Raw genomic sequence first — 72,089 nt, forward strand, 5'->3', positions numbered from 1 at the left:
CCCTTCCATAGAAATTTAGGTAATTAAACCGGGTCTATATCATAACATCGAAGTGTCAGAACTTTGAATGTTACAACATCAAACCCAAAACCACGAAAGCTGAAAACCTCAAAGGCTGAGAACAGCAATTTTTTTCCCTGGGAAAAAAAAATCACTGTACCAGTACAAAATGCGAAACACAAGAACACTACAAACTATTTCTAATTTGGTGGCTTCACCCCCCACACCTCCCAATGTGGGGGGCTGTGCCCCCACACACCCTACTTAAATATACCAACTCCGAGATCGCACCACAGTGGAGGAAATAGCAAAGCCATGGAAACGGTCCACCAAATTCTTTCCCTGGGAAAGAATTCAATGTCTCACGGCTTCGATATTTTCAGTTTTCAATCTTTCAAGTTCGAGGTTTTGGTATTTGAACTAACCCCCATATATTCCTGATGTCTATTTTTGCACCAGATGTAACCTTACACAGATTATAGACTGCAAAGCTCCTCAGAATTTGAGTTACACAAAATATGGTACTGGACGTCTTTGTAGGGTAGTAGACATGACATATGTCTTAAAGATATCCATATATTACAAAAAAAACAATGAAATGTACAACAGCAGGCAATTCACTTACAACATGACTTTAGGATGTGAAATTATCCAGCAAACACAAGTGTCCAGACTATATTTGAATTAAACTATATTGCTATAGAAGTAAAAATTCCTGGAATCACAGTGTATAGCAAAGTTGTATAGTTAGTTCCTTCTTTTTTTCCAAGAAGTATCACTGAAATATAGCATTGTGCATTTATTTATCATATACAAGTCTATACATTTCTAGAAATGTGATATTCTTCAAAGTTTCATAATCTTTGGTTAGTATAATGGAAAGTATGAAATCCCTTCTGGGCAAGAAAACTGAATGACTATTCAGAACAAATGAGACCTGCGTTACTGTTGTACAACATCTAATAATCTCCTATACAATGTTGTCATCCTTGTGCAGGGGCCATGCTCATCTTCTCTGTATCGTTCCAATTTTAGTATATGTGCTGCAGAAGCAAGCACTCCTATACAATGTTGTGATATATCATGTGACACACACAATGTGAAACTGAAGGTATCTGCATACAATTTAACTGAACACATTAACTGATTCCAATGTATGGATGAGAGCAAGGACCTAGTTTTCTGATAATTACAAAAATATGAAACTATCTGATGCATCTTCCATAGTATAAATACCTACAAGGCAGGTGAATACTGATATTACCCTTCTCCTATTTTTGCTGTTTATTTCAAAACAAAGTTATGCATATGTTTTATGGCACTCAGTGTCAGTTTACATCAAGGACTGTGTTCACATTGTATTGGTACAACTTTAGAGGTAATCATATTATTAACATCTAAAATGTATTTTTACTACTTAATTACTACTGTGCTCAGTGAAGAGCTGACTAATAGCTAAATAACCAACCAGGAGTCATGTTCTGGCAATACTAGATGAAAATTTCACATCTTTTAAAATATGATCTTTGCCCAGTGTATTCTCAAATCAAAGTTTGAATGGTCATTAGAAACTCAGAGACTGTAACATTTCTGAAACACTTACCGACTAATAAAAGTGTAGCCATCATTGTGTTAAGAGTAACAAATATAAAATTTGTCCATGCATATAGATGGCTTCTGCCATTTTAACAACAGACCAAAAGTGAGTGCATATACTTCTGTAATAAAATGAAATGAAATGTTGCAGTGGAAAAAACGTGATACTGCAGCTGAATGTGCAGATTTTCCACCACATTATATTCAAGGAGCACAGATGAAAGATGTTTTGTAGCACTTTATGCCATGTTCATTGTTGTGTCTCAAACCATTTTGGAAAGATCATCCATTTATCGAAAGCAACCAGAAGTAACCAACAGAGGCAGTAGCCAATGTTCAAATGTCAGGAGAATTGTCAGTAACAAAAGTTAATGAAGCAAAAAGAAGACTTTAATTTGAAATATTCACTCTAATATTAGAACAGTCCATTCCAAGACATAACTGCTGTGTAAAAACAGCTGCTTGCACTTACGTATGCACATTTGATTGAGTGGTTATGACAGCTACTGTGACTTACATGGGAAGCTAAATATTGTCTCTATACATGTAAGTAAAGCCCAAATATATTGATATTTTCTGTTTGTGTCAGTGTCCAAAATGTTAATGAATCTAATAAATGACAGAGAGGTGAGGTTAGCATTAAATACCAGCCTTAATAGGGAAGCCATATAAATATACATAGAGTAAAAAAATGTAGATATTGAACAACAAGCAAGTCACATGTTGTTTTACTGAATGGTAAATGTGGGGAGGCTAAAGCATATTATTACAGTTTAAAATTGTACTGCTAACTGTAAATGTGAAGGGCAGTTACAAGGGCTTGGAGGATCCATATATGTAAAGGTAGAGGTATAAATCGTGGGAATGGGGAGGCTATAACTCTACTGCATACAGAGGATATGAATCATCTGCTATATAAACGTCATTGTTACAGATATTATTTAAAGAAAAACAATGAAAGATTTGAGTAAGTACATAGAAGAGCAAAGGAATGTATTTTTGAACCTGGAACACTGCCATTTCAGAAATTTGAACAGATTAACATACAAGTAATAGAACTAGCTTATCAAGTTTGTCAAGGCTGATTCAATAAACTTCTTTTCATTTGCTTTAACCTTATGTATGCTGCAGTATATTGCATTCTTCTATTTTTCAGCTTGTCTTTTGAGTCCACCACTACCCAGTTCAAACAGAACTTCCCAATCAGTGTTTAACTTAACACCTTTTAACTGTACTGCATACATTTTTCCTCTCCATTTTAATTTTAACACCTCTGCCAGTTTGATAAGGTTGCATGTAAAGGACTGTTTTTATTCTAAATCATGCATACATTCACTTATCTGCACAACTTGTACTTATGAAAGCCACTCTTGCCAAGCCTTACTTATGCATGCTAACTTTAATCCTAGTCCTACTCTGTCCATAACCATAGTCCTGCACATAACTTTAATAAAACCCCCTTCCCTAACAGTACCCTTACCAAGACAATACAATCTTGATTTTGTAGATGGGATGTATGATAAAGAGTACTTTTAGTTGTAAGGAATTATTAGATATTTTGTGATTCTATATTATGTGGTTTCTGCTTTCAGTGTTTCTTTAGATATTTTGATGTTTGACATTTTGAGGTTTAGATATTTCATGACAATCATTCATATATATGCACACACACACACATGCATGCTTATATATATATATATATATATATATATATATATATATATATATATATATATATATATATATATATATATATATATATATATTTAATGTATATATAAAAACACACATACGTACACTGTATACATATACATGCATATGGATACATTTTATATATATATATATATATATATATATATATATATATATATATATATAGAGAGAGAGAGAGATAGTTCACACACACACACACACACACACACACACACACACACACACACACACACACACAAAAAAAAAAATAACACATATAGCTTTATAGTTTGTATTCAAGGAAAAAATGTATTTTACATTTATTTACTGGGATAGTCCAACTGGGCTAGTAGCCCATTTTCAGCGGAAGCCCAGGGAGAAAAGCTCCAAAGATAGTTACATACATAGTACACATATTATACAAGCTAGATATAAAACATTTACAAGGTTGATATAAATATTTAAACTCATAATAAAAATGAAACATAGCAAAATTAGATAATAAAAAATAGTAACATACACTAAACATTATTATCAATTATATACACATATAACATAACACTAGGTAAAATCTTTTTGTATATAGCAACCTGATAGTACAGTGGGAAATGAAGTGAGAAAAAGGAAATTACCAATTACTTAGGTGTAATACAGGTGCAGAGCCAGGTATTAAGGAGGTGTTGTCTGAGTAGTTTAAACATGAAGTTGGTGGGGGGTAGTGAGTATGTATTGTGGGACTGAGTTCCAGGTTTCTGCAATGTGATTGGCAAATAGAGAGTCACCAAATGAGTTACAGGATTTGTGTGTTTGTAGAAGCAGTTTCAGAGTGTACGTGATGCGTGGTAGGGTTGGGTAAGATTTATTAGTGACGGGCTGGCATCTGGATGAAAAATGATGGTATGAGCAATTGTCAGTTGATTATGTGTTAGAAGATGTGGCAGCTTTAGCCAATGAAGACTTCTAAGGGCAGTGCAGTGGTGGACTATATGAGGGAGGTTAGCAGCAAAATGAGCAATTTTGTGGTAGCAAGTCTCTAGTTTGGAAAGGTCTGATTTTCAAAGGTTATTGAAAATGGGGGAGGCATAAAGAAATGTGGACAGAAGGCGAAAAAAAAAGAAAAATAATAAATAATGTCCCTATATCTAATTCCATTTCTAGTTCCATGTTACTTCTACACTGACCAGATTGTTGCTTGTCCGTAATATATAGTTCTGAGCACAGAACTACTGGTGTAGCATATGCAACATTTTTACATATTTTATATCAGTTTCACTGTCTGTATGGCCTACTTTTTGCACCTCAGTTGCCTTCTATGCTTTTTTCTGTATTTTTTCTTTACCACTTGTGCTGCTTATACCATGCTTTGATTTGTATAACAGCTTTTTGTGGTACATTCTACAGTACATCTTTGAAACAAATGACAGAACTTTTTTTTCCTTTTCCACCAGAAACCTGTTTGATGGCTCCTCTAGCTGTTAAATTTCTTCTGAAGGTATGGGAGCTAGGTATTCACAGTCTTGGTGAGACAACTTTGGTCCTTTCATTCCTGGCTAGGAATACTGGTCAGTGCTCTCTTCTCTGGTGATAGTTAGATCATAGGATGTATGTCAGTTTTCTTGTCCTTGGGTATGATGTACATGGTGCATCTTGGATAACTTCTTTCACTTTGGCAGCTTCTCCAAGTTTTGTGATCAGTGCTGCCAAAGTGAAAACATGCCTCTTCATTATAAATTCCCATTAGCTACATAGTAAAAGTCCAGTCTGAGCATGCCAACCCCATGCTGTCAAATGTCAGCTGGATGAAAAACTAGAGCACTGACTTGTTATCCATGGGGCACACCAGAGCTGCCCTCCTCCCCACAGTATGGGCAAGCCAGGAGTCACTCACTCCCATCTTCCCCCACCAGCTCCTGCAGGCTTACAACCTGCTAATCAAACTCAGGTCACTTGTGACTTCATCATGGCTTTATCTTTGTATCCCAAGGAGATGTCACAACAGTTAGAAACATTGTCAGTCATCCTGATATAATGAAAGCATATTGGATCTGTATGCAAAAATAAGAAGGCAGTCAGTGAATGTATCTGCCATTATCCCATTTTCTGAGATATTGCTAGGTACAGATGTAAGAGTCAGATGTAGTGTATTACAAAGAATAGATGTGGTATCAATTCTCATAGTGAGATAATGTTGGACAGGGCCATAATTCTGTAACACTGAATGACTATGTTCAAATTTTTTATTATCAGTTCAGTGTTCAGATTACATAATAAAATGAGTTCAAATTCCACATTGTAATTAAGACAGTATAGAGTCTCATCAAGAACTGAGGCATTATAGCATCAGGAACATATCCATATAAATACAGACAACAGACAGTGATCTGATATTGATTTTCATCTTAAGAATGGACTGCATATGTACACAGTAGGGGATTTCCTCATTAGGAATATATATAGACAATTATATGAACAATGAATTAATAAAGTTATTTTATTTTGGTATTAGAAGAGATAATAATTTATGAAATTAAGAGCAGAATACAGTCATCACATATTCATTATGTGCATAAAGGGAAGATCAAATATTGTTTACAGTGGACGAACCTATCCTTAAATCATAGTCAATATACAGAAATAACAAAACCAAAAAAAAGCACTGGTAAGGCAGTTCGGATCCCAGTCAATAATGTTTATTGAAGATACAGAAGCACACTGACACAACAGATGTAGTCCACACCAACACTTTAACTTGTTCACTGCATTTTCATCCTAAAACTTCATCAGGTGAGCATACCAATATACAGAAATCTAATAAGTTTACAAATAGATAAGAAATTAGAGAAATGGATGCTGGAAAAACTTGAAGTTAAGGACAGAGTTATATTCATGAGATTATGGAATTAAATGGTATTTTAAAGAAGGTGAAAGGAGAGATGAGTATAGCACAAAATCCAAAACAAACAAAAGCTAACCAAATGGGCAGTAAAGGTCCGGTATAACTAATAAATAAATGTATATATAGGAAGCCATGCAGAAGAAATACACTTCTGCATTGCACAAGCATGCACTCTGGACACGTCTTTAGAAATATTGTCAAGGGTTAGACATATAGAATGTCTAGGCTTAATACTGATGAATTTCAGTTTCATCGAGCCTTTGATAATTAAAGGAAGGAGTTATTTAACCAGGGATATTCTAAGCATGATTTTGCTTCTGTAGATGAAGGGATAGTAGAAGCAAGACAAGATTGTGCTAGACCTAATTTTTCCAGGGCACTATCTAAAGTGCATCCTAAGAAGAATGTAATTAATAATAGAAATGTTGGACCTGTGTTAACTTACACCAGTGATATCAGTAAGATATGTGACATCATACGTAATAATTGGCCTATTCTTACATCTGATGACAAGATTAATGAAAATGTTGGTACTACACCTATGTAAATATTGTTTTAGGAACAATTTGTCTTTCAAGAGACAACTGTGCTATGGTAATAATAAGAAACCTATGCAGGTGTCTGAGAGGAAGTGGAATTTTGCTTGTTGCAGATGTACAGCATGCTCTTATATCTCTGAGTCTAAGACATTTACTCATCCATCTGCTGGTTTTATTTTTAATCCTAGGTTTTATGCTGATTGTTTAACCTGTAAACTTGTATATCTTGCTGTGTGTAATAAATGTCATTATTTTTATGTAGGGAAGACCTGCAGGTTATTGAGGGAACATCTTCTGGAACATATTGGTTATATTAGGAATAAGGATGTTATCAGCACTTTATTTAGACATGTCTGATTTTAATGACGATACTTTTAGTTTTTTTATTATTGCAATGTATTTATAGTAGTAGTAGTAGTAGTAGTAGTAGTGGGGGGAGGGCTGTGAAGATATGTGAAGGCTGCCAGCCTAGCTAGATAGAATTCAGCCTTATCTGTATGGAAGAAAATTCACTTTAGTTACAGATCACAATCCCCTAACATAGTTACACTGAGCCAGCCAGCAAAATGCCAAGTTGCTAAGATGGAGCCTAGGGTTGCAAGCATATGATATGTCAGTGCAGCCCCACAGTGGGGTTAGCAACGCCAATGCAGATAGGTTTTCAAGACAGGGAATGGGGTAAGGTATACTCAGATAGACCTAACCCTCTCAAGCAACATTTCTCAAGGGTCACTTGAAAAACTAGCTTGAGTTCTCTGGGGGGGGGGGTATGTGAAGATATGTGATGGCTGCCAGCCTAGCTAGATAGAATTTTGTAGATAATTCTATGTCATTGTAAATATGAATAGAATCCAGAGGCTTGTCCTCTTATATGTAAAAAAATTGTTAAATGTTGAACTTCAAAAATGTAATCACAGTGCACTCTGCTGAAAGAAAGCTGATAAGTCAAGCATTGTATGACTGATCTCAAAGTTCGGAGACATAATGTCTGGACTGAGGAGCTCCTCCTATTGTTTTGAGACCAGAGTTAATTGCTAGATTTTACATATATAATGTCTTTTTTGCTGTAGTTTCCTGGCCAGGTGCAAGATCAAAGAAATGTTAAAACTCTTAGTTTCTGTTAGCCTGAGAACCAGAGAAGAATGATGTAATCTAAAATGAGTCAGCAGGGATGTATTATTTTTAAGACTTTCTCAGAGAGAGAAAATCAGAGCATTTTGCATTTGTCTTCAGAACTGACCACTCACCAGTACTCTGCCTTTGCTCTATATGTAGGTTTATTTAGAACTGTGATTGCTCTTAGAGTTAGATAGGAATTTAGTCAGATTTAGTGTAGCTATTTTCTATATTTATGTCAGACGATTCTACATTATTATTTTAAGCATTTTCCTGTGATTTCTGAACTCTTAAGCACTGTGTTGAATTGAAAAAATTTGTCTTGTGTTTTTATTATTTATTATTAAATATTTTTAAACCTTTCAACTGTGGCTTTTTGTGTAGAGATAATTTAAGCTCTGGAGTACATTGCATGTATATAGTGATACTGTACAAAGCCACTCCAAATAAGCCTTGCTGTTCGTCACACTTACTAATTGGATAATAATATTGTGCAGTAATAAGTGGACACCCTTTGCTAAGGGCCTTTTTAGTAGCTAATAAGAGTAGGTGGTGGCAGTGATTACTACCTTATATCCTGGCAAGAGAGGGCATAGCTGGAGAACCTATGACAGCCTTCTCTGGGAGTGTCTGTTTGTATATAAACCAAATCTCAAAGTGTGTGTGTGTCAGCTACTTGGGCAGGGACATGAAGCACTGGTTGAACAGAGAGGTCACTGGAGGTTTTGGTTTGACTACTCAGCTGAGATCTGTACCCTATATCTGTGCCAGTGGGGAGTCTTATTGGGGATCTGGAGAGAAAGGGAGAAACCAGCCCCAGACTGACTGTGATCTCTGTGTGTTCTTAATGAAAATTGTACTTTACTGTGTGTGTGTATTTGTTATCCTTCCAAAGTGGACACCCTTCACTGTTGCTAGTGGTGAAGATTGAGGATCCTTGATTACTGGGCCAGGGCACGGGCATCACAGGGCCTATGCAATAAGATTGAAAAAGCAGAGGCTAGGTGGATTACTGTTCTGCAGACACATAGGTCTTCTGGCCTGAATGGCTATGTGCCTTTAAAACCTTTATTGAAAGATCGTAAATTATTTCATTAATTGTTTAATTGATTGTACTATTTATGTGCTGTATTTTACTTTGTTCTTTGTCTCATGAAGTGCTTGTTATCGAGCATGAAAGCACTTACCTTTTATTAAACTTTTTTATTTTATCTCATCTGTGTGTGGACCTTGCTATACTTTTTACATCTTGGCTTGATGAGTATAGCACACTGAGTCAAAGGTTAAGAAAAAAATGGAAAAAAAAGTTGAGATAAAAGATAGGAAGAGAAGCAGAGGTATACTTGTAGGAGGAAAGGTATTGCATTTGGTTATAACTGATAAAAAGTTGATTGAGATAAAAGTAAACATAACTGTATTGATATACAGGACATGAAATACTCAATTCATGTAGAAATTCAGTGGTAGCATTATAAGGTAAGTGGTCAGGTGAGGAGGTTAAATCTGATAAGTGTTATTCATGGAAGTATATCTGCAGGGTACTTTACTGGTCTTTTGTGATTGTTTAAAGATAACAAAATCTCCATTTAGATGGCAAATAATTTCATAATATGACTACAGAGATAAGGTAAATTACATCATTATAATTGTGTGGCCCAAAATCTCCCATACATGTGGAGGTAGTTAGCTGCAAATGTCTGGGTAGGCATTACAGCAGCACATGAATATGTCCTGAGAAACATATTGTCATCTATTACTTCTTATTTTTATATATAAAACAACTTTTATTAAATGCTTAATAATAGAAAAAGAAAGACAAAAACATAACAACTAACTATATACAAAAGCCATAACCTGAATAGCAGTTTATGCAACAATATATTCAATTAGTTCTCTAAATTTATGCCAATATTTATACGAATCCATAATATTTGAAGTTTTCATCTTTATAGATTCATTCTAACAAACTATTTTTACTAAATTAACAAACTCAATAAATGAGGATGCATTTTTATTTCATATTAAGATTCATCTCAGATTTAAACCATTTGGTTGAAGTCTTAAAATTAATAATAATCTTGGTTTCTATTTGTTGTAACTTATGTACAAAATCACTTCCCTGGTTATTATAGGGTTTAGTTAAAACACTAAATAAGAACATGCTATCTGAACCTGCATGTGGAGAATGGAAATGGTGGACCACAAGATGAACTAGATTTATTTGAGGAATGGAAGTGTGTATCATTACAATGTACGCTTGGAAGGTCATTTGAAAATCTGAATGCATATACTGGTCATTCAGTGGGGTATGTTTCAGTAGAACAACATTTGAGTCTGCATTATACCAAGGGACAAGGGCAGAAGATCCAGGGCAAAGGAAGGAAGAATTAAGCTCTGTTTTTGGGACCACGGACAATTTTGGACAATTTGGGTTTCTGTTTGTAGGTATGTAGGGAATAATTCACAAAAGGAATATGTGGATAATAATAGTAGTTTAAGCATTATTAATTTGTCTAACCTGGTTATTAATAAAGCTGTTAAAAACTTTGCTACTTAAAGGGGTGAAAGTTGTCCCTGCATGTTTTTCTACTTTAGCAGACCGTGTTTTGGAGATCAAATGTTTTTGCAGGAAGTTACATTTGGCCTTCCAAGCGTAAAATAAAATCTGGAAATGTAAAAGTAAAAAAATAAAATAAAATAAATAATAAGAGAATAACCAGTGTTGATGAAGAACTTGAAAACAATGACTCTGTCATGGATATTTCATTACATGAAAATGATATATTTGATATTCATTCACATGATATTGAGGGAGAATGAGATGCTGTTGATGAATGTTTTGTTACAGGTTATGAGAAACTATTTGCACCGCATGCACCATATGTTAGTACCTTCATTCCCCCCAGCACTTCTATGAAGAAAAATAGTTTTGAAAAGATTTTATGCAAACAAGTTGAACTGGAATATATGAACTTTAACGGGCAAAGTAAATTTTATAATTTAAGTAAAAATGAATGGTTAGCATTAAATGAATTATGTGAAGACAACAAGGTTTATGTGTTCATTCAGGCTGATCAGGGAAGGAACTGGGTCATTAGGAACCAAAGTTTTTTATAACAAAATGGTAGGAGATTTGTTATCAAATGACAATATTTATCAAAAATTATGTAGTAATCCTTTGACGGAATATAATCTTGCTTTGCTTGAATTGTTAGAGTGTGGGGAACATTAAGGTTTTCTTTTTTTCTCAGATGTCAGAAAATTGCATATAAAACACTCTAAGGATGCTAGGTTCTTTACCATACCTAAAATTCATAAAAATCTGACAAATCCCCTGGGGAGGCCAGTTGTGTCAGGAATTGGGGCTTATTTGCAAAATGTAGGCATTTTTTTGGATGCCCATTTGAAAACATATTTGTCTGGGGTTCCTTCATATATTAAGAATATAAAGGAATTTTCAGATTTGGTAGGAGGAATGGATTGGCAGAGTAACTTTTTTGGGCTTGTATGGATGGTAAGGCATTGTACACAAGCATCGATATTAAATGGGGTTTGGAAGCAGTAGGAAAAATGTTGGGTGAAGGTCCTCGCACATCTTTTTTGGTCCAGCTTCTTGAGTTTTCCCTTACACATAATTATTTCATGTTTGAGAATGAGATTATTTTGCAGAAGGAGGGTACTGCAATAGGGGCTTCATGTGCCTCTTCATATGCCATTATTCTCATGGCTTATTTTGAGAATTTGTTTATTTATAATAATAGATTCTATTCTCAACACTTTGTCATTTATAAGCGTTATATAGGTGACTTGCTTTTTATATGTAAGGGGGATATGGAAGACTTTGATGAGTTCATGGAAGAGCTGGACAAAGATGCATGTGGGTTGGAATTTACTTATAAAATACAGAGTGAAGTGATGCAGTTCTTTAGCATTGAATTGCTGGATGGAAGAAATAATCAAGTGCATTTTAGGCCATATTCTAAAAAAACAGCTGTGAATAATTTTCTTTCTACTAGTAGAATGCATCCCTGACATTTGTTAAGTTCATTGCTTTATGGGGAATTTAAGCGTATTTTTAATAATACATCAGATAAGTTGCAGTTAAATAGCGCATTTTATAAGGTCAGGAATGTTATTATGTAGAGGATATTCTATGGATGTTTTTCAAAAGTCTGAGATGAAAGTAAGGAGGAGTTGGACAGTTGGAAATGTGCATAAGTTGGTTTGGGGACACAGTGATGAAGTGTGGGAAAATAGGGAAGTAGGAAGAGATAGTGGAGAAAAAATGTTTTTATAGTAGATTCTCCCCTTTTTGAACACATTGAGATGATATTGCAAAAAAGATAAAAAAAAAAAATCATCCTTGTTTCCTGTCTTTCCTGACCTAGAGTAGTCCAAATACAGGCTTTGCTGTAATCTGGACTTTTGGAAAGTTCCTGTGTTGCCCATTTCCTTTCTTGGATAAAGGGAGGCTTCTTTGTTCTCCAGTGGCAGTGGGGAGCTTAGAGCAGCCTATCTATCCCTGGAGGAGTGTTCCCAGCACAAGAATCTGGTAGCCTATTGGCTGTTTTGGGCCAATTACTAGCTCTTTCAAGTCCCCCTGTATAGAACCCACTTTGGCACGTTTTTTGCACCTGTTACTACTCAGTCAAGCTCCTCGTGGTCCTGCAGAGTGGTGATAGCAGCAGAGAGGCTAAAAGAGCGACTGCTAACCTGATAAAAGTGTTTTTTTTTATGCTACTACCTGGGCGACTGTCCAGTCTAGCTAAACTGCAAGTATTTCTGCTTTTTGAATTGTTTTAAACTGTTTAAAGTTGTTTTTGCACCTGCACTTTTACAGTTTGTCCTGTTTGTTGTATTTACCTGTTAAGACTACATACTCAAGTGTGCTAGCCTGTGTTACATATTTATTGCATTTTCCTGCTATTTGTTGCAAAAAAAAGAAAAAATACAAAAAAATTATCCTTGTTTCCCATCTTTCGTGACCTAGAGTAGTCCACATACAGGCTTTGCTGTATTCTGGACTTTTGGAAAGTTCCTGTGTTGCCCATTTCCTTTCTTAGATAAAGGGAGGCTTCTTTGTTCACCAGTGGCAGTGGGGGAGCTTAGAGCAGCCTATCTATCCCTGGAGGAGAGTTCCCAGCACAAGAAGCCGGTAATCTTTTGGCCGTTTTGGGCCAATTTCTAGCTCTTTCAAGTCCCCCTGTATAAAACCCACTTTAGCGCGGCTTTGCGCGATTTTGCACATAGCGCAACATCGGGCAGCGCCGCTTAATTGGGTTTAAACCATTCTCGGCTCCATAAAGTCTGCTCTTCACTTTTTCCCTTAGAACTGATCTAGTTCTCATAATAAATACCCTATTCCTACTCTAAAGCCTGGCACTTGCTCACTAAAACAATTATATAAGTCAGCACTAAAAAATTAAAAGCACTACACCCTCACAAACTCCCCTTGAGTACCTTGTTACCCATTGGCCCTTTTTTTCAATTATAAAGGAATTCCCAATACTATTCTAGCATGTCCAAATGTCACTTGTCAATCTCCTCTCCGGTCCAGCTGGTGAATCTGGGAATCTTGAGGCAATGTTACAACTGCCTCATGTACACAGACAACCCTCTCCTCCTCCCAACAAATTCCAACACATGTGAGAGATACAACTATATAGCCAAACTGGAGGCTAAGCTCTCTCAACTCAGTACTTGTGTAACCAGTCAGGAGGAGAAGGAAACCACACTCACTACAATTCCAGTCTCACATAGACCTATCACGACAGTAAACCAAACATATAAACACACAAAAGCATACTCGGAGGCTCTAAATAAAAATCTGCCTAAGCAGCAGAGACCTCCAAAGCAGACACCCAAGCAACTGCTACCCCAAAACAAAACATGTGCAACACATAGCTCAAAAAGCCAGTGTGCTGAACAGTCACAGCTCTTAAGCCTAAACAACATACCTGATACACTTGTAATAGGTGACTATCGTCAGGCACACTGACGTCCCGCTCACCAGGCTGAACAAGGAGAAGGTCATGGTGAGCTGCCTGTCGGGCGCTGGGATCCGCCACATAACACAAACACTTAGGTCACTCCAAGGCAAGTACAAATATGACTCAGTCATTGTCAATGCTGGTGTGAATGACCTGAGACATACCTCCCTGGACTACATGAAAAGAGACATAGAGGAGCTCTCTGTGCATGTAGTCCAGGCCGGTATGACCCTGACCTTGAGTAGCATCTTACCCTCACCACAATATAAAGACAGGATGATCAATTTCAACAATTGGCTTAAGTATTGGTGTCATTCAAAGGGGATCCAATGCCTGTCAGCCTGGGATGACATGCTCGACAAGCCACGATGCTTTGCTAGGGGCGGCTTGCACCTGTCACACCTGAGCTTTTGGATATTGGCAAAGGCTCTTGCTACCCCCATAGTGCCTTTTTTAGGCAAGGCTCAAAAGACAACCCCACCTCCACAGGTATCACAAGGGATAAGAAACTAAGAGTAATGCTACTCAACGCCAGAAGTCTAAACCTCAAGATGCACGCACTTGAAACTCTCCTTAGCATGGAGAACATTGACATCTGTGCAGTAACAGAAACCTGGTTTAAGGCTCCCGAGAGCACCCCAGCACTACCAGGTTATACCTCATACCATGCTTTTTGGCCCCAAAACTTGGACAGAACCACAAAAGGAGGGGGAGTATCAATATTCGTAAAAGATACCCACACCTCCAGGTTGGTGGCACAGCACAAAGCATCAGAGACTATCCATGTGTGACTAACAGTGGGTAAAACTGCCTTCCAGTGTATAGCCTGCTACAGACCACCCTCCCAAACCCAGGAACCCCACTCAACCTTCCTGAGAACACTGGAAAATATGAAGGTCTCTCCAAACACCATTATATTGGGTGACTTCAACTACCCAAACATAGACTGTGAGCATTACTCTAGCTCCAACACCCTAGCCAAAGGTTCCTAGAATTTATAAACTCAAATGCTATGGAACAACTTGATACCATTCCCACAAGAGGGGAAAACATACTGGACCTGATCATCACCAACATGGAGACTCTATGCTCCAGACCAGAAGTGTATCCCTCACTGGTAATATCAGACCATAAATTAATCTCACTGGATATTCACATCCCGACCCCACCCCCTGCCCAGAAAACCACAGTGAAAAACTTCTCTAAAGCAAATTTCACACTCCTCAAAACTGAGGTGGAATCCTTCAAAGCCCCCAGGCCTGTGGAAAATACGGCACAGACCGCAGAATCTTTTATAAACGCATTCTATGAACACCTTCAGGAATGCATGGATCATGCAATCCCAAATAAAACCAAGACCCAATCCTCCAAAGGCAGACGTCCTGTCTGGTGGACCCCAGCCATAAACAAACTATACAATAGAAGGAGGAAGCTACTACATGATAGAGCAAAATCCCAAAAAGGGAAGGCATCTCTGACACTATTAGCAAAAAAATATGGGCACTCATAAAATCGTCTAAGGCCAGCTTAGAGAGAAAAATTGCACAGGACACTAAAGGTAATTACAAGGCTTTCTTTAGTTATGTCAGGAACCTGGGTGGGAATTCCCAGATATGCTCAGAATTAGTCCAAAATGACAAAAAAATACACAGAACCCACAGACATTGCCAACATCCTAGCTGACAGGTTCAGCGCAAACTTCTCCCCCCATCCCCACCATAAGGGCAAATATCTATCCCAGCAGTGTGCTGCCCCCATGGCATCTCAAATGCTCAGGTAAGAGCTGCCCTCTCCAAAGCAAAAAACACAGCATCAATTGGACCAGACGGTGTCCCGGGCTGTGTCCTACATGAACTCCAAGAAGAGCTAATCCCAAACATAAAACTACTGTTCAGTTTCAGCCTTACTACAGGATATGCACCCAAAGAGTGGCGTACAGCAACAGTGGTCCCTCTCCACAAAGTTGGTGCCTCAACAGATCCTGGAAACTATCACCCCATAAGCCTGACTAGCTTGGTCTGCAAACCTATGGAAAGGATCATCATGGACCTCATAAATAAAGATATTGGGGACCTACAGACACTGGATCCTACCCAGTTTGGCTTTGTTAAGGGCAGATCCTGCCTCTTAAACCTGGTTGATTTCTTTGAAATAGTTACCAAGGCCATTGATGAGGGGAAGGTGGTCCACACAGCCTACCTGGACCTTGCAAAAGCCTTTGATACAATACCCCACTCGGGCATTATAGATAAGCTCACCAGCTTAAATATAAACCCCTATGTCACTAGATGGGTTGAAAACTGGCTGAAGGACAGAACCCACATGGTTAGAATTGCTGGAGCCAGGTCAGACTCCAAACCAGTTACAAGTGGTGTCCCACAAGCCTCAGTCCTGGGACCTCTCTTGTTCGGTATATATTTCTCAGAGGTACAGGCCAACACAAAAGGACTGTGGCTGACCAAGTTCGCAGATGACTGCAAACTGGGTGCCATAACTGACTCTCCAGCCGACACAAGCATCCTCCAAAAGCGTCTCATAGAAACAGACAACTGGTGCCAGAGCCATGGCCTCAAGCTAAATGCCAAAAAGTGTATAGTCATCCCCTTTGGCAAAAACAAAATGCCCACAAATTACCACATAGGTGGTAATCCATTAAGTACGGAAGAAGTACTTAGAGACCTGGGGACCCAAGTTGATAGCAATCTCTCATTTGACAACCACGTGGCCAAAGTGGTTAGAGAAACATTTTATATAGCCCACCTAATCATGAAGGAATTCACATCTAGATCAGGGGAGGTCATCGTGCCTCTTTACTCATCCCTCATCAGGCCCATAATTGAGTACAATGCCCCTTTTGGGATGTACCTTACCAGACTTTTTATGATCCCTGGAAATATGTGCCTAGGGTGCACACTATTATACCTCAACAGGGTGTTCTTCCAACAAGGTTACCTATAGAGCGTATAGGGATCATAAAAAGTCAGTATGTTAGGCTAACAAGATTATGTAAAGACAGAGATTCATTGCTAAAAGAAGCAGAACATATGCAAAATCTGTTTTTAGATAGAGGCTATGATAGAAAGTTAGTATGCCAGATAAAAGAAAGTGTTTTGGGTATATCACAGTCAGTGAGTGAGGCCCATGGTTACAACACAAGGATTAATTATAAACGCTCGAACAGAGGTTTAATGTATACTATGCAATATACGAATGACACTAATGTTTTAAAAAATATCATTAGCTGTAATTGGAATGTACTTATAATGGATGAAACAATCAAGGCCATAGTGGGGGAGAGACCTAGGTTTGTCTTTAGGAATTCTCTCAACCTTAAATGGCTGTTGTGCTTTAAAGAGAATAAGAGAACCATTAAACAATATGAGCACACTCCAAGGATAGGGACCTTTCCTTGTGGTAAATGCAGTATGTGTCAACATATAACAACTGTACAGATTTTTGAACATCCTAAGATGGATTTTGTATTCACTCCCAAATGCTATGCTACATGTGAGACAAACAATGTGATATACTTAGCATCTTGTTTGAAATGTGATGCATTCTATATAGGCATGACTAAAATAAAATTTAAACAAAGAATTTATAACCACATCTATGATATTAGAAGAAGCAATGAAACTAATGCACTAGCCAGACATATCCTTGAATATAAAGGACATATGTTTAGCTTTAGGGTTTTACATATGGAAGATTCTTGAATTTGAAGGAAATTTTAACTTTCAGATAATTTCAGGTATATAGAACCCATCTGGGATCTTTCCCTTGTTGGAGGTGTGAGGTATGTGTTAGAATAAAAAAAATCTTAGTGGCAGCAAGATTAATGGTAGGAATTACAGAGCTGTTGATCACTTTGATTGCTGTTCATGTGGTGTAGTATATATTACAGGTTGTGGATACACACCCAGAAGATGGTATGTGGGGAAACCTAAAACAGCTGTTAAGAAATGAATATTAGAACATTTGGGAGATATCAGGAATGCTAACTTGGACAGTCCTGTAGCCCAGCATTTCCATTCTACACATGCAGGTTGAGGTAGTAGTTTTTTTCTTTAGTGTTTTAGCTAAACCTTAGAATAACCAGGGAAGTATTTTGTACATAAGTTACTACAAATGGAAACCAAGTTTATTATTCATTTTAAGACTTTACAACCAAATGGTTTAAATCTGGAGATGAATCTTAATATATGATATTTTTGATTTATCATAACGTTTGTTAAATTTGAATGTTATTTAAATAATGCTTTGTATTTTTATTTTCCCAATTTTTAGTAATTACTTTTCAAGCTATAACTAAAATATACTAAAGAAGAGGCACTTGTGTCTTAGGAATAATTGCAAGAATTGGAGCATTAAATAATACCAGTGATTTAGAAATACTACATCTATCTGACTACAATGATTGAGTAAAACTATTAAATTCTTTCTAAAATATGGATATTATTGTACACTAAAACACCAAATGCACCCAATCTGCTTCTATGTCTAAGTCACATTTCCACCATTGAATATTATTAGTTTTTCACATTAAAGCAATTTTATTCAGTGTAATATACGTTCTCTGCAAATATTTCCAAGTGAACATTTTCCAATATAATGAAGATATATTTTTCTGCAGACTTTAAACTCATTTTTTTTGTAATTTTCATCTGTGAAAAGTACATTATTAATATTTGTAGAATAATTTCAAAATATAGTGTTAGAAGAAGAAGAGGGTCTGAAAATCCTATAAACCTTGGATAAGTAAGACTTTCTTAATAATTTGTTATTGGGATTAATTAAAAGTTCTAAAATTGTAGGCAAAGATTCTGAATTCAAATCACATCTCCTATAAATTTTAGTATTAGCATATTCCCTCTAGATCTTCAGAATTAACCAGTTATTAAATTTTGAACTGCATTTAGCAAGAAAATTCTCTGCTGAGTGAGGCGTATTTCAATTTAGGAATCAATACCAAAAAATTATGTTATTTTGTTTCAGTTCTAACATTTTATTAAAATTGTGTGTTTTTACACATTTACTAGTATAAGCAATAGGAAATAAAGAAAAAATACATTTTTAGTAATGTGATTAGAATAAATAAACTTCTTAAAAAGAAATATATATCTAATAAAACAAAGAAAATAGAAACTATAATTTCATTCATACAACTTCATAACTTTTAGTTATAATCTTTTTTATGCACATATTAATATATTTATGTAATTTTTTCCATTCATTCATTTCCATTTTGATGCATAAGAGGTATTAAGCCATAATGCTATTACTTTAATAATGGCTAAAGTAGTACTAAGAAAGCCAATACCCCGTTCACCCCTTCATTTAGCTTGAATTATCTAGACTCATCTCTTTTTAGCTGGAGTGCTTGTTTGTCTTGCTTGCTATACTCTACTTGAATATTGCTGATCTCTGTCTGCATTTTATTTTCCCTACCCACCCACCCACCTGTTGTTGTATTCTTAAACTTGGTGGCTTTTGAGTTGCTCATTCCTACTGTAAATCTGATTTTAGGCACTTGATTATCTCATCAGCTTATACTACTGATTATGGAGAGATCAGTTGGGAAGGCCCACCCCCTTAGTTTCTTAACCCTGCATGATCTTCTGTTTCCTCCCTTCCCACTTAACTTAAAATGAACTTTATTCAGCTGTTTGTACTGTATTTGTGTTTCTTCCTACTTTATTACTTTATTTTGCTTTTGCTGCTTCTTCTTAAAAAAGTGTTCAATTGCATTTTTTCTGATGCATTTATTACTGCTTCTTAGTAGCTTGATTAAATTGTAACTGTTATTTTAAACCTCTTGGTTTTGGTTTAAGCACTTGGGATTCAGACCAGTTATTTTACATTAAGAAGGTTTATGATCTACACATTTGTGGGAAGAGAGGGTAGCCTCTTCCCTTCTGAGCTGTGATTGCTGGTGAAGGCTTATTGAGGTTATTGTTCTAAGTGTCTTTGTTCTGATTTAAGCACTTGAATTCCAAAGCACTTATTTTACATTAGGAAAATTTCTGGTCTAAATTCTAGTAGTAGGAGAGGATAGCCTACATCCTTCTAAGCTAGGAATTGCTGGTTGAAGGCTTATTGTGTTTGTTATTCTAAAAGTTTCTTAGTTCTGGTTTTAGCACTTGTTTTCCAACCAGTTATTTCATACGATGAAGATTTGTGGTCTACACTCTTGTGGGGTTATTCTACTGAATTGTTGCTTTATTTAAACTTTTTTTTTTTTTTTGCTGTTGTGACTATGATTTTTTTGCACTTTGAATTTCTAGTACTTTTGCATTTCATAGCATAGGGAAGATTCAGGCTTGCTAAATTTGAACTGGTTTGTATAATTTAAACACTAAAACAGACATCTTACATTAAGAAGGTCCCTGCACACACTCTTGTGACAGAAATGTGCAGCCAGGGACCTGTCTGAGTTGAGGATTGCTGGAATAAATCTCAGTCATGGGCTTTCCCTTTGGTTACTTTGTTTAAAATCATTTAACTTCACTTGTATTTAAGTATTGTATTTGCATGGGTTTGTGCTCAGTTTACTGGTACTGTTTAGACCCTGGTGACTTTTGCCGGAAATCTGGAGTGCATTGGAACTAATTCCAAGGCATCATTTGAAATCTGCTGAAAAATAAGTATTTTTAAAGCCTGCATTGCACTTTGAGAAAAAAAATCTAGTGAACTGCTACTTTATTTAAACTGTTTTTTGGGGACTATATTACAACAGCGAACACTTAAATGTTCGAATCTGTAAAGGTCGACTTTTACAGATCGAACAGTTAAACATGTGAAGTTGTAAAAAAATAAGTTAAAACAAAAAAAAAATACAAGAAAGGGGTTATAGTGGTGGGGCAAGTCCACCTGCACCCCTCGCATGGGAGTCTGCACCCCCACACCCCCCGCTATTTAATTATACCAACTCCAAGATCGCACTTCAGTGAGCTACAGTGCGGAAAATGGAAATTTCTCATTCACTACACTGTAGCACAATCTTGGCATTGGTATATTTAAGTAGGGGGTGTGGGGGTGCAGGGAGGCTTGCCCCCCTGCTTAAACCCTTTAGTCTTTTTTTTTTACTTGTGATTTTTTTTTTTTTTAATTTTTAAAGAAATTCAAATGCTTAACTGTTCGATCTCTAAAGGTCAACCTTTAGAGATTTGAACATTAAGCATTCATGGATCTAATATAGACTGTGTTTTATGTTGTTGTGACTGTGATTTTCTTCACTTTGAATTTCTAGTATTTCTGCATTTTATAGCATAGGCTAGATTCAGACTTGCTGAATCTAGACTGTTTGGTATCACTTGAACACTAAAACCAGCCATCCTACATTAAGAAGGCCCTCCTGCACCCTTGTGGCAGAAGTGTGCAAACTAGGACCCATCTGAGCTTGGGATTGCTGGAATAAGATTCAGTCTTGGGCTTTCCCATTGGTTACTTTGTTTTAAGATTGTTTAACTTCACTTGTATTAAAGCTTTATGTTTTCACATAGCTGCACATTGTGCAGTGGGGTTTAGCACAGCTGTGGATAGCCATTCATAGAAGCAAATGCCAAGAAAGACAATTTTCCATAGATATCTTCTAGGAACCTTGGTAAGCTCCCCTGCTTTACTGTGCACAACACAGTTGCATACTGCTTCCCTGCATGCAACTCATTTGTGAAACATTGATACAGTTTTTTACCCCTAGCCCTCCACAGAATAGCCATTTTTTGTTATTCTTACAGAAAAATCTGGCCCATCTAGCCCATTCCTCACTAGTTACCACAGTATATACCTGCCTTAATGGATGGAAAGTTTCCCACCATTTGTCCAACCAGTCAATTGCATCCTGAGGCACTGTAGCAATTGCCTTGTGTATACTGACAACTAATTACTCCTAAAATAAACAAATACAACATGTGAGAGATGTATTTATACTATGAATTTGGAATCAATTATCTTACATAAAAACAAACCATATATCAAACAGGTTGTCAGTCCACATACTTCACATCTTGCACATAAACTCACAGCACATAAACGCACATACAAATAGGTACTCGCTAGAAGCCTACCTAAAGATCAGAGAACTCCCAAGCAAAAATCTTCTGCACACACTACAGACCCAACAGAATCCACTACACATAATAATACACACAACAGTGTCTCAGCCAATAAGCCCCTAAAGCAAAGCACCTCAAAACCAAATGTCTTGGTCATATGCAACTTCATAGTAAGACACACAGATGTCCACCTCACCATCCTGGGCAAGGAGAAGTTGTGTTTCAGGTGCCAGGATCTGTCAGATCATACACGCACTCAAGTCTCTCAAGAACAAGTACCATTATGACTCTGTCATAGTCCACATTGGAGTGAATGATCTGAGATATACCTCACAGGACTAAATGAAGAGAGACATGACTGAGCTCTCAGATTATGTGTCCCAGGTTGGTATGTCTCTAGCCCTAAGCAGATTCAACCTTCACCCAGGATGGTGCCTCAATTTAAACAGAAAAATGATTGACTTCAACAATTGGCTTAATGTCTGGAGTTAATCAGGGGGGGATTCAGTATCTGTCAGCCTGGGAAGATATGGTCAACAGACCAGATATATAAAATAACTGTTTAAAAATAATAAATGAAACAACCAAACGGTCATGGAAAAATACTAATGAAACACCAGTTTATTCACAAGACGTAGCGCTTCGGCTTCACATACAGCCTTTAAAGAGTAAAATACATTGAAAACAATCTCATTATATATAATATTCCCTTCAATTAACCCTTAATTACCTAATTACTAATCTCTAATTACATTCTTTATTCAAGCCTAATGGCTCCATTGTATTGTATTTTAAAATAAAAAGTGTCTCCTTATATAGCAGCTTACTTTTTATTTCTTGACATTCTCACAACTGCAACTTCACCTGTTCTAAAACAGTTGCTTTCAAACAACTTGGATTCAAATTATGACATAATTTAAAATAAGCCCCCAAAGGACTTTCCATTTTCACATTAATGATATCCCTAACATGCTCTTGTATATGTTTTTTAAAAGATCTAATAGTTTCACCAACATAGAATGATCCACAGTCACATTTCAAGAAATATATGACAAGTTCAGTGTTATAATTATAGAGCTCATTTGGAAAAAAATGCACTCCATTAATTTTTTTCAAATCTCCTAACTACATACTTACAGATGCAACATTTATTACACATATAGGTAACTTTATTCAAAACCACTTCACTATACATTATAACATTAGGTGGAACAAAATTTTTGTGTATTAACATGTTGGCCAAACTTCTCCGGTTGTGCTGCTGGTAAAGGTGGATACCCTTCATTATCCTCGCTCTCTACGTCTGTTATCACTTCCATCTCATCTGTTGTTGCAAACGACACTGAGGGGCCCACTTTGGCTCCTCCTTTCCATCTACGAGATGTAGTCTTGTGATTGCATTTCCATAGAAACGATCTTTGTAACTTATCGTCTTTAATGTCTCTATTAATTTTATATTTCTTTCTTTCACTAAGTTCAAGATCAAATTCTTTTTGTCTGTCATTTATATCAGATAAAAATTAATCCTGCCACTTTGAACTCAGATGCTTACTAAGTTCTTTATTTACAGTCAACACTTTTTCCTTGATTTTTTTATGTTTTAATAAATCACGTTCAATGAGTATCTGCACCCACTTCATTGAACACTTGTGCACAGCTAATATCTATCTATTTTTAAATACAACTTCTCATTCATCACTCAAATCAAAAGGAGTTGGATTTTTGAAAGCTCTTAGCCCTCGTGGGGTGATATCCAACTCTACATATCTTTTAAGGTACAATATGTTGAAATAAGTACTTGTCTCTTTAAAAAAGGCCTTCTCAAGTTTATCATATAGATCCTATACCTGTCCTCTATGGGCACTCCAACTGTGCCTTTAAACTCCACCAAAGAAAAAGGGTCTTCCAGTCAGCTGAGTATTTCTCCCAGAAAAGTTTTGCAGCATCTCCCGCTTTTGTAGCTCAGTCATTCATCTCGAAAACATACTCATCTATTGAACATTGTCCTTGTTCAACACTCTCTTCCCGTAAAATATGGGGAACATTGTTAGAAGGATCAGTGGCCATTAGACCCAAACCAGCTATATAAAACAACCATTTAAAAATAATAAATGGAACAACCAAATGGTCATGGAAACTTACTAACAAAACACCAGTTTATTCACAAGACTTAGCTCTTTGGCTTCACACACAGCCTTCAAAGAGTAACATACATTGAAAACACTCTCATTATATACAATATTCTCTTCAATTAACCCTTAATTACCTAATTACTAACCTGCAATTACATTCTTTATTTAAGTCTAATGGCTCCATTGTTTTGTATTTTAAAACAAAAAGTGTCTCCTTATACAGCAGCTTACTTTTTACTTCTTGACAGTTTCCCAACTGCAAATTCATTTGTTCTAAAACAGCTGCTTTCAAGCAATTTGGATTCAAATTATGACATAATTTAAAATGAACCCCCAAAAGACTTTCCATTTTAACATTAATAATATCCCTAACATGCTCTTGTACACGTTTTTGAAAAGATCTAATAGTTTCACCGACATAGTATAATCCACAGTCACATTTCAACAAATATATGACACTTTCAGTGTTACAATTATAGAGCCCATTTGGAAACAAATGCACTCCATTAATTTTTTCAAATCTTCTAACTAGATACTTACAGATGCAACATTTATTACACATATAGGTACCTTTATTCACAACCACTTCACTATACATTATAGCATTAGGTGGAAAAAAATCTTTGTGTATTAACATGTTGGCCAAACTTCTCCCTTTTGTATAAGATATTCACACATTATTGGACATTATTTCCCTCAAATCCTTATCTCCTAACAACATTAGCCAGTGATTTTTAACCTCTCTAATAATTTTTTCAGTTAAAATATTATAAGTTGTCACAAAATAAACTTCTTTTCCCTTCTGTATCTGTCCTTTATTGTGTCCATTATATCTTCCATTGTTAGATATGGGCCTACTAGGAGGATTATTACAACATCTATCTAATATTTTGCATCCAGCTTCAATTACTTCATTAATATTATACCCTCTACTGACAAACATTTCAGCTGTCTTACACACTCCCCTATACAAATTGTCTTCCTTGCTACATACTTTTTCTAAACATAAAAACTCATTATATGGTATCATAGAAATTAAATGTGCTGGATGACAACTATTTCCATATAAAAAAGAGTTCACATTATTACATTTTCTATATGTGTGTGTGTCTATAGGCTGTCCAACATTTGCCATTAACCTAATATCTAAATATGAGATATCATTACCTTTCTGAATCCCATCAAATTTCAAACCAAAATTATTATCTTGAATATCATGGATAATATCCTTTGTGGATGGTCAACAGACCACACTGTTTTGCCAGAGATGGTCTTCGCCTGTCACCTCTTGGTTTTCAGTTACTGGCAAAGGTACTTTTTTTTAGGTAATGTCAAAACAACTAAATTTCCAACATGAAAAAATCCACTAGAGACAAATTCAAGGTTATGCTGCTTAATGCTATGAGTCTAAATTGGAAACCTGCACTCATTGGAAGCACTCTTTACCTTGGAAGATGCTGATGTCTTTACAGCCACAGAGATGCATTTTAAGACTGCAGAAAGCACCACAGCCAATCAAAGCTAGATTGGGAGTCATGTATGAGTGCAATCCAACTTTTACTAAGGTTCCTGGACTTTGTTAATACAAATGGTCTGGAACAGATAGTCTGTACCCCCACATGGCGCTCGAATGTCCTAGACTTAGTACTACCCCCTGTGTGTTGCCCTACCTGTTAAGGTCTGATCATAAATCAGTCTTGTTCAAAGTAATGATCATACCTGACCCTCCTCAAAAGCAAAAAGAATGAAAAATGTCTACAAAATAGACTATAGCCTCCTAAGCAATGGCATAAATAGTTTCAAACCCATGATATCACTGTCAATAATGACTCCTATACAAGGGTGTACACAAATGCCCTGTATAAACACCTATACCATATGTATAGACTCAGCTGTACCTGAACAGATCAAAATAAGGTCCTCACCAAAAAAAAGCCACCCTGGTAGACATCAAGCATAAATAGGTTATACAACAAGAGGAAGAAACTATTTTCCAAAAACAAGAGAGAATTGAGTCAGCAGAGGAAGGACACCCTCCACACTTGAACAAGCGTATCTTGTGAAGTCCTCAAAGCCAATTACAAAGCTAAACTAGCATCCCTAGCTAAGGATAATTACAAGGCATCCTTTAGCTACATCAGAAATCTAAAAAGGAGATCCCAGCTTTGAGTCGAACTAGTAGTGGATGTTGCCACTTATACTGACCCTCAGGACATCACCATCCTGCTAGCAGACAGATTTGGTGCAAACTTCACCCTTCTGTCCCCACCAGACATACCACAAAGCATACCTATCACCAGTCCTCTATCTAGTATCGCCATAAAGCAGGTCATAACTGCACTCTCCATGACCAAACACACAATCTGTATGGCAGCAGATAACTTCCCAGGTTGCCTTCTAAATGGTCTAAAACAGGACCTAGCAGAACCACTTGGCACGCTCTTCAACCACAATCTAAGTACTGTCTTTGTCCAAGCAGAGTGCAAAACAGCAACAGTAATTCCCTTGCACAAAGTGTGTCAATCAACGTACCCCTGAGAACTATAGACTCATAAGCCTAACCAGCCTTTTTTGCAAGGCCATGGAGGACATCATCATGGATGCTATCAACAAAGACATAGGTGACCTTCAAACTCTTGTCCAGGCCTAATTTGGCTATGTTAAGGGTAGATCATGCTTATTAAGCCTGGTGGGCTTCTTGGAGAATGTCAACAAAGCCATGGATGAAGGCAAAAGAGTACATACACCCTATCTTGACTTAGCAAAGGCTTTTGACACAATTCCACACTCAGACATCTTTGAGAAACCAACCCAGCTGGGAATTAACCCATATGTCACTAGATGGGTAGCCAACTGACTCACCAACAGAATGCATACAGTCAAAGTTGGGGATTTCACCTTACCTGCCAACCATTTACCAGTGGTGTACCACACAGATCTGCACTGAGAACCCTACTGCTTGGAATCTATTTCTCAGAAGTCCAGTTGAAAATAGAGGGCCTGTGGCTTGCCAAGTGCATTGATGACTGCAAACTGGGTGCAATCATTGAGTCCCCCAACAATGCTGACATACTACAAAAATGGCTTACACAGACAAATGATTAATTCCAAAGCAACGGACTTAAACTAAATGGAAAAAAAAATTATCATCCCTTTTGGCAAAAGGGAAGTCCTGAAAATTACAATAGTAATAGTACCCCCTTTAGCTCAAATCCTGTGGAGAGAACTGGGGAAGAAAGGTTGATGGCAACCTTAACTTCAATCATCATGTTTCCACGGTAGTAAGGAAGGCCTTCTATGTTGCACATCTCATAGGTAAGGGTATTGCATACATAGCTAAGGATGTTTTAACTCCTCTGTGCTTATCACTCATCAGACCACTAACAAAGTACAGCTCTCCCTTCTGTATGTACCTCATTAGACATGTGCAGCAGCTCAGGAGACCTCAGATGTTTCTCACCAAGAAAATTCAGGGCATTCAACAAGTGACCAACATGGACAGACTGATGGTCCTGTCGCTGTACTCTGCATCTTATAAGCTTCTGAAAGGTGACTTCTGCATGACCTACAGTGCAGTCTCAGACCATGCCTTAAAAGAAATGTTGCATATCTGCAAGTCAATTGGGACAAGATTCACTAGCTCTAGGGATCTTAACCTAATCTGCAACCTTAACAGGACATGCTGGAGAGACAGGTATATCTCTCAGAGATTGCACTCCTTTGGAACAAACTCCCAATTCATATTAAACAGAGATTCTCAATGACCCTATTAAAGCATAACTTAAACAACTGGATGGGTGACCATACATTTATCCAGTGCTGTTGTCTATGTCCCTCTTGGGTAAGGGCACTGCTGATCATACACTCATGCTGCAAATATAGACCATACAACTTGGTGAGTAAGGGGGGTATAGCATTATTAGGCTTATAAAAGCCTTAGGCCCAATAGCCTAGTAACCTCCTATGAACCTATGAACCAACTTATCCAATATTGTTCAAAAGAGATCCTTGGTTTATTTGGATATCAAAGAAAAAAAAAAGATTTTGGATAGATTTAATATTAATGACTGAATAAAAAACAAAATATTTGGAAGAATTACTATCTTTATTAAAATTAGACAATCTTCCATAGTAAAGAAAATTGTATTCTGATTATCAGTTAATTTCACAATTTTATTAATCTTATATTACAATTAGCTAACAATATATCTTTACAATTTGATCTAATTATACTACCAATGTATTTAAATCATTTATTGTCCCAATTAAAATTGATATATTTTTAATTGAGTTATTTAACTTCTTGTTAATTAATAAAGTATTAGTTTTGTGATGCTTAAAAGTTAAACCTAAAATTGCCTCAAAATGTTTCATGGAACTAACTAAATGAACCAACTAAGTTTCTGTATTACCAATTGTGAGAAGAATATCATCTGCAAAAAGTTAAATTTTTGAAACAAGATCATCTGCTAATGCTATACCTAAAATGTTTTAATTTGATCTAATATAATTAGCCAATGGTTCTATATCTAGAGCAACCATCAACAGTGACAATAGGCAACCCTGTTTGTACATTTCTGAATTTTAAATGAGCTAGAGAGAAAAAATCCTATTTTGACAATATATATTTTATGACAAGGAATATTAATTATTATATAACTCAGTAATTAAAAATATGAACTCCACAGAGAAGTTATACTCTTTAAGAACTTTATATAAATTGGACCAATTTAATGAATCAAAAGCTTTATCAAAATCCAGACTAATAATGGAAACTTATTTTCTTTTTTTGTTAGCATACTTTATTAATTAATTTAGTCTAATTATACTATCTTGTACCTGCCTATTTAATATAAACCAAGTCTGATCATTGTTAACTATATGATGTAGAATTAAATTGATTCTATTGGCTATAATAGACATAAACAACTTATAATAAATGTTTAGAAGAGACAAAGAGCAATAAGAAGAGCATTGTGAAGGCTTTAATACAGGTGATATAAGATAAAATCATCAAATTGGGGGAATATTGAAGGCGTTTTTAATTTCACTTAAAGCTTCTGCTAATGTATTACCTACATTATCAGGCAATAATTTGTATAACTCTGGTATGATATCATTTAACCTTGGTGCTTTATTATTTTTTTAATTTTGATCTTTAATCTGTTTTAGTGAAAATGATTTATCTGTTCCCTTATGTTGCTCTTTAGTTAATTTATAATGTATATTATCCCTTAAAAAGGAGTCTAATATATTATCCTCAGCTATACTATTATTTTTATTATTTATATTTGCATATTTCCTAAAGCATTCAAGAATGTCCTTTAAATCTATCTTTCTTTCATGTCTATCATAAATCTTAATATGATTTAATTTACTCATTTTCTAAAGTCTGATAGCAAATTTATGTAGCTTCAAAGGATTCATAGAATAAGCTTGACATTTTAGTTTTTTTTCTAAGCTAATGCATGTCTAATGATTTAAGATTTTAACATATTTAGCATTCAGATTTTTTAACTCTAGATATGAAGAAATATCATTTGACTTTAAACTCATCTTTAGATTACTGATTTTAGACTGTAGGTTATTCAGTTCCCTATCCCGTTCTTATCTTTTACAACTATGCCAAATAATTATTTCTACCATTAAGATAAGCTTCAAATGTGTCCCATAAAATAACCTCTGAAACTTCACCTTTTCTATTTATTTCTAAAAAGAATATGTATCTCATCTAACAAATATTTGTTAAAACATTTAATTTAAAAAAAATATAGGCTGGAAGCCTATTACAGTGTATTAAATTACTAAAATTTAACATAGGATTAAAAGAGATTGCATTATGGTCAGATAACAGACAGGATACCATGGATACTGCTTTAACATTCAAAATTAAACTAGGTAAGGTAACACTAAGTAGTGCTTTAATGCAATAATAAAAGACTGAGAAACAAACTTCTGTCTACTGGTTATTTAGAGTGTCTACTATATACTTCTTGTGGATTCAATGAGACAATGGCTGACTGATAAGTCAAATAGATACCTCTCTCTGTGCATTTCCTACCTCTACTGAGCATTTTTGGTTGGGTATACTGGTCCTGTCTATTTTACTTATACTAAAATACCACTCTTAATTCTAAAAGGGCTAGGACATTTTCTGAATACAGATCTGCTTTCCCTTTGTGAGTACACCCTATAATTAAACTATTAGAAATAACTTTGTCAATATTCATTTCAGTTCTGTATCTATAAGAATAATAAGTGTAATGAAGAGAATTAGATATTATCAAATCATAGGTATATTTTAAAAGTTCATTGAACTGATAAAAAATAATAAATGTTTTGTTGAAGATGATAATCTGGGTTTCTTATTAGTAATTGTATCCTTTTCAGAGAAAATACATTTAAAATCACTTGCTATAATAACTTTACGTTTCATATAATAAGTTATAATATCCAAGTATTTTTGAAACTTTAGCTGCAACTCCTGGAATCCAATAAGAACTTATAAATGCATACTTTTTAATTTATTTCATCTACAATAAGATATAACATACCATTTTTATTAGCGTAAGTATCAGTTATATTAGGCATTACAGAAAATTCTTCCATAAAATGAGATTGCCTCTTCTTTTAGATTTAAATTGAGAACTAGATGAAATTAAATCTTTCAAAATCAGTCTGTTATTAGCATTGTTAATCAAATGAGTTTCTTGTAAAATTACTATATGAGCATTATGCAACTTTAAATATATACATAACTTTCCCCTCTTTAAATGACTGTTTAAGCCATTAACATTTACAGATAAATATTTAAAATATGCCATCTGTAGCATAAGAATGCAGTTAAAATAAATAGATGAGAAGCTAGTATATAAAACAAGAATAGAGATCCAGAATACTCATTATTGGTCAAAACTGCTAGCACATTTATTAAACACTTTAGGTGTTTAAATGTTAATATTTTAATCATGGAATAAGATATTCCTAGTTTGATGACACAGCAAAACAAAGTACTTTCCAACAACCTCATTAATCAATCTAGAAATCAATCTGATGCAACTACTTCTTAATAGAAAAAGTTATGTCATAAAATAATTGTATAAATACAGCATTCATATGTGCTAATAGTAATTGTTATATTGTATATATTGAAATGGTTTTAGCAAATGTCTTAATATTACTATGGATTATATTCCAAGATCTAACATGCAATTAAGAGATGTACAAGAAGCCCCACTGTAAAATGGCCTTATAATTTTCATTAGCATAACCTCATATAAATTATGTAAAAAATGTACCCTAAATTTAAGTGTGAATCTGCTGTGTTTAGTTACATATGTATTTCTTTAACACAGAGTTTCAGAAAATCTTCACTACTTGTGTCAATATATTCTGAATATAACCTGGCTTATCACACAAGAAAACAATAAACACAACTAGGTCACTATAGTTATATAACAACACAGATATGCATCAAATAAATACAACAATAATTGCTTATAATTAACATATATGCATATTTATATCTCTAATACACTAAAGTATGCCAGTTAAAATATCCAAACAGATATTTATAATTTGTTAAAATATTAGTATTACAAATTAGGATGTAGATTATTATAACGTCTATGTGATATCAAATCCAGCAAATTGATTTGGTAATTAACTTACTAATAATATTCTACTAAACTGTTGTTACTAAAATAATCCAATCATTAACCAGGTAGCTACAATACACTATTTATACATTTTACTCTACTTCGGCATACCTGATAAAAAAAATTGCTAAACATAAGTGCATTGCATTATATTTTACCTGAACATCCTATTCATACTAATCTAACTCAGCCTGTCTGTTTCTAAAAACAGTGATTAAATATAATTCACAAATTCACTTAGTTAATAAAGAATTAAGCTATTACAAGAATTTCCTTAAGTACAGCAAAAAAAAAAAAAAAAGGAAAGAAATGATCTCTTATATTAAAAACTGACCTTCAAAAACATTTTACAGTGTTTATTTACACTACATATCTAATGTTTAACATTAAAATCAAGTTTTAAACTTGTGTACTATTCAAATATTGCACAAGGAAACCTAAAGCTAATGATAACTACTTTTAATTTTATAATTCTACCCATTATATGACAAGAAACTTCCCATGTAACCTGTTTTAACATTACACAGCTAGAACTTTTGGGTCAAAGATTAAGGTTAGTGTTTATTTTAACTTACTGTTAGAAGAAGACATTTATAAAAAACATTCCATTTAATATATCTGTAAATAATAGAATTACATTACATTTTAAGGCTAAAAAGAACATCTAAGTGCCACAAGTGGGAAAAACTAGCTGCCTGAACAAAACCACATGTTCAGGAATGGGAATGCTTGCAACTTCTGCGAACGAATTAAATTAAAAAATATCAACATTTTAAAATATCAGAGACATTTTTTCAACAAATAGCATTTACAACCATAAATTAAGTTAAAATAAAGACACTATAATAGTATTTATAGAGAAAATAACATTAGTAAGCAAGACCACATATGCGGAACCACTCTCATACATAACCGGTAAGAAAAATTAAGAATAAATGGATTTTATACTATGAACATTCAAAAAACAAAACCAATGACCATGTCACATCTATAAAACCCCACCATTCATTCCCTAACACTTGATCATCCAGGCATACAAAAAACTAAACCACACTCTACCAAATAAAAAACAATTCAGCCAAGCTAAATCATTAAATATATTTCAGTAACTACTAAATCACATAGTATAGATCATATGCCCATTGCGACCAATGAAAACTGCATAGATTTTTTATGACAACTGTTTGATCTTATTGAAAACTCTTATAAATCTATAAATAGCTGAAGAGAGATTTCGTAGTAGTAAAAAAAATAATGTATTATAAATATAACATTAATAATAATAAACCTAAGTTACAATGTATAACTATAGCAACCAACATCAGTGTATTCATTAAATACATTTCAGTAACTACTAAATCACATAATATAGATCATATGCCCATTGCAACCAATGAAAACTGCATAGATTTTTTATGACAACTGTTTGATCTTATTAAAAACTCTTATAAATCTATAAATAGCTGAAGAGATTTCACGTAGTAATTAAAATTTAATGTATTTATAATATAACATTGCATAATAAACCTAAGTTACAATGTATAACTATAGCAACCAACATCATATCACTGTCCTTGCCCTCCTGTAGTATATCAAAATGAAAAGTAATTATTAAGAAGTAAATAGAAGTGTTTTACCTTATGAAGTACAATACTTATATACTGATTCAAAGTATTACACAATAAACTTAAGAAAATTAAAACCATATTACATACTTAAATAATGAAGTTTTCATTTGTCCTTCAGTTTTTTACTACTACTGTCTTTAAGTGACCATCCATTTCTCTTCAAGTAACACAAACTCCAGTCCATTTCTTTGACTTTATCTAAAAGTATATTTTTCTGCATATATTCAATAGCATTTTTAAGGCATTGAATGTTTTATGACAATCAGGTAAAAATATTTTTTTGTTTTAGCAGAAAAATAAGTTGTGGTTTAATGTTAGTTTTCTTTAAGATTTTTATAAGAGGTACACAAGCTTTCCATTTTGTCATGACAGATGAAGAATAGTTATTCTCAAACCTTATATTATTTTCTTCTATTTTGATTGGGTAATTTGCTCATGCAGTTTTCAGAATTCAGTCTTTATCTTGACTAAAGGGAAATCTTACAATCACTGACCATGGAGAAGGAGTGTTCTTCTTTAAAGAAGTATTAGAGAGTGATCTGTGTGCCCTTTCTAAACTAAAAGAAATGTTTCAAGCATGTTTAGAGTCTTTTGTAGCTAGGTATTTAAAAACTGAACCATGTTATCACCTTCATCTTTTTCTGGAATACTGCTGATCCTAATGTTATTTCTTCGGATCTGCTTTCCAACTCTTCTATTTTTTTTTTCCATGTATAAATTATTTTGTTTAAGAATAAATTCCATATGATTTTCAAATTCAGTCATTCTTCCATCCAAATCATTCACAGCTTGTTCTATACCTGGCATCTGTAGAGACTGCTACTTACGGACTTCTCTCAGTTCTTCAACTTTTTCTTTATATTAATCTTTATGTTGTCTATTTTATTATCTAGTTTATCCATCTTCAGTGAAAGTCCATGCAGGGTGCCAAGAATAGACTGTATGTCTTCTATCATTGTAGAATCTTGACTGTTAGATTTAGAGTGACTCATTCTGAATAACATTAAATCCTTAGAATTTCTCTGACAGGAAAAGATCATGTAAAATGATAAAAAAATTATTTTTCTTGAAGAAACATTTCAAAAGTGTTCAGTTATGCATCCATCTTACTTTAAGAGGGATTCATTGATTTTTGATTAAAAAAATCCTGTTTAAGTTATTGAAAAAAAAGCAGATCAAAAGATCAGTGCTGTTACCTGCTCAGCATCTTGGCCATGCCCCCTGTCATCCATAACTTATTTTGTGCCAAGATAAAATGGTGCCTCTTTCCCAGAGAAACTAAGCAGCACAAGCTAGTAAAATATCAACAGCTAAATAAAATCACTCTTCCTAATGAAAACACAGTTAAAAAATACTCTAATATACTTTACCAACTTATAAAGTAATTTAAGCACAGTTTCAATGGAGAACATTTTGTTTTAAAATGTTTACATAAACGTTTAATCTAACAAAAATGCAAAAGTGTGCTCCACTGCAAAAGCACAGCAAAATCACATGACACTCAATAAAAACACATATTCCTTGTGTAGAAAGAAATTTCCCACACAAGAAAGAAACTTTAAACATTAAAAAAGTAATATGTGGAAGTTTTTTTTCTCCCCAAAAGGAACTTGTCTGTCCAGCAATATAATATATCCTTTCTATTGACACTTCATTTAGTTTTGAATATATCACTTACTTGTCTAAAAGTTAAAGCCAAAAATACTTATTTTTCATGTATGGATTCTACAACCTCCCTCCCACCCACACAGACACACTTCACAGAAAATCTAACTCAATCTTGATTTAATTATAATCAAAATCTTATAGTAAATTGATAAAACTCATTAATTATTTCATTCATCAAATACAAATAAATCTTATACTGAAAATTTGTATAATGTATAAACTGTGCTTTATTAAAGCAAATAACACTCAATGAAGAAAATATGTAGTTATATTTTTCTTAAAACCATCCATTATATGGTTTCACTTCAGAAGTGCAGAATTAGAACTTCTGACTATATCACTCTTAAAATTAAATAAGATGTTACATTCTAACCATCTATGGAACTTCTACCACTAAACAAAATTGCCTGCAGACAATTTTAAGAGTTAGGACACAGGATAAATCTGTGAATGTGATAGTACATACAACCCACATCAATGCTGCATGAATCTTTCTTTTTTTTGTAATTGGATTATGACAGAAGTTTCTAGTGATAAGAAGCTAAAACTGCTGCATGCAGGACAGAAGTAAGAACTTTGTAAAATATTGGGGAGGAGAGACAGAATGGAATTACTTTGGGATGGAAGTCGAGGGATATAATGTAAATAAAATAAATAAATAATAAATAAATAAACATATCATTGCTAGTCTTACCAGGGAAAGGTATTGTACATTTGAGAATATCAGGATAAAATTTAGGCTGCTATAGAATGCTTGAAATTTGCTTTAATGTATATACCATCTTATTTCAAGTTTCATATTTGTCCGAAGTTCATTCAGCTTTGGAGGTTATTTTATTAAGTAAACGGTACAGCAATGTCATATGGAGGCACTTGCCCTTACTTCACCCAAGGATTTTTTTTCTTTATTTAAATGGTTGATGATATGATCCATCAGTTATGATAGACTCAAAAACATTATATCATATACTTTTGTTGGCAGTAGGACAACAGACTATGTGAGAAAGTAAAAGGAAATTATTTCATCACATGTAAAATGATCACCAATATGACTTGAGACTAAGACACAGTGAAAGAATCTGAGATCAACAAACAGAAATACTATACTCTAGCTTTTACTTCTTTAACTTTGGTCATAGTCAAACATCTTTCTGTCTTTAGTGTGGGAGTTAGTAAGAAAATTCATGTGTGAAACCAAATGGTATTTAATTGATTGTTGTTAGATCACTGTCAATATGCCTTTCAAAGGGTGGACAGTAAAGGTGCCTATCAGCAACAAAATGAAATACATTCCCAGCCATTATTTCTTGCATCTTGATTACATTCAAATGCTGATGGTATCTGGAGGTGAGGAGGTAAAATGCACATAGAAGCAAAGCATAATTACTCAATCAATGTCAATCAATCATCAGCATCACTTTTCAGGGAAGAGTGTGCATGTGTCACAGCAACACGTTGAAATACCATTATTATTTATTTTTAGACCATTATTTCTTCTACTTTGATGACATTCACTTATGAGAGGTGCAGACACTCAAAAAGGAACTTACTTTGTGAGTTTGGACAGGCAACCTATATCACATGACAAGGACATATTACATTTATTTGACAATTGTAAAGTGATCATCATTATCACTAGACGAGGATTATGTCTGAGAGTAAAAAGCTGAAGACATGACTGTATCCCTTATTCATTTTATTCAGATCACAGTAAAAAACAGAGGTGCAAACAATCAAAATGTTACTTTCCTGGGATAGCAAACCAGGTTAGAAGGGAAAATATTTGTTTCCTGGTTACATGCTATACAAGTATCAAAACAGTTTGATGGAGACAGCAAAAAGTTGAATTGTATTATTTTGGCCCTTATTTGCTTCACTTTGATATAAAGCAAATATCTTACAGATAAAATGTTGGAAAGTGTGTGTGTTTTGAGGCAGAGTTTTTGGGAAAAAAATTGTGTATAATGCTAATGAACTTCATATTTACTTGCTTATATTAAGCCACTATTGATGTTTGCTTGTAAGGATCAGCAACTAGAAATATATGTATTGCAGTCAGCAATGAATTATCTTTGTCAGAGGTATTTTGTTTATGAAAGTGAATGCCCACTGCTGTCACATGATCATAGTTAAATCAAGATTGAGTAAGATTTTCAGGGAAGTGTGCATGCGTGCAGGGGAGGGAGGTTGTGGAATCTGTACATGAAAAAAAAAATCACTTTTTACTTGTGGACAAGTTGGTGACATCTTCAAAAACTAAAGGAAATGTATCATAACAGAAAGGATATATTCCATTGGGACAGTCTGTGCCAGAAGTAGTTGGAACTTGTGTCTGTGGGACTGCAGTATTTTAAGATCACAATGAAGTCACAAACCATATTTGGCTTTTAGTTTATTAAGTTTGTATTATGTTTTATAGTCGTATAGCTTCCTTGCAAGAATGAAGAATTTGTGTTTTGCTTTTCATATTGTTAGTGAATTATATTTATAATTTTACAACATTCCAATGACAGTTACCTTTCTGTTGAATTCACAACAAATTATTTCTTTATGTATACAAACTACAAAAAGTCATATTACACTTTCATAATATGTGAACAAAAAATTCTATACATTTGTCTATAAAGCTTTGAAGCATTATAGAGGTCAATATTAAAAAAAATATATTTATTATATAGTGTAGCCTTTCTGAGTGAATAAATAACACAATGATGGTCATAAGGCTGCTCTTGAATTTAGAAAGTGTACACAAAATCTACACTTAGTTTTCACTTTGTGGTAACCTTTATAAATCCAGCCTGATATCTGAAACAGGAAAAATGCAATATCTGCAAAACTTTCATTTTATAATAGGTGTAGTTATGAACTGTATTCAGAGTAATATATGTGAAAGTTAACAGAACAGAAATATGGACTTTTGTGATTTCAAGTATAAAGCGCATAAGTTGTATAAAAGTGATATATGAATTATCAGTGAATGATGTAGCATAAAATATATTATAATCTGTGTTTATAAAATTCAAAATGCAGCCATGAATGAATTTACAGTAGTTAAAAATGTTTTAGATAACCATGCCAGTTTAATTCTCTGAATACTTCCTGAGAATATGTCAATCTGTTTGAAAGATGCAGTCATTTATATACAAGAAACAAAAACAGCCAGAATCAGATGGTAGTTAGTGGATAACAATATTCAAAAATAGTTTGCAGTAAAGTGTTAAGTGTTGCTTACAACCCAGCAAAACAGAATATTTCTGGTTCAACAGAAACAATTTCTAGACTATTATCGATCAGCTCCTGAATCCTGGTTAATATACTCACCTTGGGGGTCACATGGATATTATTGTCAAGTTTAAGTACCACATCAAAAATTCCATCCAGAAAATTGCCTCCTATAATTGCAAACACAACTTCATTTTCCATCAAAATGCCATTATCTTTTTGTCATGTTTCATGTGGTCCTCAAAACACCTTTATAAACTAAAATATATCTTGGCTTACATTAACAAACTACCTGCTGAAATCCTGAAAGTTGCTGTCAGGTCAAATAGTTTCTCTGTGTCCATACTAATCAAGCAATCACTTAAAGAAGGAAAGGCATATCTTTCTAGAAACAGGTTCAACTGTTCCAAAAATACCATCCCATTGTACTCTTTCTCAAAAATTCTAGAGAATCTCATATCTAATTCTTACAGTTGTCTTAGACCGGGACAAGGTACATCCACAAGTCTAAATGATGCCAATGAATTTCTCCGCAACCAGTTAACCTGTAGCAGTGTTTTTGGATCATTGTTCATAGCTGTGTCTTAGGTATATGGTACAGTCATTGATGTCTTGTGGGATTTTCATTTCCATTCAAGCTGTGCCTCAATACCTTTGGTTTTCTCAGTGGCAGTCTAAAGAAGGGCACTATGCACTCTTTGCCATGATAAAATTTCTTCCTAGTCTCAGTTACCCAGTTGTCTAAGAAGACACTGGACATGGTTCATTACTGTTCACTAGGTTCAGTACAGGGATAATGGAGTATTGTACTGATGTCAAATTTATTCAATAATGCACAACTTTACCATGCTTCTTGAAGGTTTTATTGTGCAGGTAATTAACTCTACTCTGCAGGAAAATTTAACTCAAAAGAAGATAGCTTAAGTTGTTCTTGACCAAATTTCAGTTATAAAAAAAAATCAATCCATGTGTTTTATCTACAGATATGCCACAAATAAGAGTAATGATCCTGATATCTTTATAGCACAACACCTTTCTATGTATTCTTTAGATCATTCCATCATTGAAACCTTAGCTTTCCCCATGCTACTCAGACTAATGATTGATAATTAAAATTTGATTAGCATATAAATACTACAATAACTTGAACAAATCAGAAATCTGGTGTATTTGCTTTCCCAGGTCTTTTCTTGCCATCAAATCTCATCTTTGAATCAGAGTATCTCCTGCCCTTCAGGACCAGTTCTGTCCATATTTTTTCTAGTCTTAAAATACCCTTTCTTTATTTATAAAGGGACAATTTGCAGCTAGATTCCATCACTATTTCTTGCTTAAAAACTTTGCATTGCTTGAATTCATCCAATACCTGGGAAATTCCCCCAAACTACCCAATTATTGGTCATTGAACAGATTTGGTTATTGATGTCTCTTTGTGTTCTCAAGCTCCTAAACTAGTAAACACTTACCCTCTGATAGCTATTTTGCAGATATAGATTTAAAAACATACTGAAAAGCTATTTCTACACAAAGCAAACAAGTTACCATAGAGGTACATGGAAATTACCTGCTTGCGTTCATACTAGGCTATCTGCCCGAGGCATTTTACAAGCCTAGCCTTCAGTTTTTAGGCTTATAGCTTACACTTTTTGGAACTATGGGGAACTATACACCCATTATGTATTTGCAGTGAGCCTCGAGAACAGTGAGGGGGTCCCCATATCAGGGGGCATCATTGATCTCCCATCAACAAGGTAGATGTACAGTCTATTTAGAAGTTTTAAATGTGCTCCTGTAATGTCTGTAACTGTTAGTAAAACAAAAAAGGGATTGACTACATTAAGAGGGAGGGTGGACTAATGGTTAAGTTGTTTGCCTTACAAACACAAGGTGCAGGGTTTGAGTCTCACAAGAGATAATTAGCTAGGCTTAAAATGGCTAACAAGGGCAGTTAGCTTAGTACTAATCTATGAACCTATGAACAACTACAAGAGTTTAGTTCATCATTATTTCTAATGTTCAATATGTACATTCTAAAGTTTTCCTCAATCGTAGTCAGCACATCCTTAATTGTACCTTTGTGACTAATAAATTAACTTAACTCATGCTATCTATATTTCATTTCACAGTAGTCTGTTTCTGATTAGTCATGCTTATGCTTTCATTATATATTGAATGATGTGAGTTTATTAAAAGACAAAGAAAGGTGTTTGATGAATATTGAATATAGCAGCTGTTCCTGGAGGCTTGCTGCTAATCCATTGCTCATTTGGATATTCCTGGTTATCAGATATAGAATATAGCATATTAGGAAAACACAGTTCCTCAGAATGGAAATATAGCTTGCTATCAATCTGGCCTTTGATCCATGCTTGGGAACACTTACTGAATATGAGTAGAATAGTAAGTTACAGTACCCCAAAGGAACATTGTTTTCAGAAGGGCAATGCAGTATGCTATTTCAGTTCAGATATAACTGTATCAGGGAACCCTACCAGCTCTGAGTAGGACCATAGGAGACAGTACACCACAAGGAGAGAGCTGCCCCAAAGGGCAATACATCTCACTACTCAGAACAGTAAAAAAAAAAAAGACCTCCATCTGCTTGCGAAGTGAGATAATCCAATCCATGTACTGTGCATCAAACAGACTTCTTAAAAGTGTAAAAAAAAAAAGTGAAACAAAAGTAAAGATGTTTAAAGATATTTTTAAAAAGAAAGATAAATAAAGAGATAAATAAAATATGTCAAACTGGGTGGTCACACCACCGCCAGAAAACAGAAACAGAAAATGTTTGAGTAGTACAATAAATACATAAATAAATGGTAAAATAAATTCCTTTAACAGATTATAATTGATTCTGTTTAAAAATCAATTGCTCAAATACAATAGATAAATCAATAATATTAATAATAAATTAGAAAAGGAACTGTTCATATACAAATATAAGTAAAAATATGCAGTCAAAAATAAAAGCTATTTTAAAAAAATTCTTATAAAATGAAATTCAACACTAAAAAAGTTAAAAAAAAAAAAAAAAAAAAAAAAAAAAAAAAAAAACAAAAAATTAAAAGTTTAAATTAAAGTTTAAAACCAACATTTAACAACATTCATCATTTCAAACAAAAAAAAAAGGTGAATTTGTTGTGAACCAGTGAAACAAAACATAAAAAAAGAGAAAAAAAAAAAAGAATAAAATAAAAAATGAATTCAAGATAAACTATGCTGATAAATATACTGGAATACAGTTTGGAACTTGAAAGAGCAAATGTACAAAGTTTGAAAAGCAAAAAAAAAAAATTAACCAAAACAGAAAAAAAAGTCCAAAAAAAAAAACAACTAAGTCCAGTCAATGCAATATTCAGGCTGTAAATGTAAAAGTACAAACAAAACAATAACAATAAAAATCAAGACCAAGAAAATGTAAAAGTGCTGGTACCGACCTAAGAGCTGATACTCTTGTTTCTATGTCAAAGCTGACAGCCTAAGCCATTTTCTATTTAAAAGCTATGTAATAAACTATAAAAAAATATATAGTAGTAAATAAAAAGAAAAAGCAAATATTCCTAAGTGTTAAACAAAAAAATAAAATGTTAAATGAAACAAGTTAAAAAACTAAACAAAAAGAAAAGTAAGTAAAGGAAATGGAATAAATCTAAGAGTCATGAATACAAATAATAGTCAAATAATGTTACAATGTTACATATTTCATAATACAAAAAGAGTTCAATAAGTTCATCAAGGCCTGGAGTACACAAAAGGAGTTATTCAAGGAAAAGGTTAGATATGTTCCCTATTTTAATGTGCTATAAAACAAAACATAAATAAAAACAATGTTTTGTTACATGTTTTAAACAAAAATTGTCTTCAACATAGTTCTTATTGCAGTTCTTATTGCATACAGATGTCAAGTAGTCTTTCACATTGTGTTGCTTTGTAAAATTTTCACCGCAAGTTCATCAGCCCAGTCAATTACATAAAGCTTAGCTGCATAGATTTCATTGAGTTAAGTAAGTCCTTAATGAAATAACAATTCAGAAATTATATGTTTATTAATTTTATTTTTTTTTATCCAAAAGAAATTACAGAACCTGTAAGGTAATATTGTTGTTGACTTAGTGTTGTTTGTTTTCTCTTAGACTTTTTGTGTTTGTTCGCTGATTTATTGTTGTTTGTACTGTATTTACGTGTTTTCAAATTATTACGTTTACCTCAAAATTTTAGCAAAATTTAATTAAAATTTTTAATTAGTCAAAATATCAAAAGTAAAACTAATAAAAGTTTAAATAAAAAAATAATAAGTTAAATATTACAAGTATTAAAATAAAAGTGCATTCATATTTTAACTAGTTCAGGTATGTTTCTATTTAACTATATGTGAGCACTGTTTTACTGGGGGAGCTCTATCTTCCACTACACTGAATTTGATCACCCAAGTAGTTCTTTAAATGATGCTTGTAATTTTCCTCTAAAAAATTGATTGAAAAAAATCTATCTGGGGTAATCTCTCTCCTCAAGAAATTTCCTCTTCAACATTCTTTTCCATACTACTTCACATTCAAGCTACTATTAATTCTGGCTTAATAAATTAATTTTTCTTAATGAAAAATTCTGCCTGCCTTGGTTTCTAAAAAATAGCTGTAGAAATATTCTTTCTGGTAAATTACTTTAAGGTTGTAGAAATATAAATTCATTCAGTTTACATCCAAATTGACTATCTCAGAAGAAAAAAATTATCTCCAAAAAAAGAAATCAGAGTTGTAAAAAAAAAAATCTATAAGAAAAGAGCATCGTCACATTCCCTTAAACAGAATAAGAAAGTCAAACAGAATAAATGAATAATCAAAATTTTAATAGGTCAAAATCAAAGAAACTAATTTGGTTAATATTGGAAGCAAAATTAGTAAAGCCTTCCCAGTAAGCCATCTAAAGGTAAGCTTATAATTAAGTTTAAAGTTATTAAAGGTGAAGTAATTACAATATTACTTTATTATAAAAGGTGAAGTAATTATTCATAATTTTAAAGTAAAATAGAGTTAAGAGAATCTCAATAAGTTCTCATTTCATAGATGTTTTGTTTTCAAGCCCGCAGATGTCCTCCACGACGATCAGAATTCGGGACAGATGGTAGGACTGTGAAATTGATGAGACGTCAATTGAAATGTCAAAAAAAATCATAAATTCAAAGAAATTGGCTGATTGATGTTACACTAAACTTGTTTGGAATTTTCCATTTTTCAATTAGTATCTGGAATTAATTTCAAGGTTATTGTATAAGAATGTGAAAACTATCCAACACAAGATTCGGTTTTTGATAGGCCACATGTGGTATGTATTGTGTGTTGGCTTTCTGTTCATTCGATCATGAATGAACATGTGTGCCATTAATTGAATGTTTTTCTCATGAAATAACCCACCTAATAACCTCTAATTTGAATAACCTGATATGAACATAATTCTCATCTTAGATGAGTTCATTTCTGAACTATTTTTTCACTCTCTCCATTTTAGACAACTGATGTCTTTCTCACCTTTTGTAATCTCTGGTGATTCAATAAATGAGTGATTTTATCCCTGTTTAATGTGGTTTAGATTGTTACCATGTTTGATCCCTGTTGATGTGCTTCACAAGAAATTATGTTGTTCTGCCTTGTTGTTATAATTCTTGTAATTCTATGTGTCTGAAAACTTCAACCTCTCCTGCACAATGTTAAAAGTGGTTACTCAGGAGAAATGAGTCTCAAAGCTAGTTAGGAGTTTGAGAAGGGACTAGATAGAAGTTATTTTGAGGTTAACTTAGGTGTTAAAATTCAAACATTGTTCAATAAGTAGGTTCTAATCTTAGCTTGAAAAAGGTTACTATGTCAAGATTAAGCTTAAGCTCAGTTAAAAAGATAAAATTAGGTAGTAAAATGTGGTAGAAAGTAATAAATGGTAAAGTACAAGGTGGTAAAGAAATGCTTGAAAAAACTTATTGTCAAAAAGATTACCTTTGTAATCTATAAATGGAATTCTGTTTCATTGGTGTTTCTGTAATGTGCCTTTCTCTGGAACTTCTTTCCATTCTGTTGTATTGGAAACTGTTTTGTTAAGCTGTTTGTTCTTTTGATTTGTCTGTTGTTTTTCACCAATTGTTTCTTGTCCATTGTTCGTCATTTTGCTTTGTCTGATGTGAGGACCATTCTTGTTTTGTTTGCTTGTATTCTGTTCAATGTTCAGGCTGTGATATTGATGTCCTCCCTCATCGGTTCCCTCTGTCCCTCAGATAGAAGTTGAGGTTTAACGGGTCCTTTTCCACATTCACCTGTGTTGGGAATTATAGACCTCTTTACCAATAGATTTTTTATAATACATGTTTTTTTTGTATTAACAAATTTTATTCACAATAGTTTTTGTCATGTTTTAAATAAAAATTTCCAATAATTAAAGTCTAACATTGTCAATCAAGAGTAAAGTATGATTTTTATATAATGTAGAAGTTTTTATATTAATTGCAGCTCAATAGGCAGTATATAGCTTTACTGGATATATTAAGTATTTGTATATTATTATCATTTTATCAAAAAGGTCAGTAATTTGAGTCCTTTTTAGGAAAAGGTTAGTGATAAAGTAAATTAAAAAAATTAAACCATTTCTAGTTGTTTTAAACAAATTTTTTCTGAAGTTTATTATTTCTTTTAGTTTTTTTAGTTTTAAATCCTTCAAGTTCATGTTTTCTAAATTCTGTGCTTTTCGTTGGTTCATTTCTGTATTGATTTTCATGGTTATTGTTTCTAGTATTTTTCTGGCCTCCCCAAATATTTACAATTTCCTTACCATGAGGTCCTCCTTGAGGATTGAGTGTCATAAATTCAAATGGTGGTCTTTTAGTGAGAAAAAGGTAAGGCCATGGTTTAGATGGTTAGGTGTTATTGAAGGTTAAGTGGAATGAATTAAATGGATGGTGGTATTGTATGAAGGAATTGATGTGTGCAGAGATGATTTGATATGGTAGAAAGTTGTTTCCCTCCTGGTATTCATCCTTGAAGTGGCAAGTGGAAGTGCCCAGGTCAAGCTCCTGTTAACCTCACTACTCAATTCACTTTGATCCATCCATGGCCCCCTGTAAAATCTGCAGAGCAGAACTGTACAGTACACCCAAGCTGCATATGTCCCCAGAATGGTGATGCAGTGTGATACATAGTTTACCCGTGAAGCATCCCATTAAAACTTTACTGCATCCCACCAAAATGCTGCATTTGGTTTGACATCTCCCACAGATATTCCATTTTGGGAGAGATATCATCCTAGATGACTTTAGGAAGAATAGTAATACTTAAGGAATGAGATGGCTCTAGACTGATGGGGAGGGAGTTCAAAACTTCAAAAAATGTATAAGTTCACTTCTTCATCAAGGAAAAAGGCAAATATCGTTATATATTCTGCAGTTTGATAACAAAGATATTGCAGAATACTTTAACTACTCATATGACTCTGTCCAGAAACTTGTCCCCAAAAGTCATTCCATTGACATTAGTGGCTTACAATTGTAGACCTTCATACACCATAAGCCTAATGTTGACAATAATGCTCGATACTACCTGAGGTGTGTATGTTGTACTTTAATTATAGTCCCTGTCGGCCTAATCTCCAATAAAAAATGCTTTAAAAAGTTATACCAGGGTCTACAGCAGTTTACAATTTGCCACTAAAATTCCTGGACAATACAGCCAGTTCTATATCTTATGTAATTACTATTCTTACCAACATCTATTTCAAAGAAGGGTGCATTCCATCCATGTGACTAAAGATCTCATTTTCCACTACATACCTATTGTTCTTAATTACATTTAACAGCTGTTGTCCAAAGTTCCACTTCTATTCTCCTACAGATGTAGTAGAAAAGTGCACTGGCAAATCCTTCTCTAGTTAACTGACTAAAACATCATATCCAACACTTGTGATACTTTCATATATTCTGATAGCAATGACACTGTCCCCTTAGGTCTGTCAGAAAAAGTGCATTCCAATTTATGTGACAGCAACTGTGTTGCTACTTTTCTGGATCTCTCCAAAGCTTTCTTTGATGTTAGTCATTCTTAGCTTCTGGATATTCTGCTTAGCTTACTTTTAATATCAATACCACCTAATAGTTTTCCTAACCTGTTGGCAGTCAGGCCCAGGCTGAAGGTGGAAATGAGATATTTGCCCTTTTCTTCATTTTAAAGTTGAGGACCTCAAGGATATTTGTTGGGTCCATTTCTGTTCACTGTTTGAGGCTAGGTGAAATTGCTAGGTGAATTCGGTATGCTGATGACTCCATCACTGTTCTTGCTAAACACTTGCTGGAGACTATTATTTCCAGTTTGTACATTAGATTCCTCACTTTGAAAATATATACAAGATCACCAGATCTGTACCTAAATATCAGTCAAACAAAATCAGTGTGACTTGCAGTTAGAAACTAGCACTACATTTTCACCATCTACCAACACAGCCATACTCATGCCATACCAACCAGAAATTCATGCCAGCAGAGACTTTGCACCACTGTATATTCACAGGATTATATGTTCACAGGTGTATACTAGGCATTCCATGTAGAAGACCATTAAGAAATTAGCCATCGCAGTTTATCAGATTCCTCAGTTTGTAAGGACTGAGGAACTAGACAACTTATGACTTTATAGTTATATTTAAAAGAATTCAGGTGACTACTTTTTTGTATGACAAGAAGTATTGGCTTATACAAAAGACATGACATCCTTGGGAGTGATAATGAATCCTACGAACAAAAGCTCTTATGTTAAGGTATAAGTTTTGGTCCTTAAACTTGGTATTTGGGGTGCTTACATTCTTTATGAACATATAGGAAGTTAGGCAGGAAATGTTTATTTGTTCCCCTATAAGGCAGGCAGAGATCTGCACAAAAACTCTGTAAGAGCACCAAAATAGTATTCTTGAGCTTTTAGATGCTCCTAATAGATATTATTTTGGGGGGTGGGCATTATGTTTTTTTCTAGTTGGACCAAAGGCAGCACTAAGTTCTAATATAAGCCAAATAAGGAAGCAGTAGTGGTGATAGCAACTTTCTTGGACCTGAAGTATGTGGCTTCAGTAATTTTTTTTTTTTGGCTAGGTAGGAAGGATTTCTCAATTTATGTTTTTATTTTATTTAACATTTGTTGACCAGGAAAGTCTGAACAGGACAGAGCCTATTTTCTGTGGAGGCCCCAGGAGAAATGCTTCCGATACATGCCTTTGGAATATGGGAGGAAACACACATGAATGCAGGGAGGACATGCAGACTCCACACAGAAGACACCCCAGCCGGGAATCGAACTGGAGAGCCTCTTGCTGTGAGGCAATAACATTAACTGTTGCACCACTGTACCTCCTGTCAGTGACAGTTGTCAATGACAATTGATATGTGGTTGTCAGATAAGATTTCAGTGTCCATGAGCATGCCAAGGTCTTTAATGACAACATCAAATTTTAGGGACTATCATTTAGGTGTAACACAGGTGTTCTTGTTTGCCAAAGTATTTAATGCTACATTTTTTTGTACTAAACTTTAATTAGTTGCCCTGACACCATGAATATGTATGGATAGGGTCCTCTTGGGGGATATTGGGTTTACTTGGAGTGCTGATGCTGTTAAGGTGAGGATAGAAATCAGGGATATAAATGGACATTGTATGCATGGTCCTCATGGAGTGAGGACCTTTTAAAGAAATTACAGTCATCAGCAAACTAATTCAGCCAAAGATCCTTAATATAAGCTTTGACATCACTGAAGTATATGCCACTGAGTAATGATCTTTAAAAAGAGACCTAATCAACAGCACTGCTGACAAGTGTACCACTAACCATTACTGCATGGATTCTGTATACCAGCTATTTTGCTATTTGGTTAGTTAAATAATGGTTTATATTTAGTTGGATGCAGTTTATCATTAATGCCAAAGGCAGATAGTGTTAAAGCCCTGATTAATTCTAGGTAGACAGTGTGTATCAATTTGCCTTTACCCATCATTTTTGTGACTGTTTAAAACATGTAAGCTAGATTAAGTGACCAGTATATCCTTCATAAAGCCAGAGAGGTTTGGCCCAAGAACCATAAGCTGACAGTATCCTTCTTTATGAATTACATTATGATAATCTCCCTGGCCTTGCAAATGAGGCTGGTAAGGCTAGTTCCCAGTGTCTGTGCATGGGCCTACCTTGTGGAGGGGACATAACAGCTGTCCTCTATGCTACATAACCAGTGAAGAGGTTAAAGTTGAGTAGGGTGCCTGTGAGGCAGTGTTTCATACTAACAAGGAAGGAAGCCTGGGATAACTTCTGGACCATCAATTTAGAGTACGGGGGGCTTTTAGCACTTGCTCCAAATTAGTAATGGCGGACTGCTGACTGGATATTATGGGGTGAGAGTAGAGGGAAGAGATGACAGAGTTGTAATTTAAATTTGCCTGCAAGTAAATTTGCAATATCCTTGGGGTCAGAGTGGGTGATGCCTTTTGATGTGAACTGAGCATATTGCTGGGTATTGTTTCTGAAGTTACCAATATATTTAAGAAGACTTCATTGTTGTCACTGTATGTAGCACCAATATTTAATTTATTGTTATATTTACAGTTTTTGATCTTTTGCCTTAGTTCTTTATTTAGTGTTTTTGTGATTGCTCTCATAAAGAAAGGATCTGAGGCATTTTCATAGAACTAAGTTTATTTCCCTCTTGTTGTAGTGTTTTGGATGTTAGGATTGCAGTAAAGTGGTTTGTTTCTGAACCTGGCCCTGTATTTCTGCAGAACAGTGTAATGTTTTGGTGGGAATGGATATCCATAGCACAAATGACCATTATATGTAGCTATGTCAGATTGTCAAAGTTCCAAAATGTCGAAATTCATATGGCCAAGACCATATGATAAAAATTTTGGAACTTCAAACATTTAAAAAAAAATTAAAACAATTTTTTTACATTTATGCAAGGGGGCAAGCCCCTCTGCTGCCCCCACAACCCCTGCAAATTAAATATACCAACTCCAAGATCAAAGTAAATTGAGGAAAAGGGCAAATATCCCATTCCACAATGTACCGCGATCGCTATTTAAACCGTTCAAAGTTCCAAAACTTCAATCATGTGGTCCTGACCATACGAATTTCGAAGTTTTGAAATTTTGATAATCTGATAGAGACCCCATTATACGTATCAGGTCCTCATGGGCCAGAGAGTATTTAAATATCCTTTATTCAGATGCCAGTTCAAGGATGATAGCTTTGGAAAACTCTTAGAAAATAATGGGATTGGGAGGCATCATCTGCTGGAGTCTTATGGAGAACACAAGAGCAAAGAACATATGCTTATTTTTGTTAAGGATCATATTGTCATATTTTGCCCAGCTATTTAGATCATATAAACAGGTCTGCATTCTGTTGATGCCTTTGACATTTATATTTGCTAAGTCTAAGATAGAAAAATATGACATTTTTAAAATCATTCACAAATAAATGAAAAGGGTAAGAGTCCAAAACTTCACCCTTGGAAACTCCTTGGACATATCCTAAAAAGTTGTCTAAATGATTTTCATCTGAGGTTTGACTGGTTTTGTTATTGCACAACTCCCCTATGAATGATCCACTGAATAAAAGAAGATTTAAAGTCTAGAAACTACATCAGTACAGATGTTTTGTTCCACTGCTAGTACTGTGTTATTCTAAAAGACCTGTGTTTTACATATGCAAAGTGCTGCGCGTCACAGATCCTTAACATGCTAATATCTTCTGTTTGGGAATTCAAAATAAAAGCTGGCATTCTGTTATTTTGAAAACAAGTTAAAAAAAAACAAACACTTGCATGACTTATAAATATTCAATGTGTTATATCCATCAATTCATGTACTTGTTTAGGTATCTTTTTCAGACATCTTACTTATGTGATATGCCAAGGGAACTAAACAGTCATGTAAAATGTGAACAGCAGGCTAAGTACTGTCAGGACCTTAATTCATAGCAGAACGTTAGTGCTGCAGTCAAGATCCTTACTGAGATATATCTTTAAGCACTGTTACATAAGTCAAGTGACAAAAAGGCAGTTAAGTAGGTTGACCTTTAAAACATTGAAGCTGCAGAACATTGCAGATAATCAGATTGTTTCTCACATATTTTGTATGGAGAGTGATAGACCTGGATATCTAAGTTAGCAAAAGATCAGATGAGACACAGCAACAGATGATCATTCATAAGATAACAGATGTATGCTGTGCTATGAGAAGAAATAGCTGTGAGTTATCTTTTAAAAAATTATAAAAATGTGGCTATCATTTTATAATACCCTCAGAACTTGTCAAATTGCATTTTCAAATAATTGTTGTAAACTAGGTTTGCTTTCTGCCTTTGCAGGTCAACTGTCAGCCTTAAATCATGGACATTGCTATGTATTCTGGGAAGCAGAACATATCAATAAAAGACCAGTAAGAATTCCCTTGAGGGCAGGCCTGAAAGGTGAGAATTTCAAGATGATAGCGAAATATGCTGCAACAGCTAAGGCATTTCTAGTAAGATGCAAACCATAGAATGCCTGAATGAACTGGCAAGGCACTACAGTCATCTGTTGTTATGACTTGCATGACTTGGGACCCACTGAGAACTGAGCCAGACTAGTTGAATATTGCCTAGAAGCCAAGCACAGGACTGGTTGGGAGGCATACGTAATAAACCTATTAGCAGAAGCACTGTCTCTGTCTTCTGGGTCTAATAGGGTCTGTCATTCTGATCAATCAGGGGCGTAGCAGCCCAGGATCTTTTGCACCTTCACAAATTAAGCAGTCTCCCAGATAAAAGAACAAGGGAGCTAAGTTTGTTTTGGCAGATCAATAAAACAAGACAAAAAACAGATTTATTACTCAGTGTCTCCAAAACCACTGGAATAGCCTCCCCTCACAATTAATGCAGTGTGACACAATATCTTCCTTCAAACAACACCCAGATAATTGGATGGGTGTTAATGAATTCACCCAAGGCATGACTGGACTAGCCTTTCTTGAGAAGGGAGGTACAGTCTATGGTGGAATCTGGCAAGAGGTAATGGGTGTTTGCATGACTCACTAGTCATCACAGATTCTTTGGTTGTTACTAGGCTAATGGCTACTAGGGCCCTTGCAAGCTTAGCTGTGCACCCTAAGCCATTGGAATGTAGAGTATTACGGACAACTATAGTGGGAAGGGCATGTTAGTAGAGAAGTAACTAAATATTTGTAGGGGGTTGTTAGGCTAATACTTTTCTTATACTTGTCAGCCTGGGATGACGTGGTTGATAAGGAAATCTGCTTTGTCAAGGATGGTGTTCACCTATCACCTCTGGTCTTTGGATGATGGCCAAAAATTATCCACCCCTATAAGGCCTTTGCTAGGCATTGTCAAGCAGACAAACCTTCCAACATAACAAAAGCTGCTCAGGACAAGCTAAGGGTGTTACTTCTCAGTACTTGGAGCCTCAACAAGAAACAGTACTCTCTGGAAGCTCTGCTCACCCTGGAGAATGCTAACATCTGTGTAGTTTCTGTAACATGGTTCAAAGCCACGGGAAGCACTCTGATAAGTGCATGGCTATAATGCCTTTCATACATTCTAACCACACACTGAGCATGAAAGAGCAAAAGGAGGAGGAGTTGTATCTATCTACATAAAGAACAAGCACACCTCAAGACTGGTCAAGCAATATGACATGCCTGGGCCTCTCCTTGTCCAACTAACCATGGGAAAAATCCATTACTATAGTCTTACTAGCAACAGTTCCCCACTATGAACCACAAGACCCATACATCATACCTGAAATTACTTGAATCACTCATTATCCAGCCCAATATTTATTTATTTATTTAACATTTGTTGACCGGGAAAATCTGACTAGGTTCCACAGATCCTATTTTTAGTGGAGGCCTGGGGAGAAATGCTCAAGAAGCATGTCTTTAGAATGTGGGAGGAAACCGGAGTACCTGGAGGAAACCCATGCGAACACAGGGAGAACATGCAAACTCCATACAGAAGGCACCCCAGACGAGAATCAAACTGGAGAACCTCTTTCTGTGAGGTGACAGCATTAACTGCTGCACCACTGCGCCACCCAATGCCATACTCATTGGTGATTTTAACTACCCCTCCATTAATTGGGAGGCATACACCACCACTAACATGCAGACCCAAAGATTTCTTGACTTTGTAAACTCAAATGACCTGGAGCAGCTTGTCTGCATTCCCACTAGGGGAACAAATATCCTACGTATGGTACTCACTAATATGGGAGAGTGCTGAACCCCCTACCCCCCAGTGTTGTGTTCTCACTGGTAAGAGCAGATCACAAAGTGGTCTCCCTTCAAATAAAGGTAAATGTAGTTCTCCTACCTAACCCCAAAAAAACTTCAAGAACTTTTCTAAGGTAAATACTAGTTTACAAGCTCTCCTAAATCCAAAAAACATAGAAACATATGCAGAGGCATACAAAAAAAACCCTGTATGACTCTATAAACAACTGCATAGGAATGGCAGTATCACATGAAAAAAAACCCCGATCAAACCACAAAAGCAATGCCACCCTGGTAGACCCCTGGTATTCATAGAAAGAAAGCAAGAAAATCCTGTTGAGAAGTAAGAGGGAATATGTACAACAGAGCAATAAGTGCCTCATTAGTCTAAACAAGTGAATCGGGGAACTAGTCAAGTCTCTGAAAGCAGATTTTCAGGTGAAAATAGCCTGCAAAGATAAAGACAACCATAAGGCATTTTTCAGTTTTGTCCTCAGTCATAAAGACAACACACAACAATGTGCAGAATTAGTTGTGGAATGGCATCACCTATACTCAGCTGGAAAACATAGCAAAATTGCTGGCCGACAAATTCAGTTAAAATTTCACATCTCCATCACCCCCAGTTCTCCCCCAAGAAATATCATCCACCACTCCACTGCCAACTATCACCAAAAACAGGTTGCCACTGACAATATACCAGATTGCTTCTTAAACAGCTTAAGTAAGGACTTATCAGACCCATTAGGATCTCTATTTAACTGCAGCCTCCGGACTGTGATTCTCCTAATAGGGTGGAGGACAACAACAGTCATCCTTCTGCATAAAGGGGGACCATCTACTGACCTGGAAAGTTACAGACCCATAAGTTTGATTAGTTTTATATGTAAGGCCAAGCAAAGAATAATTACAGACCTGATAAATAATGACAATGGAGACCTCCAAACACAGGACCTAATCCAATTTGGCTTTATCAAGGACAGGTCAGGCCTACTGAATCTGGTGGATTTCTTTGAGAAAGTCACTAAGGCCATGGATCCTTGAATGAGGGTAGAACAGTACATACTACCTACCTTGACCTGGCCAAGGCATTTAACACAATTCCCCACACAGGTGGACATAAATCCCTATGTCAACAGATAGATAGCTAACTGGCTCATGGACAGGATACATGTAGTTAAAGTGAGTGAATCCAGAGCCAGCAAGAAACCAGTTACTAGTGGTATGCCACAGAACTCAGTACTGGAAACACTACTGTGTGGAATATACTTCTCTGAAGTCAAGGCAAATGAGTATGGCCTCTGGATGACAAAGTATGCTGATGATTGCTAGGTGGAGGGTAATCAATGAATCCTCCAGTGATGTAGATATCTTTCAGGAGGATCTAGATCAGCAAATGATTGGTGACAGAGCCATGGTCTAAAACTAAATGTAAAAAAATGCATTATCATACCTTTTGGGAAGTCAAATACGCATGCAAATTACATCATCAATAGCACACCCTTTAGAGTAGATTCAGAGGTGAAATATCTAGGTACAAAGATAGATAGTTGCGTGGATTTTGAACACCCATGTGTCCACATTGGTGATGAAGTCCTTTTATGTGGTACAACCTATAAGTAAAAGTATGGCATTCAAATCCAAGGAAATTATAATCCTGCTGTACTCAGCCCTCATTAGACCAATAATCACGTATAGTGCACCACTTGGAACGTACTTGACTAGGCACTTACAGCTGCTGGAGTGACCTCAAAGGTTTCTCACAGAGAAAATACAGGGTATAAGCTACATGAACCCTGTGGATAGACTAAAAGCCCTATCCCTTTAGTGTATATACTACCAAATGTTAATAGTGACTTATGCCTGACCTACAAGGTGCTCACAAATCGAGCTCTGATGGAGCTGCTATACATCCTCAAGTCAAACAGCATGAGGATCACTTAATCTAGGGATCTAAACTTAGTCAGTGACAGAAACAACACATGATGGAGAGACATATATGTGTCTCAGAGATTTCCCCGTCTTTGGAACAGACTTCCTATTCATATTATGTAGTACCCTTCCTGGTGCTCTTCAAATGCACTTTTGATCGATGGATTGGGATTCACAAATTCAGATCTTGGGTACTGCCTATGTCTCTTATGGACACGAGAAATCTGTAAGATACACAATCCACAGGCACAAATCCAACAAATCCATGCCATCCTCTTGCCCCTAAGAGCCATATATTGGGTAAAATCAGGTTATATTTACTAGGCTTCAAAGGGACCTTATGTCATTAGCCTAGTAATCTTCTATGAACCTATAATCCTATGTCACAAGTGAAGTTTAGATCCCTAGATCTAGTGTTTCTGATACTGTTTGTTTTGCACATGTTCAACAACAGATCCATAAGTGCTGGGTATAAAGAAGCCCTGTAAACCAGGCAAAGATCCCGTCTCAGCAGCTTGTAGGAGACTGAACACAGAAACACAGCCTTTAGTTGATCAGTGTAAGACAGTGTACCCATGCCCTGAATTCTCCTGGTGAGAAGCCATTGTGGGTGTTCCAGTTGTTCATGCTAAAGGAAGCATTGTATTCAATGATAGGTCTGATAATGGCTAAGTAGAGTGGTACAGTAACTTCCTTGGACCAGTATGAACTCCCTTGACTGCAGGTAAAAATTTCATGTTGAGATGATAGAAAACTATGCTGCAACTAGCTGAGGCATTTTTAATAAATGTCAAACAATAGAATGCCTGATATTTTGGTCATACTTCTCAGAAGAAAATAACATAAGAAAATTTATGGCAGTGTTTTTGAGATCTTGGTACCCAAGTCTGTATGCTGTGTTGTTATTTACTGTGTGGAGGTCTAAGGTGAGGTAAATAGGGAGACTATCAAATGAAAATTAATATATATGTGTGTGCGAATTCACTTCTGAATGTCAACCTACCAAAACTTCGAATTTCACATGGAAAAGACCATATGGATGAAGTTTCGGAAACTCGACATTCCGAAATAAATCCAAAAAAAAAAAACAACTTTCTCAATGTTTATGCAGGGGGGCAGGCACCCTGCACCCCCACACTCCCACTATTTAAATATGCCAACTCCGAGATCGCAGTACAGAGAGGAAAAGGGAAGTATCCTGTCTCCGTTCAGAATTTTGAAGTTCTAAAACTTTGATCATATAATGTCGGCCATATGGAATTCAAGGTTTTAGGAATTCGAAATTCTGAAGGCAACCAGTGTGTATGTGTGTGCCTGTGTGTGTGTTTTGTTTAACATAATTGATGATGGGGGGGTGAGTTGTCATGTGATTTTTGACGAATAAGGAACATGGATTATTTTACTTAGATTGCATCGCAGGAACTCTGGGAAATAAGTTTTTATGACTAGCATAGCCACAGTTTTAACATGGTATTAGGATCTTGATATTTTTTTAGGTAGAGACTATAGAAAAAATCTGAGCCTGTCCAATAAGCCTGATGAGCTCTGGTGTGGAAGACAAAGACATCATCAGCAAAAGAAGTCTTTGGTTAGAAGGCAATGGGACTTGTCAGTGAATGAAATGGCAAGATTTAACACCTGCTGTTTTTCTTTGCAGGACTTGGGACCCATTGAAAATTTAGACAGATATGAATCTAAACCCTAATAAGAATGTACTAATTGATTATCATCTAGAAACCAAGCACATGACTGGTTAGGAAGACAAAACCTTACAAGAAAGAAATCAGGACCTAAAGGCACTAGACTTAACTCATTCACTCCAATGAAGCTCAGGAGGTTTGCACTGCAACTTCCAATGGGCAGAGCCTAAGCCTTATGACAGATCAAATTATGTCCTCACATTTCAAACAAATGTTTTTATCTCTGGAACCATAGGGGTTATGAAAGAAGTATAAATGGCAAACTCTTCTGCACAAACTATTTTTACAGTTGTAGTATTCTTTAGGTTCGAGGTCTTAAACCAAATTTTATAAATCACCATAAACACAATTACTATTACATTTGTAATATTTCGTAAATAACTTAATATCTCTGCAACAACTCAAGTTACACACATACTGTCAGCAGCATTTTATTCATCTAGCTGAGAAATTTCATATGAGGCTAAAGAGTTCTGCTGTGTTACCTGGTTGTTGAAATATTTAGAAAAATATGAAAATTGTATCTATATGAATTAATATCATATAAACAAAAGTTACTATCTCTTTATCTGCATTAGGCGCAGGTCAAATAATGCAGCTGAGTTTGCCATTGTGTAAGCTTCAAGATTAAATCTTTTAAAACCTTGTACATAGCATAGTTTTGGAATTATTGATGCAAATATGAACAATATTTGATGCCCAGAGGTGTCAGTAGGAGTTAACTGCAGATGCACCAGGAGGTGCTACTCAGATGTAATGAATTGTCAATCTCCTCTCCGGTCCAGCTGGTGAATCTGGGAATCTTGAGGCAATGTTACAACTGCCTCATGTACACAGACAACCCTCTCCTCCTCCCAACAAATTCCAACACATGTGAGAGATGCAACCATATAGCCAAACTGGAGGCTAAGCTCTCTCAACTCAGTACTGGCGTAACCAGTCAGGAGGAGAAAGAAACCACACTCACTACAATTCCAGTCTCACATAGACCTACCACGACAGCAAACCAAACACATAAACACACAAAAACATACTCGGAGGCTCTAAATAAAAATCTGCCTAAGCAGCAGGAACCTCCAAAGCAGACACCCAAGCGACCGCTACCCTAAAACAAAACAAGTGCAACACATAGCTCACAAAGCCAGTGTGCTGAACATTCACAGCCCTTAAGGCTAAACAACACACCTGATACACTTGTAATAGGTGACTCTATTGTCAGGCACACTTATGTCCCTCTCATCAGGCTGAACAAGGAGAAGGACACTGTGAGCAGCCTGTCGGGTGCTAGGATCCGCCACATAACACAAGCACTCAGGTCACTCCAAGGCAAGTACAAATATGACTCAGTCATTGTCCATGCTGGTGTGAATGACCTGAGATGTACCTCCCTGGACTACATGAAAAGAGACATAGAGGAGCTCTCTGAGCATGTAGCCCAGGCCGGTATGACCCTGACCTTGAGTAGCATCTTACCCCCACCAAGAATGATGCCACAATATGAAGACAAGATGATCAATTTCAACAATTAGCTTAAGTACTGGTGTTATTCAAAGGGGATCCAATGCCTGTCAGCCTAGGATGACATGCTCGACAAGCCACGATGCTTTGCTAGGGACGGCTTGCACCTGTCACCCCAGGGCTTTCGGATATTGGCAAAGGCTCTTGCCACCCCCGTAGTGCCTTTTTTAGGCAAGGCTCAAAAGACAAACCCACCTCCATAGATATCACAAGGGATAAGAAACTAAGATTAATGCTACTCAATGCCAGATGTCTAAACCTCAAGATGCATGCACTCAAAACTCTCCTTAGCATGGAGAACATCGATATCTGTGCAGTAACAGAAACCTGGTTCAAGGCTCCCGAGAGCACCCCAGCACTACCAGATTATACCTCATACCATGTTTTTCGGCCCCAAAACTTGGATCGAACCACAAAAGGAGGGGAAGTATCAATATTCATCAAAGATACCCACACCTCCAGGTTGGTGGCACAGCACGAAGCATCAGTGACTATCCATGTGCAACTAACAGTGGGTAAAATTGCCTTCCAGTTTATAGCCTGCTAAAGACCACCCTCCCAAACCCAGGAACCCACTCAGCCTTCCTGAGAACACTGGAAAATATGAAGGTCTCTCCAAACACCATTATACTGGGTGACTTCAACTACCCAAACATAGACTAGGAGCATTACTCTAGCTCCAACACCCTAGCCCGAAGGTTCCTAGAATTTATAAACTCAAATGCTATGGAACAACTTCTTACCACTCCCACAAGAGGGGAAAACATACGGGACCTGATCATCACCAACATGAGGACTCTATGCTCCAGACCAGAAGAGTATCCCTCACTGGTAAGATCAGACCATAAACTAATCTCACTAGATATTCATATCCCGACCCCAGCCCTACCCAGAAAACCACAGGGAAAAACTTCTCTAAAGCAAATTTCACACTCCTCAAAACCGAGGTGGAATCCTTCAAAGCCCCCGGGCCTGTGGAAAATACGGCCCAGACTGCAGAATCCTTTATAAACGCATTCTATGAACACTTTCAGGAATGCATGGATCATGCAATCCCAAATAAAACCAAGACCCAATCCTCCAAAGGCAGGCGTTCTGTCTGGTGGACCCCAGCCATAAACAAACTATACAATAGAAGGAGGAAGCTACTATGATAGAGCAAAATCCCAAAAAGGAAGGCATCTCTGATCAGTATTAGCAAAAAGCTATGGGCACTCATAAAATCGTCTAAGGCTAGCTTCAAGAGAAAAATTGCACAGGACACTAAGGATAATCACAAGGCTTTATTTAGTTATGTTAGGAACCTGGGTGGGAATTCCCAGATATGCTCAGAAGTAGTCCAAAATGACGAAAAATACACCAAACCCACAGACATTGCCAACATCCTAGCTGACAGGTTCAGCACAAACTTCTCCCCCCCTTCCACACCAAATGGGCAAATATCTATCCCAGCAGAGTGCTGCCCCCCTGACATCTCAGATGCTCAGGTAAGAGCCACCCTCTCCAAAGCAAAAAATGCAGCATCAATGGGACCAGACGATGTGCTGCATCCTACATGAACTCCAAGAAGAACTAAATCCAAACATAAAACTACTGTTCAGTTTCAGCCTTACTATAGTATATGTACCCAAAGAGTGGCATACAGCAACAGTGGTCCCTCTCCACAAAGGTGTTGCCTCAACAGATCCTGGAAACTATCGCCCCATAAGCCTGACTGGCTTGGTCTGCAAAGCTATGGAAAGGATCATCATGGACCTCATAAATAAAGATAATGGGGACCTACAGACACTGGATCCTACCCAGTTTGGCTTTGTTAAGGGCAGATCCTGCCTCTTAAACCTGGTCAATTTCTTTGAAACAGTCACCAAGGCCATTGACGAGGGGAAGGTGGTCCACACAGCCTACCTGGACCTCAGAAAAGCCTTCGATACAATACCCCACTCAGGCATTATAGATAAGCTCACCAGCTTAAATATAACCCCCTATGTCACTAGATGGGTTGCAAACTGGCTCAAGGACAGAACCCACATGGTTAGAATTGCTGGAGCCATGTCAGACTCCAAACCAGTTGCAAGTGGCATCCCACAAGTCTCAGTCCTGGGACCTCTCTTGTTCAGTATATATTTCTCGGAGGTACAGGCCAACATAGAAGGACTGTGGCTGACCAAGTTTGCAGATGACTGCAAACTGGGCACTATAATCGACTCTCCAGCTGACACAAGCATCCTACAAAAGGGCCTCATAGAAACAGACAACTGGTGCCAGAGCCATGGCCTCAAGCTAAACACCAAAAAGTGTATAGTCATCCCCTTTGGCAAAAACAAAGTGCCCACAAATTACCACATAGGTGGTAATCCATTAAGCATGGAAGAAGTAATTAGGGACCTGGGGACCCAAGTTGATAGCAATCTCTCATTCGACAACCACGTGGCCAAAGTGGTTAGAAAAACATTTTATATAGCCCACCTAATCATGAAGGGATTCACATCTAGATCAGGGGAGGTCATCGTGCCTCTTTACTCATCCCTCATCAGAACCATAATTGAGTACAATGCCCCTTTTGGGATGTACTTTACCAGACACCTGCAGCAACTGGAAAGACCCCAAAAGTACCTCACCAAGAGGATCAAAGGGCTCAAACAGATGCCATATGCTGCCCGGCTAAAGAAACTCCAGCTCTACTCAGTGGCATACCGCCTGCTCAGAGGCGATCTGTGCCTGACGTATAAAGCCATGTCCAACCCGGAATTATTGGACATGCCGCACCTCAGAAAATCCAAATCCCATCGAGCTACGTGCTCCAGAGACTTGAACCTCAGCACTGAAATAAATAGGACATGCTGGAGGGACAGATTCATAACCCAGAGGCTCCCTTCACTCTGGAATAAAATCTCAGTCCAGGTTAGGCAGAGTCCCTCATTGACTCTCTTCGAGAGGAATCTTGATGAGTGGATGGGAGATCGTAGATTTAACCCGGGTATCACTTCTGTGTCACTGTTAGTCAGAGGCACAGTATACTAACCTAGAAAAAGGGCATAGCAAAATTAATTTAAAATGGGTGGTGAAAGCCAAACACACTCTGGCTAGGCATGTAAATGCCCTAGGCAGATAGCCTAGTATGAACCTATGAACCTATTAATTAACCCATTAACAGAAGCACTGCCCCTGTTATCTGAGTCTTTTACAGTCTTCAGAGGAGACCTGTGCCTGGCATGCTGAATTACCTGGGACCCAGTGGTGCAGGATTTCTTGTTACTTCACAAATCAAGTAGTCCCATGGATGCAAGAACAAGGGATCAAAACTTGCATCAACAGATCAATAGAACAAGGTGGCAAGGCAGATTTGTTACTCGATATCTCCAAAACCTCAGAAATATCCTCTCCATGCAGTTACAGCAGTGTAATATGCTATCTTCCTTCAAATGGGACCCAAATAATTGGATGGGTATTCATAAATTCACCCCAGGCATGACTGGCATAGTCCTTTTTGATAAGAGAGTACAGTCTATGGTCGAATCTCACAAGGGGTAATATTTGCAAGACTCATAAGCTCATAGGTTAGTAGGCTAATGGTCACTGGGGTCCTTACAAGCCTAGCTGCACAACCCATACCATTTAAGTCCTGAGTATAATGGGTGTCTATACAGTGTCAGGGGTATTAGTAGGGAAGGTAACTAAGGATTTGTGGGTGGGGGGGTGGGTTAGTTTGGGTAAAACTTTTCTTATTGATTGCCTTTGTTCATAAGGCACATGAGTACCAGACATGGAGTAAATTTACAATTTCTCATCCAATTTTTAAGGTTTCATTTGAATAGGGTCAGGGATGGACTCTGTTTTACATTGATGAGGAACCTATTCCACAGTGTGGGGATTCTTTGGGGCACATGTTCTGCTTATGTCACAAGCAAAGTTCAGATCCCTGGATCTAGTGTTATTAGTTCTATTTTGTTTTGCACATGTGCAATACTTCCATCAATGCTGGGGTCTGTAGAAGCCTTATAAGCCAGGCAAAGATCCCCTCTCAGCTACCTGTAGGAGACAGACTATAGAGATAGAACCTTTAGGTGATCAGTGTAAGACAGGGTATTCATGCCCTGAATTCTCCTGGTAAGAACCCTTTGTGGGCATTTCAACTGTTTCAAGTGTGAGGTTAGATATATGCCAAAGGAGTCATTGTATTCAATGACTGGTCTAATAAGGGACAACTTGAGTGGTACAATACCTTCCTTGGACCTGGATGCCATACCCTTACCTAAAAGTTGGGTTTCATAAAATTATTTTTTTATTATCTTAGCCACATGTTGGGCAAATGCCAGATTGCTGTCTACATGTTTATATGTTCCCAGATGCATTATTACTGGGTTGACACTTGAGGTGTTTTATTTATACAGTAGTTAACGTGGGTAGACAGTGTCCCAAAGGGCATAATAATGCATTTTTTGGAATTTAGTCTTTGGCCATGATTTAGGCACCAGTCATTTTTCTGTGTTAAGCACATTTGCAAGACGTTTGTGTCTTAGGGGGAATCTATAATAGGTCTCAGTTTACAGTCTTCTGCAAACTTGGTCAGTCAGTGACCTTGGACATTAGCCTTGAATTCTGAGAAGTAAATGCCAAATAGGACTGGGCTCAGCACAGAGCTCTAGAATACTCTACTGGTAACCAGGTAATCCAGCAAATATTGTAGAAATGTATGCCTAACTCAGAGAGTCTGTCAACAATACCCGAGTGGGGTATTGTGTTGAATGCCCTTGCTAGGTCAAGATGTGCTGTATACACTGTTTTGCCCTCATTCATTGCCTTGGTCACCCTCTCAAAGAAGCCTACCAGGTCAAGTAGGCATGACCTTTGCTTAACAAAGCCAAATTGGGATTGTTCTAGTGTCTGTAGGTTGCCAATGTCCTCCAATGTCCTTGTTTATTATTTCCATGATAATTCAATCCATGGCTTTGCATATTTGCCTGTTAAACTGATGGAACTGTAGTTCCTTTCGTTAGTTGGTGGTCACCCCTTCTAGAGGGGAGTGACTTTTGTGGTCCTCTATTGACCTGGAAAATAGCCTGTTTTAAGGCTGTAGATGAAGAGTGCCTCAAGCAGTCCTTATAGATCATGTTTTAAACTGCTCTGGCGGCAGTCAGGGATGTTGTTTTACCTGGTGGAGCTGGGGTGGGGGGTGGAGAGTGAAGTTTGAGATGAATTTATCAGCTAGTAGATTTGCTATGTCACCCTCATCAGTGAAGGTGGTACCATTCTCCGCCAGTTCAGCATGCCACTGTGTGTTACCTTTAAGCTTCCAGACATAGCTGAAGAAGGCCTTGTAATTGTTCTTAGCCTGCAAGGCTATCCTGATTTCTTAGCTGGTCTTGTTGAAGTTAATTAGACCTTTTAGTTTCTTGTTTATTTGTATAACAGAGCACTTGTCTTAAACAGAGTTGCTCTTCCTGGGTTTGGCCATGAGTTTTCTTCCTTTATTATATACCCTTTTTTAGGTGAGGATTCCACCAGTCAGGTTTGTTTTTAGTGTTTGTTTTGGGTTTACTTCTGGTAGGTATGGCAGCCTCTATACAGCCATTTACACTTGTATAGAGACCCCGTAAATAATTCTGCATACATAGCTGTTGTTTCAGAGTTAGGCTACCTTAAATTTTGACAAACTGTCAATTAATAGGATGTGGTTTGCCTTAGAATAGTTCCTGTTACTGGATTAGCTGAATTTTCTGAGTTGATTTTTACTTCAAAGGAGACAGGTTTGTGATCTGACCTCACTAGTGATGACATGACACTGGGGGGGGGGGGGGGGGGGCAATGCCATGAACATCCTATAATTCCTATGAAGGGAGTGTGAACCTAATGAAAACTTTCTTGTTACCTGGACAACAGAAAAATGAAGCTGAGAATGTTGCCCTGCAGGCTAAAGTTATGTTTTCAGTAAAATGGATAGAAATGTAATGTTTATTGATCACAGTAAACAAAATGAATGCATGGTGCTTTTATAAGAAGTAAGTTGTGTTAATGAAGCTATTTAAACATTTGCAAAGGTCTTATTTTAAGAGAATGAATTTGCCAGCAGAGAAAGGGTTTGTGGAAGAAAGCTACATTATCTGCAGGCCATTTTACAGTTTTATGTTAGAAGGAAGTAATTTTACCTGTCAGTCAGCTCCCTGGGAACATGACCAATGTTATAACTAGAACAAATATCAGTTGTTCTTGTAAGCAGTTTGTCCATTAAGCTAAATGATAACTAGTCCCTTATTTTACTAGGGGTTGAGATGTTAGTAATGCAATTCTGCCTTTTTTTTCACTGTGAGTTTGTTGTCTATCCTATACTGATGTCACAAAGAAAGAAACAGTCTGTGGCCAGCTTAAAGTAAATTAGCTGTTTTAGCCACACTTGGTGACACAGAATCTTTGGAATTGTTTAGTTAACCATAAGCAATAACAAATATAATTCTGTTTTCTGCAGTGAGTATTACAGAGTTTAAATTCTAATAGGACATGGTTACTGTAAAAGGAGGTGTGTGCTTTCTTGGCAAAATAAATGTGAGGTTGAGAGACCAGTTTATGTATCTTCAGATACATTTTGAATGACACATGCCTGGCTGGGTGTTTTGTTTACCTTTGTTTTATGGAATGTGTTTTCATATGAATGTTTAACCTGCACAGCCCACATTTAACCATGAATAGTGACACCACACCTGCTATACAAACTGACTGTGGGGTAAAGGTTTGAAATTTCTTTCTCAAATATTAAATTTAGTGAGTAGATCCAGCACAATGCAAAGATTAGATTTTTCATGCAAATTAGAGAACACCATCTGAACAAAGAACAGTTGCTAATGCTTTTGACTTCTGAATTAGTCAATGTTGAATTGAAAAAAAACTATCCATACATGAGATATCACTTGCATATTAAATTTTCATACCATAGTTATAGTTCTCCGAAAATATAGAATGCTGTCAAGAATTCAACCAACTTATTAATGTAAAAAATTATATTCTGTGTTTGAAATTGATGAATTTGATAACTGCTTGGGTAGAAATAAATTGTAAACATACGATTCTAGGTGTTTTAATTTAGTAAAGAAATCTCTGATTAACCATTCCAGGAATCCAAACATATAATTAGTGATTCCAGTCACAGTGCAATACACAATTCTAGAATGGCATACTACCATTTGCACCACTCCAGTTCTTTATCTGTACTAGCCCTATGTCTTAAATATAGCGGTGACATAAACAAAGATGTCTGCCCTGTGTCTGATACACTGTTTGAGAGAGATGGCTGCAGTTTATCTGGTGAATTTAGTGCAGCTTAATATTAGCTGAAATATCATAGTATAATATATACTGGAAGTGACATATTAAAATGCACTTCTTATATACATTTTTTGGCTAGGCTTATATAGGCCCTAGGGCCAATAGCCTAGTACCTACCTATGAACCTATGAACTATGTTTTTGCACAACATTTAAGTAAATTTAATGATTTAGTATTTGGGAAAAGCCAAAAGAAGAAGAAGTATTTAACATTAAAACTAAGGTTATAAAATTCTGTATTCTGGCCTGGCTAAGCCCTGCAGGATGTTAAGACTGAAACACTTTAATTTTGTCATTGCCTGAATTTGCCCTTTTTTAATTGTATCTGACAAGCTTGTTAGAAGATTTAAGCTTCACATGGAAGTTTGTCATTGTGTAACCTCCAAATAATGTTCAAAAGGAGGAAGAGGTTGACATCAGTTTTGCTAACAGCTATGTATAAAATGCGTCATTATTATAAATAGAAGCAATCTGATGTTAGATAAAAAATAAACATGGCATTGTCACTGCCAATATTTTGTTTTGTTTATTGTATATTTCAGTCATGTTTATAAATAAAAGGGGCAAATAAGATAACATGATAAAATGGTATAAGACATCAATGTAGTCCAACGTATATAGTTTTCCAGCAGATGATAACCATAGAGCTCAATTATTCCACTAGCTACGATTTCTAGTAAGTTAAAATTAATTCTTAATATACTAATCACCCATTTCTTATATTGCAATGGAAGTGCTCTAGATCCGTTTTACTAATGTTAAACATCTTGAGTTGTTTCAGCAATACTGTTCTAATCACATGCAACTCTTTTTGTTAGCCTTTAATTTGTGCCTCTGAAAAATAAGGCCATCTTGCTGTTTATGTTTTATACAGTGCTTAAAATATTATATAATGCTCCTGTAATACTTTCTGTCTCTTACATCTTAATGTGTACACAAAATTCCTTAAATCTCAATGTTTTCATTTGTATTGCACTGTAGAGCCTATATTGACGTCCTTCACTAAACAACCTACATTCTGTAAATGCTGCTAAGAATGCATGTTTCCTGATCTTTATCCCATACTATAAATGGAGGTATCAACAATTCTTACAACAGAGGAAGAAATGTTTGCTTCCTATTTTATATGGATAATGTCTCTACTTTTACTATCTAGAGTACCTCCACATCCTGTTTTCCCGTATTATTTGTCCACCATTAGATCATGTAATGAACATTTCTCATTTTCCTCCTTGCTTTTAGTTGTTTTTCAGCATGTCAGTTCAAAATATGCCTTCCAGCCTTAGGTTTTTGTTATCTAGATGCACTTTTCTGCATTTCAAATCATGAATATAAGGTGCCATGTATATAAGTATTTCACAAAAACTTAACAAGGCTTGTCTCCTGTTATACACCAACAGAATACATCTGCAGAAACAGGACATGTCTGCATCATGAATGATAAAATGGTTGGCATCAGACTTGTTCTGACATGTTCTTCTTGCAATGCTCTTATTGGCTAATGTGCTTTCACTAATACATCTGCACAAACTAGTTGAGAGAGTGGAGCAGAGTCCATTACTCCTGTCTATCCCGTATTGCCTTATTTGGTTCCTTGCTAATTACTGACAACTATTACAGTGATATAAGAACTTTCAAGTTGCTTTCACCTTTTCTAATGTTTTAATGACAGGGAGTTATTTAAAAGAACATGATTGCCCAACTGTGGATTTACAAAAGGTTCCTTTTATTATTAGGGCTGTACAAACTGATTATATTTTAAAATGCAGAATTGGGAGGTGTCGTAGTACAAAAACAAGCCTTTTTATGCTATAGCTATTGATGTGTGATGCAAACCTTTTCTCTGGTGGATTTAATTTCTCTGCAAGATTATTTGATAAGCCATATGTCTTGATTCAATATGGCAAAGTACTATGTGTTGAGCTTTGTAATTGTGCTATGCTTACTTTGATCTATCATGCAGTAATCTTGGCATTCTAATGTCTCTACATATAACTGCCAAACAAACATTAGAAAACATGATGGAGTTAGCAAAAAAAAAAAAAACTAAATGTGAGTACGAAGAAAAATCATCTTTAAAGAAGAATGACTAAGCTGATTTATACATAAATGCAACTATTTCAGGCACAGGCAATAATGCCTTTCTACCTTGCCTGTAAAATAAAACTTTCACTCCCATAATGTGTCCATGATGTTCTTAAAAACATCTATGCTAGGGCTTGTTTTAATATAATCTGCTAGACTATTCCATGCATCAGCTACTGTCTCAAGGAACCACTTACTATATCTCTCATTCCTGTATAATCCCCTACACAAGTTGTAATTCTCATCTACTACGCTTTGATAACTTCAAGCATTCATAAAGTTAGTTGTCTCTAAATTCCTCATACATCAGAAAAAGTCCCGGGATACCAAGAAGATGTGGAAGGGCAGCATGGAGGCATTATACAAAGACATTATTTAAGAAAAGTATTTTTTTTCTTGAATAATATCATTGTATAATAGCAATAACTGACTCCATGGTTGTGGTATATTGAAATTTACCCACATCTGGCTTTATTTAATACTCAGGCTTCACCCTCATTATTAAGCCACACCAACCATGTGTAAATCTTCAATATACCACACCACATCGTCAGTTATTGCTTAATTATTTTATATGCACAAATGTTCAATTTATAATGTTCTTTTGCAGATGTGAGCTGTCTATAGCACCTGTAATTGGTTTACCCTTTTTCAAGCTATCGGAATACAGAATAAAGAATATCTCAGATGAAAACGCTAGATCTGAAAGATACTACCTAAGCAAGTATGGGCCTAGGACAGAGCCCCTTAGGTGATGCTATCATGAATTATTATAAATTTAATAATAAAGCAACCACAGGCATAGTCAGGAAGTTTCTTTCTATAAAGTACTAGTCGCAGCTGTGTAACTTTGCATTCTTATGAAAGAAATAGAGAGAATGGGGAAGTGGGTAAGAAATTACTTTGTAGAGCAGGAGAGGGGGTAGCTCAGACATGGAGAAAATATATTAACCATTGCTTCTAAAGCAAATACACATGCTTTGTTCAAGCAAGTGGGAATGAAGTGACTTGTTGGATGAGACAAGTTTATTTGCAACATCATGGGTTTGGGTAGTATGTTCCAACAATCTGGAGTCAGTTTAGAGAAGAATTCCTCACAGATAGCAAAAGTAAAAGAAGGTATGGAAATGAGAACATAATTGGTGTTTTGAAGAGAGTAGTTGGAAGTATTCAAACACAATTTATTGAGAAGAGGGGAAGAAACCCTGGTTACCAAGTTTATATGTAAGTGTATTATGAAGTTGAGTACCCGCAGTGGTGGTGCTGCGGTAGCATTGTCACCTCACAGTAAGATGCTGTCCAGTTCGATTCTCAGCTAGAGCATCTTCTGCGTGGAGACATGCGTGATTGGGCGTACCTTCATTGAAGGTCGTGCGTCAGGGCTGGTAACTCGGCTTGTAAAAATCAGCTACCAATCATTAGTGGACCGGAGTTCCGCTGTGGCGACCCCTAACCGGGAAAAGCCGAAAGACACAACAACATTATAAAGTAGAGTACCCTATCACACTGGTAGCTATTTCCCTTTGAGACTGATGTAATGCTGTTCAAATCTACAGGAAAGGTTAATAAATATCAGGATTTGATTTTTTAGCTTTTTGTAGCTGAATGGTATTGTGTGATGAGCCCACGGCAGTTATGAGCAATCTGTATTCAAGTCTGGGTAGAACAACAGTTATGACTATGGCTTTCTTAACCTCTCTAGTAAGAGATGAGAGATTGATTGATTGATTGATTGATTGATTGATTGAGTTATTGCATTTGTTTACCGGGAAAGTCCACTGGACCTAAAAGAACCAATTTTAGGTGGAGGCCCGGGGAGAAAAGCTCCGACAAGAACATAAGAAGATGCAGAAAATAAATTAAACATTAATTGGTACAGATGTAGAAACAGTGCTAAAAGAGAGCCTAAGCTAAGACAAAACTTTAAGAAAGGAGAGCTGATGGTCAAAAAGAAGGGCTAAATATCTTTGTTCACTCAGATGAGAGAGAAAGAAGAGTGTGGGGGGGTCTGTAAAGGTAACATTGTGCATACAATTAAGGATTTGGAGAGTGGAAAATAGGATCGGGGAGCTTTTCTGAGTATTAACAAGTAGTTTATTTTTGGGGAGCCAGTTCTAGATGGCTATGAAGTGAGCCTAAAATGTTTTTCTGTAAGCAGGAAGAAGATTTACTCTCCTTAAGGAGAACAATGTAATCAGTGTAGAGGTGACAGCTGGTATTAGGGAGATTCCAGAGAAGATAGTTTAAAAAAGTGTAAGAAGTGGGCCCAGCATGGAAGTCTTGCTACAAGGACCAGAGATATTGGTGTTATTTGGTCCAGGGATGACAAATATTTAGCTGGAAAGGTCATTTTCACTTTTGGGTTGTGTCCTCATCTTACTGTTGATAAAGTTCTGGAGTGTAGGGTATAGCTAGCAGTACGTTTTTACTGCTGGTATAATTATCAGCAAGTAGGGCTCTTTGCTCCTTTCAGTATTGTACTACACCTATAACTTTGCAGGCTCATAGTTTTGAAGTACAAGTGAGATGTCATATTAGAAAGCAAAAAGTATCTTGACTTAGTGATTAGATAGCTAAGCATTAGGGTGACAGGCTGTCATTTCAGTTTTTATCAGCATATTATTTTTATCATCAAGACGGGTCTACTACTTAAATATCTGCTGTTTTATCACCACATAGTTTTGATTTCAAAGCTAGCAATAGAAAAAGTTTTATTTCTGTTTATGGGACTATAATGAATCCTTGCCTCAGTGTTTGCTGTATTACGTATTGATATTATCTTACTTTATGTTATGAACCTTACTTTGCCACTGATTAGTGTTTCTAAGAGATTTGAAGCCATTTGTAGCATATCTGTCACAAGAACTGTGGAGGGCAGCATCTTAGAATTTCAAGCTTTAATGTCACCAGTTAACAAGAGTGACTTCTTACTTTTGATTTTTATCTGCAGAGTGCAGATATTCTGTGAATTCAAATGGTCTGTTAGGTTAACTTAGGGAAAGCCAAACAGTCAGTGTAAAATGTTATGCTGTAGCTAATCACTGGTTTAATTTTTTTTTCTGCATTCACCATTTGGCTTGCCCTCGTGTTGTCTAACAGACTAGGGTCATAAGATAAATCAGAACATCAACACAGACTGACAGCAATATAAAGCTTTTAGTAACTCCCTATTCTGTCACAAAATTACAATTTCTTGAGGTATGGGACAGTATTTAAGGCAAAGCCATAGACATCCCTGAAAATCAGAGCTACTGTGGGTATGTAGAGTCAGCATCTTTGGTCAGTTGCATTTGTAATCAAGAGTATCCTGAAAAAGGTTGCCTAAACAGATAATAGTTTTGGTCAATCACTGCAGAATATATGCACTGAATTATGTTCATTTTCAAAACTTAATAGCCATCTACAAGCCTAAACGTCCTGCTGGGAAACTATGCCTCTCTTTCTCCATAGGCAAGAAATGGAATTCCCTTCTTCCCACACTAAGAACTATATCAAACTCAGATATGTTTAAATCTCAGCTTTTCAAACACCTGTCCACTAAATGGAAATGCACCAACCATCACCCTACCTAATTTCTGTCTAAGTATTTGCCCCCTTGAGGACTCCTCACAGGTTCCCAACCTCTCTAAATCTCCTACATTTACTACACCATGAGTGTGTCGAAGCTCTCCACATTTCCAAGAGCTACCTAACACACAACAAAACTATGTAAATATTGTAAATAGCATCAAAAATGAATGCTTGTAAAGTGTTTTCTACATTAATTTTATTGCTGTGTTAATTAGAATGTTTGCTTAAATGTATCTGCATAATCCTCAGAACAACCTTAAGCTATTTTATTTGAATATGTGTTACTCTGTGCATATTATGTAACTGTCCTATACTATGCATCTCTCTGTATGTCCTATACTATGTATCGATGTATCTCTGATATTTGTATTGTGTTATGTTTATTCGAGCTTTTCTTCCCGGGCCTCCACTGAAAACAGGTCCTATGGGCCCAGTGGACTTTCCTGGTAATCAAACCGGAAATAAATAAATAAATAAAACCAGGAAAAGACTTGTGTGAGCCACATGTATCTAAGCAGTGTAATGTAAGCATAAATCTGATTAAAAAGCATTGATGTCTGTGGAACTTATTCCAGAAACTCTTAAGGGAAGCTGCATCACAGTGTGCATGCCGAAAAAAAAAAACAAAAAAAAAAAAACATTTACTTCAATGGAGCTCAGGAAGTTTACACTGCAACTTACAATGGGCGGAGCCTAAGCCTTTTGACAGAATCAAATTATATCTTCACACTTCAAACAAATGTTCATATCTATGGAACAATAAGGGTTATGAAAGAAGTATATATGGCAAACCCTTCAGCACAAACAATTTTTATAGTGGTAGTAGTAGTATTCTTTAGGTTCTAGGTCTTAAACTGAATTTTATAAGTCACAGTAAACACGGTAGCAATTACCTTTGTAATATTTTGTAAACAATTTACAATATCACAATAACCACTAAAGTTACACACATACTGTCAGCAGCATTTTATTCATCTAATTGGAAGGTTTCATGTGAGGATAAGGAGTTCTGTCTGTATTACTTGGTTGTTGTAATATTTAGAAAAATGTGAAAATTATATCTGTATAAATTAATATCATAAAACTAATAGTTAATACCTATTTACTTGCACTAGACGGAGGTCAAATATTAATGCAGCTGAGTTTGCCATTGTGTAAGCTTTAAGATGAAATATTTTAAAACCTTGTACATAGCATGGTTTTGGAATTATTGATGCAAATGTGAACAAGCAATATTTGATGCCTAGAGGCATTGTAGGAGTTAACTGCAGATGCACCTGGAAGCAGCACTTGGATGTAATGAGTTAAAGGCACTAAACTACTCTATTTTTTTGTTATTGAAATCAAGGCATGCGTGTCCCTGATCATTGTTGAGGAGTTTTTCTGAACTGCATTTTAGACTTTTAGACTTGGGTTCCACATGACTGGACACGTACAAAAGAAATTTCCAAGCAGTTTGTTTTTTAGGCAACAGCATAAGACTAATATCATTGTCATG

General features: G+C 35.9%; 1 non-coding gene across 1 annotated transcript; it reads right to left on the reverse strand.

Moving 5' to 3' along the window:
• Positions 1-952: 952 nt before the first annotated feature.
• On the reverse strand, positions 953-1,059 carry LOC122809860. Its single transcript, XR_006365975.1, has one exon. It is a non-coding gene; the product is annotated as a U6 spliceosomal RNA (small nuclear RNA).
• Between the last annotated feature and the right edge of the window lie 71,030 nt (positions 1,060-72,089).

The sequence above is a fragment of the Protopterus annectens genome, chromosome 8.part0, assembly GCF_019279795.1.
Source record: "Protopterus annectens isolate FY-2018-M chromosome 8.part0, PAN1.0, whole genome shotgun sequence".
Lineage (NCBI taxonomy): Eukaryota > Metazoa > Chordata > Ceratodontiformes > Protopteridae > Protopterus > Protopterus annectens.